The sequence below is a fragment of the Toxotes jaculatrix genome, chromosome 6, assembly GCF_017976425.1.
Source record: "Toxotes jaculatrix isolate fToxJac2 chromosome 6, fToxJac2.pri, whole genome shotgun sequence".
NCBI classification, from domain to species: Eukaryota; Metazoa; Chordata; class Actinopteri; family Toxotidae; genus Toxotes; species Toxotes jaculatrix.
The window spans coordinates 13,038,085-13,092,339 of record NC_054399.1 but is presented as its reverse complement, the minus strand read 5'-3'; the positions used below and the strand labels follow the sequence as shown (position 1 = coordinate 13,092,339).

Below are 54,255 nucleotides of genomic sequence, written 5' to 3'. Positions count from 1 at the left end.
CCTTTAAGACCCAGAGAGTTATTCTGCTGGAGGCACCTCCACCACTACCACCACCCAGTGTTGTTTAGTAATTGTACAGTAGACTGGGCTGACTGTACAGAGACAGACTGCTGGGTGGACTGCAGCAGCTGCTGCTGAGTGCAGCAAATGTAAACCAGTCTAAATGTATGGGATTAGAGAGATTCCCTCATCGCACGCCTGGTGAAATACCCACTCAAATAAACACGCGCTCCCCGGTCTCCAATATATATCATTTTTATTGTACGGACAGAAAATTATACAATTTGAGAATGTAAAACATTCCCTGTCTGGCAAACAAGGAGCCAGAACAGGAAAGAAACGTGTAAAAGAGGAAGTGAAGCGGGGGGGTGGATGGATAGATGGATGCACAGAGGGGAGACGCTGGACCAACATGCTGAGATCTCACTTCTTCTGATGCCTGCGGAGAGGAAAGACACTGGTTAGAAGAGATTTACTGTATTTGAATAATAAAATCGATTATCAAGGATAATCAGGTGTTGCCCCCCCCCCCCCCAATTTCAGTTTCTGTTTGATTAATTCACTAAAAGCACTAAACTGTGTCCTTTTACAGTCCAGCCACTGGGGTAGAGTAGTGAGTGAATTACAAACTTTTTTTTTTCCCAATGGACTCCACACACACTGTCAACTATAATAGCAAATAATCTAACACGCTTGAAAGATGGATTATTCAGCTGTTGATTAGTACATGTGACAGAGTGAATACTAATATTTCACTCTGTCACATGCAGAGAGATTTCAGGCACTGAAACGCAATCTGATGATGCTGCAACTGAAAGTGGCCACTAATAGACCTCCTTCACCTCTGACATGTTAGCACCATTTCCTCTTTTCATTTCAAGTGTCTCATATCCGGACAAAACACACCCTCTCTCTCTCTTTTCACTTGTTACACAACTATTAACTAACAGGACTTTTCATGTGCACAACCGAGCGCGACACTATGAACGTCCTGATGGAGAAACTGTCTGAAAACGTGCACCATTATCTCATTTTTAAAAAAAATGATACTGCATCCTCTCTGTGATGGGAGGCTTTTCACTCAGCCTTCAGGTTAAGCCGTTCTGATCAGGTGTAAACATTTATGCAACAAAGCTAACGAGAGAGTCAAGCAAAGTTTGTACACACTAAACCCGTCCTGACAAGAGCTCTTATCAGCGAGATTAAAGCGAAAACACCCGTGTCAGTGGACCGTGACTGTGTAGGGGCATAAGAAACAGAAAACATACAGTCAGTTAAAAACAAATTTGTTCAAGGACACTGTGACTGGAGATATTTGTGTTCTGGGCATCAAACCCGTGCTGTGCTACCTAACCCATAAAGTCAGCCTGACAATGATCTCTGCAGTGTTTAATCTGTCACACAGCACTCGAACCCCATAAAGAGATGACATAGTACGCTCAGGGGCCCTAATTTGGTCATTGACACCTCATCGGTCTCATCACACAGCCGCGGCGAACTCCTACATGGGAGCCAGGCTGCAGCCAATCCAGCACAAACACAATAAGCAGCCAGGAATCATTAAGCATCCAGCTTCACTGGCGTGTGCAGTGAGAAGGTTTGCCCTGTGAGCTGGCGTTGGGAGATGGCAGTGATGTTTACATTCCCCAGTCAGTGACGGGTGAAACTGGGCTAGGCTTGGAAACAACAGCACAGACCTGTATTGTGTGTTATCACACAGCATTACTTCATATGCAAACGGCCTGGCAGTTATATGGAAGTGTGTTCAAGCCAGAAAGGTGTGTGGAGATCAGTGGCACAGTATTATATGTAACCTTAACTGTACATTCACACTGTGAGCAGCCACTTTGCCGTACCTCTGACCAGTTTGTTTGACTTGCTATTTGTGAAACTAATGCTGTTGTGGCCTCGGTGTCTGCTACTTTCAGCTTTGATGTATGACTTTTAAAGGCCCACTTGAAAGGTATTATAAATAAACTGAAAATTAAGGCACACTCAGGTCAGTCTACATCAGCCGACATTTGACTGTGATGACAAACTGTCTCTTATAAACCCACATTTAAGAAATAAAACCGTATCTAAAGAGCTTTAAAGACATTATGTTTCAAGCAAATGATTTCACTAAAAACTAAAAATATAAGACAATTTGCAACATTTTTTAAACATTATCCAGACACACTGCAGCAACAGGTGGGACAGACAAATGTGGAAAACAAAACCAGGATGGTGAACATCAGCGGACACTTCGTGCTGCTTAAGTTATGAATGAGTAACAAGGATCAGGAATGAGTTCTGTGAACATACCTTTGCTGTGAGAACATTTCTACTCGTCAATGTACTCGAAGGGCTCGGGAGGCTCGGGCTCCTGCTCTTCCTCCTCGATTTTGGGGCCGTGAGCTGACACGGGCTCCACCAGCTCCTCCTCCTCCTCACTGGTGTCTTTCATGATGATGATCCCACCTGTGTGGAGCTGGTGACGGACAAGGGAGACGACCAATTACTTGTGGTGCGAAAGGCTCAAGGTCAGGAAAGAAAACGCTGAGCTGTATTTGTTTACATCTCACTCTTTGCTGTTGTTAAGAAGTCGATGCTTATGTAACAGCTGGAAAGAAACTGCACTCAGCCTTTACAGAGTGCTGTGCTACAAACTGACTAAACTGCTGTTACCAAGCAGAAAGCAGGCGATGCAAAACAATAAAAGGCAAAGTGGAGAAATTTGTCAGAACTGTAAGATTTTCCTCTAATTTATTCAAAAATAAAGGTCATCAATAAGTGTACTGTGTGGTTTTGAGGGCAGTGAGTGAGTATAAAACCAACCATTTGTGAAACCATCCAGCGCCAATGAAAAACCAAAGGCAGGAAACTTCATATCAATTTAAGTTCATTCACATAATAGGCTTTCAATAAACCTTCTGACATTGACCAGATTTCAAGATAAGTCTGTAAAACCTCTTCACTTCCTAAACCCGTCTTTGACTGTAAAAACAAAGCCATAAAAGGAAAGCAGCATCACCAAACTTTTGTCAGGCAAAGACACCATTCTGGCACTTCATACAATAAGTCGTACAATGTAATACTCTGAGCATAGCTTGGCGGACACAAAATCAAACAGTACTTCCTCTTTACGGGACTGGGATGAGCGCTCATTGGGTGACTGCACGCCATCCTGCCATTTACTGCGGAAAACTGTCAACAGTTACAGAACGGCCGCAGCGGTCTGGTTTATAGGCCTGAAGAGAAGGGAGTTCCTGGACTCGCAGATACTCGACAGAGGCCAAAACCAACCAACAGGCTGGATCCTGATCTCGATAATCTACTCTCTGAGATAAGTTTACACTCTTAAACAGAGGTGGGACCAAGTCATTGTTTTGCAAGTCCCAAGTAAGTCTCAAGTCTTGGCCCTCAAGTCCCGAGTCAAGTCCCAAGTCAAGACAGGCAAGTCCCGAGTCAAGTCCAAAGTCAAGATTGACAAGTCTCAAGTCAAGTCCAAAGTCCTACACTTTGAGTTTCAAGTCCTTTCGAGTCCTTTTAACCACACAGCAATAATATATTATGTAAGAGGTAAGCATATTAAACAGATGTCAGAACATCCCTTATAGCAACACATGAACTGTATTGAAACTACTCTTAATTACTCATATTATTAATATCAATCTTAACATTGTGTGATAATATATTTTGTATTTTAGTGTGTTACGTTGCAGCACGTAGACCAGCAACTCACGTGTGCAAGCTAACTTGTTTTTTCGTCAATGGACTGCTAGAGAGTAAGAGCAACGAGCAGTATAACTTTGTTTTCCTGTCGGAAAAATCCGTCTGACAGCAAGCTAAAACGGTACACATATTCTTAATATAGCGCACATTTAAAGTGACCTTGATTTTATTAGGTTTGCCTCTTTGTAGGTGGCTAAAATATGCGTTGCTGCTAACCGCCGTCTACTGTGTGATACCTTGACTAATGTTATGTATAAGTACCTCAACCATAGCCCTGTTAAAAAAATACTTAACAAAGGTATGAATAAGGGAGTGAACTCGCAGTAGACGCAACAAATTACCGTGTTTGCAATGATTTAGCTACACAGCAAAGAAAAATTAGCTACTTAGCCAATAAATGTAAGCTTTCATTCAGAACTTACCTTTCTTTGTGCAACTTCAGATGTCGAACGAAGTTCGAAGTTGTTGCGTCTCCATCTGTAATCTTCGAGCCACATGTTTTGCATACTGCAATTCGTTTTTTATTGACCACCTCGTAGTTTTTATACCCGAACGAAACTATCTTTGGTATCATTTTTCCAGCTAGCGCGCTGTTTGACAGTCCGTCTTCATTGGTTGTCCTGCAATTTGATTGGATGGATGCTGTCGGATCAAAACAACGTTGATCTAATTTGATTGGATGTTGTGCCAACAGCACATACACACACAGACGCACACATACAAAGAAAGATACAGAGCGTTCCTTAATAACATCCTTTTTAATCTTTGGGTTTTTGAGGAAAGTAGCAAGTCTTGTCGAGTCAAAAGGCTCAAGTCCAAGTGAAGTCACAAGTCATTGATGTTAAAGTCCAAGTCGAGTTGCAAGTCTCTTTACATTTTGTCAAGTCGAGTCTAAAGTCATCAAATTAATGACTCGAGTCTGACTCGAGTCCAAGTCATGTGACTCGAGTCCACACCTCTGCTCTTAAATATCATTAAACCCATTTTAAGTACATTACTGTGTGTAAATGTTGTAATTCAGGTGCCTCCCCAGAATTACAAGACCTTGTGGTGTGCTATAAATCATAATAATAAACGGTAGGAAAAAAAGTAGTAAAAAAGTAGAATAAGTAGATTTAAAACCTTATTTGGGAAGTGTCATCATCACATTCTCAAGGAAAAGCCCTGGTTTGCACTTTATTGCCTTTTTTCTTTGATGCAGAAAGACTAACACCATAATTACCACAACAAAGTCCTCAGTTGACTTTTAAAAATATTTTTTTACTCCGTCTCTTTTTAAGAACTTCTTGTGAGAAAAGTTTACCAGGATCTCTTAAATGATTTTAGTCGGACACACACAAACACAAGGACGAACACAGAGGGGTGTTGTTACCGGTTTGAAGGGCTGGTATCGGCAGGTCTCTGGCATGGTGAGGACTTTGAGCTGAGCTGGCATCACTCTGGCCGGATTCTCCAGGAGCTGGAAGTTTGGCTCTACCTCTTTCTTCTTCTCTTTCTCCTTCTCTTCATCCTTCTTCTCCTTCTCGCCCTCCTGGACCTCCTGTGACAGAGAGTCGGCATTTTCTGCATCAGGGTGACTGTGTTTACTTTTCTTTTTATTTGAGCTTTTTCATATTTGTACTGTTCTAGTCCCTGTTGTTGTTTTGCCTTCTTCTGTGGTTCCACTGTTTATATTCTTTTCTATTTCTCTCTTTGAAAGTATTTTATAATTTGTATTGCATGTATCTAAAAAAATACACATTTTACTTACAGAGATTTCTTGAGAAAAAATTCTGATCTACTATAATGATGAGTTTAAACCCACCATACTTTCACCAACAGGAGAATCTATTTGTCTAGTATATATTTGCCATTATCTGACAGTTTGCAGGAGTTATGTGTAATAAACTCTGGTTTTCCTTCTTTCTGTTGTGATTCAGTCCTTTCCTGCTCTGGCGTCCTTGATAGCGAGTGATTTGTTGGGCCATCAGGTCGACACTGGAAACCCATAAACAAGACAATGAAGGGCAGAAGGTAGCAAGGCAGCTGGTAATAATTAAAAAAAAAAAAAAGTGTATTTCAAGACCAAACTACATCATCTCCTCCTGCCGATGTTGTAAGACCTCAGACCTCAGTCCTCAGACTCAGTTTCTAATTACAGGCTTTAGACTGGACTGTTCAGTTGGTCAACATAAAGCCTCAGTGTACTGATTAAATCTGTGTCAACAATTCTGTTTGGCCTTTAATTATTATTATTACCACCAACACCAAAATAAGTGTTACTAGATCACTTACTTTATTTGAATATTCTGATCCTCAGAACAGTACGTGTTATTTTGTTGGATTAGATAGATGCAAATTCCATATTTTCATTTTTTTCCCCCAAACTGAATATCTAAAGGTCAGCTCAATGACCCTTTCCAGAAAATGACCACCAGTGAATTCTGAACCGTCTGACCCGAGTTTGAGTGGATACCTCCCTTTCGTCTGCTTTCTCGAAAAGTTAAGCCAAATAAAATCAAAAGCCTGAGATGTGAGCAGGCCGGACATTTCCAGGCTCGTCTCTCTGCACCACAGCTGAGATGTAGCGTGGCAGAGCAGATCAAACACGCTGCTAACGCCCAGAGAAAATCCCAATGAAAGTTATACTGGCTCTGGACTGACAGAGCATGTCTGAAAACTGGGCATGGGAGAGTGAGAAGATTAAGACAGACTTTAAGAAAAGAAATAAAGATAGGTGTGTGCAGGGTGTCGAAGAGCAAAAGAGACTGTACCATTCGGAGCATTGATCTACCTCAGATACCCCATTAAGTATCCAGATAGTTGTGATTTTATCTGCATACCAGGAGGTACTGAGTGACTTTTTGCAGTCAAAAAAAGACAGGTGATGAGAAAACAGTGCTGAGGAAGGCCAAGCTTAAATGGAAAACACCACTTTCAGGACACCAAACAAACAAACAAACAAACAAAATAAAATAAAATGAATTCAGAATCTTTTAAACCTTTAATAAGGAAATAAAATAGCATTATTAGTACTGAGAGAGGACAGGGTTTTGGGCAGACTGTTGGGCATTTCCACTCACCACTTCCATCTTCTCCTCCTCTTTCTCTTTCTTTTCCTTCTCCTTCTTCTTGGCTTTGGCTGTGATGGAGAGAACAGCAGTGGATACCTGCCATGCAGAGAGAGAGCGAGCACAGACATTTCCACAATGTAAGACAATACCATAGACACTCAGACCTTCTACAAACATGGCTTGAAATGTACAAAACTAGTCAGCCACAAAATAAATGCTTTCATTACTTTCTTCAAGAGCATCTAGGGTTGTGAAATGAAGCAACTGAGAAAAATAGGACAGAGGTGCTAAAATAATAAACACAACGGGCAAGAAAAGGCTGACTCTGACAGGGAGGGTTTGAAATTATTCACAAATCAATACGAGGCGAGATCAACTTTCCTCGACTAATAATTTCAGCAAAGACAAAGCAAAACACGCTGATCTATTGTGGCGCCTCTGGTTGTCACCTTTTCCTTCTCTTTCTCCTTGGGAACCTCCAGAGCCGGTGGGTAGGCGAAGGTGGAGGGCTTACAGTTGGAGCGGTACTGCACCTTGGGCATCTGAACAGAAAGAAAAAAGACATGGTAACTTTTTGATTGATGTTTCGTGACTCCACACAACACGGCTATGACCTCTGTCAGATCCACTTTAGAGGGGACAGACCTCTGACATCCTTTCAGAGACAGTTATCACTTCTATTCAAGGAAGGCAGATTCAGACTTGATACTGAACTAAAGTGGAATGTGAATTGAGTAAAAAGCACAATGCAAACACTGACAGACAGCAGTTCTCTCTGTTTTTGTAGTAGAAAATGTCACATCAAAACCTGCTTGAAAATTTGGCAGTTTGACGTTGTCTCAAATGTCATATTTCAGCGCTGATTTGCTCATTTTAGTTTCTTCTGCGCCAGAGACGAGAGCGGCCTACCAGTAAAACTGTGCTTCGTATTGTCTGAGGTAGCGTTTACTGTCTAGTATCATATGTCCAAAAGGTTTTAGCTTCAGCTGTACTCTTTCCTCTAGAGTTTTACTTGCCTGTTTAAATCTGCAGCAACCAACAGGAGAGGAATTAAAGAAATTAAACGTTGCCCCACAGAGACAGTGATTAATATTTTGTCCCGATATGGAATTAAACGTGTCAAGTTGAGACAAGACTTGACACTTCATTTTCCTGTAACCGCTTCATGATAAATGTAAGGATGACAAAAGTAAGGAGAACTGATAACATCTTTTACTGTGACGTGAGTGTTACAGGACGGGTTGAACTGGAGATGTGTTGGTTTTGGTTAGTACGAGTTTTTAACTTTAAATTTACATTTGAACTGGTTAACCAGCTAGGCAAAAGAGGTTACAATGCTTTTCTTGTAAGAGCTGCAAGCGTATGTAAAAATGAAAAAGGGCTATGTCAGCTTTACCTAGACAAACATGAAAGAAGATCTCCAGCAACAGCAGCGCCAGGTGCCTTCTGTTTAGTGTGAGCCTTCAAATTATAACAGTTCACTGAAACTAAATGATTTAAACCGTCTCTGTGGTCCAACAGAGGAGCGCTGCAGCACAATGTGTGACCACGGGGACATCTTTATTTTATATTACCTCATAATTCAGCCATTTCACTGCGTAATGGAGGCTGAATAGCAGTGAAGGGAATTCTCTTGTATAGCAGCCTGGAGGGTAAACTACGCGTTTGTTGAAGAAAAAAGAAGAACTGGTAAATGACAAGGATGTTCCTTGTCTGGCAGTGACAGGTAAAGTCTGCAAAGACTCGTGCTGTGTAGTTAAACAGGTGCTGACGAGCTTTGGCAGGATGCAGCACGAGGTCTGTTACACTCTGCTGCCTCCCCTCCCCCACATCATCCTTCTGCACTCTATCCCCGGTATATTTATGTTGGGCTTTACACCAAGTATATTCTCCAGTGCCTTGTTAAGTTGGGGATGCACAATATACAAAAGTGCGCATGTGTCCCTGGTGTCAGGTGCTGCTGATTCGGGTAGCAATGAAGAGATAATGCCCAGCTAATGCCAGTTTAAGACTCCAGTATGTCAAACTGATCCCTTGGCATCAGTGTGCGAGTGGCGGGGGGCCAGAACAAGCCCACAGTGAGGACGGCCCCGTTATGGATAGGCTGCTGGTAACAGCTGTTACCAAGACAAGAAGCTAAATATTTTCCGCACCAAACGCAGAGCCAAATACAAATTCAGCAGCCAAATTTAGTTGCCATACTTTTTATACCTCAGGTCAACTGTACAAATCAAAGTTCATAAAATACAAATACATATTAGTATGTGTTAACTGCTGCTGTGTGAATGACTATTTACTGTTCTGTTACTTTTAAGTTGACTTTTTAAGCTCTGAAAATGAAAGTGATTTCTCAGGTCTTATGGTTGCTTCTATATACACAACAGAAATATTCCTTCTGACACATGTATTACAATAAGTCTAGACGCTTCAGTACCTTGAGGTCCTTGTTGAGGCCGATTATAGCAGTTGGAGTGAAGGCCAGTGACAGGAAGTGGGAGAGGGGGAACCAGAACCAGAACTGGGTGAAGACCAGAAGGCCAACAACCGATGGCATGTGAGTGTGACCTGTCCTGGACTGCAGAGAGATGGTCACGTTACGTCCACCTGGACAACAGAGAGCAGGACGATTAGAGAGGGTTTCAGAATTATGGAAAAGATCTATATGATGTTGGTCAATCAGCACATGAAACTCCACAGTGACCCTACATTTCATACTGTCATATTTCATAAATCCAACTTAGAATTTATACAAAATGATATGCAATGCTGGTGCCCAACTAAGATGGTGATCAAAATAGATTATACACATTGCAAGACATGAAGAAGTCTTAGTGGAGCTCAGCAACTGTAAAATTTGCCACAGTCCTGTTTAAAGAAGCCACGAAGGAGTGTTACCTCTTTGACACAACAGATTTGCTTGGAGGGAAGTTTGACAAATTGTATGTGGTTTTGTATAAAATGTGAATCAGGTAAGCGCTGGAAATGGACATGTATGTTCAGAAGACCAGGGCAGCGCTCTTTCTTTGATGTGACACTTATCACTGATTGTGAAACAAACTGTTTTTTTTTTTTTTAAAGAATAGTCCGATGAGGGATTTGGAGGTTAATGAGAGTGCAGACCAGGATGGGCACCACCCTGTTAAGGTTCACTTTTAGCTTCAACCTGTCTGATCCCAAGGCAGGGTTTAAATTTCAGACACATGCTGGAAAGCCAATTAAACCCAGGAATGCATTGTCTGCAGCATCCTGCATTTAAATATAAAAAACAGGCTCCATTCCTTATCATTAGATTTGAGCTACACAGGAGATTAGGAAGCGATTTACACCAGAAGAGGTGCGTCAGCTGTCCCAAAAATAACAGATGCCTTTCACAGCGGAGGTGAAGAAGTTACAGATGATTTAGAGCTCCTTTTCAGCTTGATTTTTTACACAAGGGACTAAATCTGTTTTTAATCCATTTTTAACTAGACACTGGTCAAGATGTTCTTTTATCTCCTGCAGACAAACACTATTCACCATAGGGCACAGTAAACATGGTCCTCTTATGGTTAGAATAACAAAAAATACCAGTTTATTAGGTAAGCCTAACTAAAATGAATGCAGTCTATGATATAATAGTCCTGTATTAAATTCTATCATGAACGTTTTTATGTTAAATTCTTGTTGAAAGGCCTTTAGAGAGGTGTCAACTGTATGGTCATTTTCAAGAGTCTCAATTTGTGGTATTGTATTATAGTATACGGTAACGTGTTTCTAATGTTATGTCCACTATTTACATCAGTGAGAGTAAACTAAATTAGTTTTAAGTGTACCCAGTAAGCTACCCACTGCATGTCCTCTTCGTGCAACACACAGTAAAGAGAAATTTCAAGAAAAAAGAGTTTGCTTTTATCGCTTATCATTGAAAAATAACAGGGAGCCTTTGGGATAACTGCAACCGGATACAAATCTTAGATTAGGATTTAGTTAATAATTTTTCTTTTGAAGCAGTACAAAAGATTAACGGACCTCCCTTGGTCTTTCTGGGACAAACAGAAGGGAGGAACAGCAAAAGGGAAGACAGAGGGAGGAGGAGGAGGAAGAGATGACAGGGGGTAACTATGACAAATCTGCCATTTCTTTAGGGATGAAAAGAAAGATTTTCCTTTAAAAGGAGTGGGCTACTAGGGAGTAGCCCTTCCAACTAAAAATGAAATCAGCCTAAACAATACCAGTTAAATCATTTGGCGTTGTCTTGCTTTGAACCCACTCTTTTCTGAGGTCACCGACATGATTTAATAATCGGCCCTTATCTTGACATCTGAACCAGAGTTGAAACCATTCCAGTCCCACAAATTGAACGCTGGCCAGAATGAGTCATGAGGTCTGCACACTGGACTACAACTGGGCGTTTAAGAGTCTCTTAAAAGCCTGAGAAGAGGTTGAGAGCACTTGACTAGCGGGTTCCCCCCACCCACTGTTTTTGCCAACTCTTAGTTTGGTGGGCCAATTTTCATTCCAAGCAGTTGGTGAGGGAGGCATGGGGATAGTAGTGATTCCTCAACGGTGTAATGTGACTACATAAACAACCAGCCTGCTTGTTTTGTTGGTTTGAAAAGATGAAACAACAGGGCATGTTTTATTAAATGAATTAGAGAGAAAACACTAATCAAAGCTAATTAATGGACTGAATCAATTAGTGAAGGAAAGTCTGTAAATGGACAAATAATGGTGAGAGAGAGAGATGGATACAGAGCGTGTGAGAGAACGAGCAAAGAGACTGACATTTCCTAAGTAATGAGCACCAGAGATCATGAAACTGCACTCTAATGGCTTCCGCCCATCAAATTAAATACAATTACCTCTGCACCTCAAATGCTCCAAACCCCCTACAAGAACCAGAATACTAAAACATTCACGCTGCACGAGCTTGAGCATGTCTGACATTCAAACAGGAGTGGTGAGTTTCCTGCTCGCCAGTATTTAAACTGTAAGGTACACACTGAACTGTACTGAAAACATGGGTAAGCACTAAGAGCTGGAGTTTGGCATGGAGAGCAGGCGGGAGAGCTGGGAGTGTGTCTACAGTCTGAAAAATGACACCGGTGGTCAGGGTTTGTCTGGATGGTCTCACGCAGGGTTATCTTGGCATGTTGGCCTCAGTTTATTGCGGTTAATGTGCCTGATTTGATATGTGATTGAAGTCCTGCCTGTCATCAAGATGGCTAATCTGCTCAGAAGAAAATAACCATCAGATTGTACAGCAGGAGGGGTGGAGATGATCGAGAGGCAATGTTATGAGTGATGAAAAACATTCATAAGTCACAACATTTCAAAAACACATTTGCTGCACTTATCCTTTCAAGTAATACTGCAAATACTTGACACAGGTATTTGAAAGCCTATCAGCTGTTGCAATTTACTCAAAGTTGCAACACCTGATAGCGTATTTAGACAGCAGTGTGTAAACAGTGCTGGTTTCTTTCTGGCTTAGCACACGGGGTCTTATGTTGGTGCTAGAAAATGGGTTTCTGCTCCTGCCCGCATTGAAAGTTTGTGTATACATGAGAATATGGGTGTGCTCTCGGTGTATGTGAGCCTGTAGCGCTCCATGTGATGATGTGCAGCTCTCTGGGACCCCACACACACACACAAACACACCCTGCATGCTTGTGTCCACAAACACCCGCACAGACACACAAACACAGAGACTATCAGACAAATAGTAATCACCAGGGGGAGACCAGCAGGCCATATGGCTGAGAGCTGAGGTACGACCACCAGGCGCTAATGCACCTTAGCATGATCTGTTCCAGAGACACAGTGCACGGGTGGTCAGCCAAAGAACGTTACTCTGTTTGCTTGAGCGTAAAGGTCCTCAATGACATACACACACACACACACACACACACACACACACACACACACACACACACACACACACACACACACACACACACACACACACAGATAAACCAGTTCACTTGTTTTACTGTGTAATTAAGAATTTGGGCCTTTTTGTATCCCCTTGAGATGTGAAGGCTCAGGGCCAGGCAGGACCACATACCACTTTGATCTCTTTGCTCTGTCACAGACGATGATAAAACTGAGCCTACTGACAAGACCCAACTGGTATCTTTCCGCTTATCAGACCATATTTCCAACTACCAGCCTGTAGTACAAAGGTAAATGTGTCTTGTGCACTTCTGTTCGAAGACTAACCTGCATCGAGGATTCCCTGGGCCAGGATGGCGCCAAACTTGGCCATGACGTCATCATGCTTGTCGTTGATCACTTTTGCATAAAGCTGCCTGAACTGATTCACCTATAATAATGAGGGGAGGAGGAACATGTCAATGCACAGCCCTTAGTTTCTGGTGTGACTGACCAAAACATTTTATTTTTGTGATGATGTTCTGGATCAACAACAGGCTCCTTTCTTTAAATTGGAGAATCAAGTGAGCAATAAGGACTGGAATTTTGTTTTTCTAAAAATCAAGGTAACATTTTGAAAATAAAATTTTTAAATACATCACAAAAAAGCAAGGTTGGCTGCAAACTACTGACATTCAATCTAAAAAAACAGACTTTAAACCTAGGCTCCGGGGAACACTATGCACTTTCTAGTAAACCTAGCTTTTTTTAAACATGCATGCTTTTATCATGCTTTAAAATACTCAAAAGATAAAATAAAAGCAGAAGACATACATTTAAATTTACAATGAAATTTGTCATATTTGCATACTATCAGGAGAACTATCAGGAGGGTATTCATGTACCATTATCATGCCCATGAAACTTTGAGTAAACACTGTGCTGGGTAGATATCAGTCAATTGGGCCTAGAGATCTAAGACTGCTGCCTAAAGCCGTGAAACAGAGGTGGAAATTACAAAGACTGGGGCTTTGAAATAAACAGTCCAATATAGTGCAATATCTCCCATGTTCCACAGTTTGAAAAAAAAGGTGTGTCTTGCACAATCCTGCATACTGCCTCGCGCTTAAAGGACTGTGCCTGTGCAGATGAGGCATCTTGGAAAATGTGTCTGGCATATCTTAGCCTGTCTATGACAGAGTATGAGACGCTGCAAGGGTGAGTGCGTGCGATAACTAACATGCTACCAAGACAAAAAACAGGGTAGTATTGGTTTGCACCTTTTTCACAAACTGGGAGATGTTCAGAAGGAGATTCTACTGTTTGATAAGTTAACACTAAACTAAATCTTTGATCAAATCTGTTACCACTGCTGGCTATAAATAAAATTTCATTATGATTACGGAGAAGCAATGAAACAGGCTTAACCAACAAAACAGAAATATTTCACACATACCTTGGGACAGGTGACTTCAGTCTGTTGGATCATGATGAGGGCAGATGCAATGAGGGCACCCTGTCGCACATAATTTACTGGGTCATTGGTCATGGGCTCCAGCAGATTGATGGCCTCCTGAGGAAAGAAAGGCAAAACACAAAAATTGGTAATGTTACTTAAAATTAAGGGTACATTAAGTTAATTTTTTAAAATGATAACAAGGGGATTGTAAATAATCCAAATGCACAACCAAATTGGGTAGTAAAGATTGGTTGCTCATACAAAAGTAATCCGGATTGGAAAAAATTAACAACACACTCACAAAAGAAGCTAATAATTGAATCAACTGATTTTCCTGTGTATGTATTTCAAAAAAGGAAAAAGGCCTAGCTCCTTGAAGGTGCAGCGGATAAAATAATCAATCTTTGTGGACTGCGCACAGTACTCTCTGCTGTGTTTATTTGGCATCTTTGAATCTCTGAAAATTAAGACAAAAAAAAAAAAAAAAAAGGAGCTATACACGTGGCACAAGTTTTCAGATTCTAAGACTTTCACAGTAATTTTACATTGGCCAGGACTACATTACTTCTGAATTTACTCTAGACAAAGATCTAGAGTACTTGCAGACCTGAAGTGCCACGCTACAAACTATGTCATCTGAAAACCTGCTTGAGAGCAAACAGACACATATTATCTAAATATAAAGGAAAGCATATTTTATCAATGGATCAGTTGGAAAATCTTTTGTGAGGAAAAATAAGTCATTGATGATCATCCTCTGAATATTGTCACAAAGAGACAGTGTAAGAAATGGCACATAGGGCTGTCTTCTGTAGTTTAGTCTATAGCATAGAATGATGTCTCATGTACAAGCCCTCCACAGCCAAACCAAAGTTTCAGAACTTGCTTCCAGGCTGAAAACCATCATTTGGTTGCTAAAGGCTAAAGGCAAAATGGCTCCATATTTTTATGTTGTAAATTGGGAGTCATAGAAGTAATCCCCATATTTCAGAGGTGAAAAGAGGATATAATGAATAGTTAATTTGTTTTTGTGTCTCACAAACACAATGAAGAGGAAATGAAACAGTTGGCTAAGAAGCAAGGGGCTCAGCTAAAAACTCAAACGACAATGATTGGCTAATAACATTTTTTAGCATGTGCTTGCGAAGTTATTTATTTTAACATTACAAAATAAAGAATACAGAACCTATGTTAAATCTGTTGTACTCCTGTAGTAATGGTAGTGGTGAAATCTGTTTATTTATTGATTACTTATGCATTTCATAATTTGTCGCTCCCAACAGAGCAGATCAGTGCAACAGAGGCACCTGTTTGGTTACATACAGGAAAGGGATTATCAACAGAGGCAACCAGACCATGCAAATTAATGACATTAGTGTCATCCATATCTGGTTGCCTGGGACAACAGTAACAATAACTACGACAAGCTCTGCCTTCTTTGGTTTCCTCACATGATCGCTGTGATTGAAGGAGTGAGTGAGGACCACCTACTCTTCTCCCTTATATTTCTGCTCTTTCCTCTGTTCTTGCTGAGCAGTAATGGCTGTAACACACACCACCAGACTCAGAGGGAGGCGTTAGCTCCGCAGAGGAAAGAGAAACAAACTAGGATGATGACAGTGGAGGTAAAATAAACCATGTTTCATCAGTGCTCTTGGCTCAGCTGGCAGAGAAATCCGCATACTGGGATGATAAGTCAGAGCGTAAAGCCAACACCAGTCGACCACATCCTGTTCCTGATAGGTTGTCAGAGGGTTTAATTAAGGGTATTTACTGTCAGGCCCAATCAGCAAAGCAGGTCGACACAAATTGTGGTTGCTTAAGATTCTCTTAATCCATGTAAAGTTCTGGAGTGTTTTCTACAGACTTCAGTTTAGCACTGCTAAAAACTGGCTAGAGGCCTGTGTAAATAAATGGAACAGTACAGAACACACTTTACTATAAGATCATTTCAATTTTAATACATATTTTACAGTATCACATGACCGTGTACTAAAACACTGAAATAGTTCTTGTGGGTCTGCTTGGTGTTTAAGATTCAATTTACACACATATTTCTTGGTGAACAAATGTTTCCATCCAATTCACCAAACAAGCTAACTGTGTTTAAGATTTTCATTATGACACAAAACCAGCATGACAAACTGACTACAGCAAAGGCCAAAACAGCTTTACTGTGCACTTTCCTTTTATGTATACAACAGATGGGGAACACCAGTCCAGTAAAAATATCCAAAGCCCAAGGTGTATAAATGATGGCAAAGGAATATGCTCCCTCTAAATAGGTGACCCACTTCTCTTGCCACGACATCATTACTCTTTCTAAGGACCCTAATGTGCTCGAGGTCTTATTCCGAAAAAACCCAGCAGTGGAGCTTTGGAGCTGATGAGCTCTGTAGCATGCCTTTGTCTGATCCGGTCTAAAACATTCACTCTGGTGCTCCAAGGCTCAGGGTGCAATGAGCCATGACTCTACTTGGGCTATGCCACCTGAGACTGATCAGCCCACATTGTTAGACAACTCAGGAACTGGCAGCACCCTCGACTTCTGTCTTCTTCACTCTCCTTTTTGGACTCCAATGAACCAAAACACAACAACAAGATACAGGCTGGTGACCTTCCACAATTTATGAGTTCCCCTGTGCAAATTACTGCAAATGTCTATAGATTATAAGAATAATAATTGCTTATTTTACATTGTAGTTACTATATACATTAATCAAGATGCCCACTGAAGCACTTAATGAAACTGTGGGTTGCAAAATTGCCTTTGAGGTAGGTCAGCTTCAAAAGAAGACGATAACCCTGTAGGATCATCTGGCGATAATTACAACTTGTGTCCAAGTCACAGTCTTGCACAAAAGTTTTGGTAAGGCATCATTTGCTCTGATTGCATTGTTAAATCTGAGATAAGCCTTACAGAGGAGCTGCTTTAAGGAAAACCATTTGTTCAGAATAGGTAATCTTTGCATCAGTGACGCACATATTGTGCCAAGAGACAAAGAAAGCAAACAGGATAAATGAGGACAGCAGGGCAAATGTTGCTTTTGCAGTTTAAAAAATGCTATCTTAGCTTTTCTGGTACATAGCCTTAGGAGGAATATTAATTCCACTTAGGAACACTGACTCAACCAGGAGCCACGAGTATAATTCTGTGCCGACATCTCATTAAATAAGAACTCATTATTTACATCTTGGACCTGAGATTACAACCAAGATCAGGCTTGAGTCTATTAGTGTGGTAGTGTTCATACAGTTCACACCCTGGGTATCATGTGTTTAAAGAGAACAGGAATATCACTGACATCACAAATTCTCAAATAGTGGCCAGGTCTTTATGTCCCTCAACTAGAGAACCACTATTTTATTTGAAATAGGCTATTATTATAGAAAGGCTAATAACTGTATACTGCCTTTCTTTGTGTTATATCAGTGTGAAGCTGCTGATTGATGGCAGAGTTAACATTAAAAGATCAGCATCAATTGTGGGGGGAGGGGGGGTCCCAGTGCTTTTACTGTGAGACACTACAACATTAACTTGAAATAAAGGCAGCTCAACACCATGAGTGAGAAAGGTAAGGTAAGGTAAGGTAAGGTAACTGCTTTCTAAATTAAAACGGACGAGGAAGGGGATTACGAAGGAGGCACTCACCTTGTTGCCAGTCCCAGCACAGCAGATGCCCAGAGCCATGGCAGCCCCACAGCGAACATGAGGGTTGTAGCTCTCTGACAAGAGAGACACCACGCTGGGACACTGCTCTGGGGTCCTGAAGAGAGACAGAGAAAGAAAGACTTAAGGCTTAGGGAATTGAGAAAAAAAAGGACAAGAGCATGGGCTTCATCTTACCCAATGTGATCACTATATAAACTAAAGATACAGCCAGCACTGACACAGAAACTTCTTTTCTATCAAAATGTTAATGCAGTTTGCAGGTTAAATATTTTGATTTATTACAACTTTTGTTTTGTTCTGTGTTGTTGGCACAATATGAGGATGCTTTTCTAAACTATGATCATTTCATTGTGCCCACAGGAATATGAACGTTATAAGCTTAGGTGATGGATGAGGTGATTTGTTCCATATAACGTAAAAATGCTTTGGGGGGTTTTGTGTGAAAGAGCTACATGAGCCATCATTATAATTATCTTGTTGTAATGATGTTGGGGATAGCTTGTTTGTGTCTTCTTTGAAAAGGCTTAGATTTGTATCAATAGGGTGCTAATTTGTACAACATGGCACAACGGGCCAAAAACTAAATGCCAATAAAGCATTAATTTTAATGCCGCAGCTGCGTTCATCCCCGTATCTACGGGCTCACTATTATTCTTGCTGTATTCAGCGAGGTCCATATGTTATCCATGTCAAAGAAGAACTGTATGAGACAGAGTTAGAAACTTAACAGTTTCTGAGACCGAACTAGACAAAGTGTAGAGAAAAGAGAGAGTAAAACAACAGTGAAAATTTGTGGTAAGAAATGCAGCGCTTTGATTTATGTCTCTGAAAATTCTCCACGTCCTTATGCCTTTTCTCCCAGTGGTGCTTTTGTGGAATAAAGAGAAGAGAAATCATAAAGCCAAACCATTTAAGCCAAATCTTTGGCTCAAAATATAATTGCTGTGGCTCTCTCATTTCTTTTCACCTCTCGTGTAGAAAACGTTTCCATGCCGAATGAGGTGAGCATTAAGAACAGCAATTAAAATGTGCAAAGAAGAGGTCTACACTTATCTTTTTAATTGCTTAATACAGAAAACAACTTATCATTCAGTTGAAATAGTCAAGATAATGGGATTATAATAGTGGGAAAAAAACACTTTACTGGAAAACAGATGAGTCTAACATTCACAAAACACAATTCCAATTCATGTCCTGTTGATTACATACCAACATGACAAAAGTATTAAGAGTCAAAGGGTTATCAAGAGAAAAAACATCTTCACATTTAAACTGCCCCGTTTATTTTTTTTTTTTGCTCTCCAGTCACGAGATACTCTTCAATCAGTAAATGAGAGATACCGTCACAGCAAGTTAGGTTAAGCCTTGTCATATCATGTTTGATGAACATGCCAAGAACCCATGAGGTGATATCGTCATTTTAAAAAAAATGATTAACAACATGAGTCATTTCAGGATAACCCCACTGCAATATGTTTTGTGTTGTGGTTGATCCTGTGTTGGTAGTTATAGAGCTATTTGATTTGATTTGAAAGCAAAGAAAAAAAAAAACAAACAGGTATGTGGTTGAAGTAATCCGTTTTATAACCAAGAATGTTATCTGACAATTTGCTTGTGAAAGGCGGTGCTGATAGCTGATAACAGCACTGCCTGGGCCTGACAGACGACCTGATTTTTGAGATTACTCAGAACCTTTGAATTTCACAGAAAAGTTTGATCGGCCTCAAAATGGTGAATCACTTGAGTTGTAATTGCAAGTTGTTCAAAAACAAGAAAACAAAAGAACAAAGTCGACCCATTTAGAATTTGTAGGTCCAGTTAAGAAGCCTGAATCATAATCTCTGGTCTCCTTTGTCTCAGTGTCACTAAAACACATTACACCAACTGTCCAAAAAACACTTTACTGCAACTGAAAAGGCTGCGCTTAAACCACAGCTTTTAAAATGGTGGGTTTAAGTTTGTATTAGAAAATAAATAAAAAAAATACTTAGTATTAGTACTTATTACTATTAGCAGTGGTAACAATTATTATTATTATTATTACTGCCAATCTATAATAAAAAAGGAAAGTGGCCAAGAAAGTGGTATAGAAATAGTATAGAAAGTGGCCAAGATGTTCAAATCATTCTCTCTATATTGAACTTAAGAGACAGCTGCCTAAATGTGCATAATGTCCAAGAAGAGGAACTGACATTACTAGCATTTGAGTTAACCTTCTGTCTAATCTGAACCAATAAATATCATTTAAAAAGACCTGAAAATAAATGACGTATGTAAGTAGGTATAAGCTCTCCTATGTTTTGTATTTAGACTTGTGGCTCAATATACTTGCATGCTCTCAAAGCATAATCTCAACTGGCCTGTTTGGAATTAGAAGCTCGGATCAACTACTATGTGAGGATTTAACGAGATCACAAATGGCCATCACTGGGGGATCTAGACTGCCTTTCAATTTCACCTACACAGATAGAGTTTATTCTATTCTGGTAGTCAGATGATTCCCTTCAATCTAAATCTGCTGACAACATTGTAAGGTCCTCTGAGACAAACTGGTGATTTTTGAGTTGGCACTGTTAATTCTCCAATCCCTGCCTTTGCAGAAAAGCATGCTGTCTGTAGCCATTATACATATAGATAAAAAAACGCAAAGGCCACCAAAAGTTAAAGAGCTTTTGATGCACTGAGGCAAACTTTGTGATAAATCAGTAGGGGACTACAGCGGCTTGAAACACAACTTAAGAACAACTGCAGCATAACTTCTTGTGGCTTTTCCAAATAGTTAAGTCTAAAGCCTTTTCACCTTTTTCAAAGTAAAGGATAGACTAAATGAAAGAATTCAAAAAAAAAACAAAAAAAACAATGATGTCTGGATTTCAAGCTAAACTTAAATGTCCTCTTAATGTGTTATGGACTTAAAATACTCAGAATGAATTGAAATACATTTGAAAAAAGTGAAAGATAAGAAGACAAACAAATAATTAAATATATTTATCTATGACAGTGGTTAAATGTAACTGGGAAACTAGGAAAGGCTTGAAAACACATTCAGCTGGCTTTAGACGTCGGAATGAAACAAAATCCCAAATTTTCATCATCAAGCCTCATCCATCCTGACCTGGACATAATGAACCATTCAGCAGTGCAGAGTGGTGCTGCTGATCTCAAAGACCCTTATATGAAGGCTTTATTGATCATATGTACCAAAGTAGAAATATTGCTGCTACTTAAAAGTTACAAAAATGCACAAAGCTTTTGCTTGACTGACTAATGTACTCTAGGACCATATGCTCATATCTCACATGTATTATGAGTGACAGAGGCTGATACAGGTTCAACCTCCCCAAGGAAACAACACACAAATTGAAAGGTCAGCGAAAGACGTAAGAATATAGCTTAGCTAAACAAATTATAGATGCTTTTTTGCCACATGAAATGTGAGTGTGGCAGTTATTTATGTGCTCTCACTGTAAGAGAGCAGATCTGATTAGCTCACTTCCCGTATGATACAACCAGTCACCCAAACAAGTCATGACAGAACCTGGACAATGTTGATATTACTCAAATTAAGAAGCTGTGTGGTTTTTACAGTTGACCCTTATGGACAATTAAAAATCTAACAGTGTAAAGGGGAAAAAAGGAAGAAAAAAGCTACAAGGAATATAAACTCAGTCATCATAAAAGGAAAAAGGGGGTGAGTATATTTTTGAAGTAATAAGCAAAGCAGTTGGCAAAATTATAAAAATTATCTGCTATGACATTTACAGTGTATCAGATAAAAGAACAAAGGAACAATATTACATGGACAAGGTTAAATGGCAGGTTTTTACCAAGGTTAAAAACTGTCTTAAAATCAAATGTAGGGAAAAAAAGAATTTCTCAAATTTGCAGATTTGCAGAACAACACATTAGCACAATACAAAATAAAACTGAGAATAATAAGAATCTCACAAGAACAAGAAATTCTTTTGCAGAGAAATCAGAAAGAGACAGCAGATATTGGGTAAGTGACCTCAGATTTTTCCTGTAAATCAAAGTGGGTCTACTCAGAGTCTGGTTGTTAGCACCAGCTGGCACAAATCAGAAATGCACTCGCTTTCTTCTGACAAACATTCGAGTTTTAACAGCACTCCTGGTACAGAAGATATTAAACTCAATCCATTTGGAAAGGGTGACCAAACAAAACCCATATTGGACAGTACCGCATGGGGATATTAGCAATGTAAAGTGAATTAAGAAACGTGTTTCAGCTAAAACATTTGGTCTTTGGAAAGTTCTTTAAGTATACTCAGATCCAAGTGGGGGGGTGGTTACTGGCTGTATTTCTCACATTTTCTTGTTAGAATCACTCAACATCATCTGGTTACTGTAAACTCCTGAGATCGTTTATTTCTAGGTCTTTTAATGTCTTTCATCTGCTTTTAAAATTAAAACAATGAGTGCACACATAGAATACACATTTTGATTTGTTAGGGCAAAAAGATCAAAGTCAAAAAACAAATATGGTCTAAATTTCAAACTTAAACATCTGAAGGAAATAAGGATTGTATTTAAATGAATTTTGCGGCCTGAAAATGTGAGCTCATCGAGGACAACATGGGAAAGCTACAGTGTACAAGCAACTCACCAACACACCGTTGGTTGCTCCCCCGTACACCACTACTACCTCCCCCACCACTGCTTGCTTCGAAAGGAGGAGAGAACAAAAAGTGACAAATATAAACAGTGGGGCGGCTATGTTGAAGGAAATTACCTCCCAGAACCACTGGCATGCTGCCAGCACGAAGACATTCATCTGTTTTGTACAGAGCCTGACTCATGGGCATGACGGAGAGGAGGGAGGGGAGAGTGAGAGAGCGAACAAGACGGCAGAGAGTGTGCGAGCTGATCACAGGCTGTGAACACGAGGCAGTGACTGGGACTGGGAGAGAGGCAGGCGAGCCACAACATCTGAAAGTTTTAAACCTGTGATCGCGGTAGGTGATGCGAAGCAAGACTGGGGGTTCCTCCAACATGCGGAAGCAAAACAAATTCCACATCATGGACTGCTTGAGACACAGACAGATTTAGGTTTTGCTGCTGGGGGAGGGCATTCTCTGTCACATTCTTATTCAGGGAGGGTGGAAATATAAAGATGAGATAGTTTAATATCTCTTTTAACATCTCCTAAGTGGTGTACAAAGACCGAAATGCATTGGGTGCTTGGCTACAGTGTTTTCCAGAACAAAACGCTGCGTTAGTGATTATGAAAGTTACAAAAGCAGCGGCTTGGAAAACACTTTAAGAGACATCAAAGAACAACTACCTTCATGTGCAGGTAAGAAACTTTTACAAAATCACAATGATGCTTATTGTCAGTGTGTTTCATTTTTTAATTGATCAAATGTGATATTGTGAAATCCATTCCACATCCAAAAGGTGTATATATCTTTGTACACGTGCAAATTTAGACTGTAGACACTGAGACAAGTCATGTACCTTTCATCTAAAAGCTAATACAGGTTTTTAAGTCCTCATATAACCCAACCTCTGTTTTAAACCTTTGACATGTTTTTTAACCTTTCATATATTAGTTTCATAATTAATATCAACTATTGAATAAGACAACAGAGTTGGAAAAAGCATGTAAGTTATTATACCCCATATATTTTCCAACTTGGTAAATTTCTTTGCCGTAATGTGGAAACAGTAATAATAACCACACAGGAAAGACTCTCTTCATTTGTCACCCTAAATATCTCTCATTATTATGCCATCATTCAGACAAATTAAAGCAAATGGGTAACAAGGTATTGATGTTCCCCTAACAGAGTGGTTTGTTCTTTTAAGAGGATGCATTGGATGACAGAGTTTCAGCTGCCTGGGAAAATGAGGACCCCTGCTAACATTTCACTGCGGAAGTACTGATCGTGTTGGGATTACTGCCAGCATTGGAGTTTAGTGTTGGAACTTTTTTTTTTCAGTGGATCCTCTACTGATCGTCAGCTATTCTTTTTGGTTTGTACACTGCACAAGGGATGACGCACCCTATTTACTGACCCTGAGCTGTCCCGCCCTACCCTCTGCCCTCGCCCGTGGGACCCAGTGACCATGCTGACCGAGTGTCCAACACCAGAAAGATCAGAGCCCCGACCCACGCTCAGGCCTGCTGTATCCTCTGCCGCACCATGTCTCAGGCAGTCGCGGCTCCACTCGAGACTAACAGCTCATGGCCAGGAGAAGAGTCTGGGGTTCAGCTGAAATGGGCGGCCCTGCTTATTGTCATGGTGATCATCCCCACTATCGGAGGAAACATTCTGGTCATTCTTGCTGTGTCCCTTGAGAGGAAGCTGCAGAATGCCACCAACTATTTTCTGATGTCCCTTGCTGTGGCTGACCTGCTGGTGGGACTCCTAGTGATGCCCATTGCCCTCGTCACTGTTCTCTACAGTAAGTTCAGCATGGAGCCTTGTGTTTGAAAACCTGATATTATCTCTTATCTTTGAAATAAACCTGTACAGTACAAAAACAATAAAAACATGACTCTACCGATAGAAAAATGTCCTGAACAGTTCCCTGGCACCACTCTGATAAAATGTTAAACCAAATGATGAACATTACCTTGATACCTCTCTATTTTTTAACTGTTTTTAATGCCTACAGGCTGATTGGTTCTAAACAGCCTTGGATAAAAGACCTATGAAACACAGCAAACTATTATTAATAAATGTTCAGGGGAACAACATTTTAAAGTGAGCGTGTGTCTGTAGGATGGGACAAAACCAGCTGCGGACAATTTTCAATTTTCCTTTTCGTTGGAAAATTTAATTTTAATTCTTATGACCTATAATAATCTACCAAGAAGAACAAACCAGCATACTTACGGGTAGCAAAGGAGGATAAAAATAGTTTGTGAGCAACAACAGATACAATCGCAACTATTTCTAAACAAATTATTCTAGATGAAATATAACGAGAGGGAGTGGGCAACAAACACTCTACTTCCTCTGGCAGTGCATGGCTTGGATTGAACTACTGGTCAAGGGAGATCATTACGCAAAGAAAAACATGCAAATGGTGACCTTATTTAAATTCCAGTGACAGTGCTGTTTAAATACAGCTGCAGAGGAAATTATTTACATTCCTATTGTCTATGTTTTTAAACCACAACAAAATACAGAGCTATAGCCAAGCATTAATACCCCAGTAATTCAAATGGAGGCTAATGAGCCAGATCATAATTACATCTCACACACATTCAAGCAGAGAATAATGTGACAATGGGCTATTTGTAGTCTTGACTCCCTAAAATTATACGTTTTCCACGAGAACTGGATGTGCTAAACTGAAAGGCCTGCACAAGTCAATTCGGTCACAGGTGCAGCCTTCCTCTACCTTATCTTAATGCACAAACTACATACGCAAGACCCGTGCAATTAATCTATCACACCTATACCTCTGATAAATCTGCCCATCTACATGCTGCCCAAAAGCTGGCAGGGTTTTACATTAAATAGTGATTATTTTTAACCTTTAACCCTAACGTTTTATGACTGTTGCAGTTTAAAAATTTTTTGTCCACTTCAATTGAGGAGGCTGAGAAACCTGAGAGACAAAAACGTGCCTAGTATATCATCAGAAGAAAAATGGAAAAAAAAAAGGGTAAGAATTTCAACTTGACCCTTAGATTGAGAACCAACGCAGTGAAGTGTAAAAGCACTCATGTGTACCCAATTGCATTTCTCTGTGAAAAGTATGAGATTACAGCTTCATTTAAAATACACCAGTTTCATCTTTGGTGTTGGTAAAATGGCAACATGAAATGTCTGAATTTGGTAAAAACTGAAAAGTTTGAAAATGGTTGATTTCTCTTACATGTAATAATTGGAAAAAATATATATACTATCACAGCTAATGACATTAAATATAATCTTTCATAGATTAGTTTTCTCTTTATTACAGCAATAATTCTCTCTGCTAAAATGTTGCATTTGGAAAAAAATAAAATCTTGGAAATATATTCTTGGCAAATATTTTTTTCCACACTCAAGCAGCTGTCATTACTCTCCTTTTTAGGGAGATGAAGCTCAGTGCTGAGGTGAGAAAGGAGAGGTCACGGGGACATAAACATGCACAAAGTGTTTGTGTGAAATGCTGGTGTGAAGCATAGCAGGTCTATCAACAGAGTGGACAGGCAAACTGCGAGATGGAGGATTGGTTCCTCATGAGAAGCATGCAGTAATGCAGTATAGGACAGGGTACGTGTGTCTATAGTTAACCAGCAGAACATAACTGAGGCATAAAACACTCCCCAATTCCCAGAACTACCATGAGGCTGGCAGAAATAAAGGTCTCTAGATAAATGGTGAAGGTTATTATGGGAGAGTATACAAGGTAATAATAAAAAAAAAGCTTAAACTTAAACCTGAAAAGCCGAGACAAGAATGTGACTGGATTATAGTTGCACCTGTGAGCAGTGCCCGTCACTTTCCACATCTGTGGGACAGATGAATTCAATGCGTACAGGCAACACCTTAAAAGAAATGTCAGGTCTGATGTTTAAAAGGAGAGCTGTGTGACATATAGCACTGCGTGACAGAAAACTATCAAGAAAATTTTTTTGAAAGGACTCATTATTTGGTTTTCCTTCCTAAAGTGTCGCACCTGCAAGGCATCGCCTCACAACTTATTACACTGCCAAATGAGTCAAAGTTTTCCCCTCTACTTATTATTTAACATAACAATTAAATATTAACTTTCTGTATCTCTCTAATCACTTCTCTCTTATTTAAAGTGGGTCAGAGGGTTTTTTGTACTGTGAAATGTACTCTGTCTTTATATGAGTTGATTTGTTAATTAAACACAATATATCAGAACAAAAATACTACAAAAAGAAAACCACAGCATACAGACATTTCTGGGATGATAAGAAATGGGACATTTTATCCTTCTAAACTTGTTAGGCATGACTAAAAAAAAATAAAAATTGAAATAATGGTAATGATAAGTTTTGTAATTCTTACACAAGTAACCAGAAAGCGCTGGACGTCCAACATTCCAAGAAGTATTTTAAAAAGGCTGGCAGTTGGTTGAACAAGGACATTTTCAAAGGTAAACCATAAAAACAATAGTAAAACTGTGTTGTTATTTTTCTTTCCTCACTGCAGGTTCTCAAATACAAAATGTAAACACAAATATATGTTCCTTTAAAAAGCTACATGGTTTATTGAATTAGGGAATTATTGAATTAGGGATGCAACTAAACACACAACTAAACAGGTAGAGGGTTAGGGTCTACTATGAGAACAAGTGAAGTATCTGTCAACAAATTAGCCAACCAGATGAAACCTAATCAAATGACTCAAAAATTCCACAGAGTGTGACAAGAAAGTGGTGCAAGGAAAAGAAGGGGAGGGTGGCAAAACAAAAGAAAATTATGTAAAGGAATATTTCCAACAAAAGTCTTTTGCAATGTTAATGGGTGACGGGACAAAAGCCAGAACAATTACTTGCCAATTTTACGCCTGGAACAGAAAATAAACACTACTGTTCAGCATAGTCTCCAGCACATCTACATAAAGAGCTTTTAGCTCCATAAACAGTCAGTGAACCCTCCTTTTTCCAGTAAAGTCATTCCTCACAGAGATAAACAAACACCAATCTTTTGCATGAGTGCTACTTCTAATCTCTTGCCATTGTGGCACATTTCCAATAACTGGCAGTGTGCAAAGCTCAAGTTCTTTTTGGAATGAAAATGGGTTATACATTGTAGTTATACATTATAGGAGTTCCTAATTGTAGAGACACTAAAACCTCCAAGACAACAGTTTACTGTCTAACTGGATTAATTTGTTTCTCATCTTCTCTTTAGACTCTGACTGGCCTCTTCCGGAGTTCCTCTGCCCCATTTGGCTCTTCCTTGATGTGCTGTTTTCTACCGCATCCATCATGCACCTATGCGCCATTTCACTGGATCGCTACGTTGCCATCAAGAAGCCAATCCAACACAGCCAGTACAAATCCAGAGCCAAAGCAATCGTGAAGATTGCATTGGTGTGGCTCATATCCATTTGTAAGCACATTAATTCAGATTTCCTAAACTTTCCTTAACACACATTTTACATTTCTCTCTGGCAGTCCTTACTTTGATTAAGTTATTTCTCAGGAAAAGTCTTATTTCTAGAGTATTTGGAGGATGCAGTAAAAGGAGATACTACATAAACAGCAACGTGTCAGCTACAATGCATATGGGAATTGGGATGGGTGAAGGGCATTGGTCACAGTGAATCCTACAGTTGTTACTGATGGGGACAACCCAGGCAATTTTCATGAGAGACTGGAGTTTGTCCAAAGGCCAATGTAACTTGTCCATCCAAACCAAACTGCACTAGTTTAGTGCAAAAACACTAAACACTGAACAGTTTGTTACCAATCAGTGCAATATGGTTAGAGCCTGAGAAAAGCACCATGTAAGTGAGGAGCTCAACAGAAATAGCTAAAATGTTTGGCTGTTGTGTATTTCTGGCTCAATCTACGTGGCCTAAAAAGGTGTAGGAATAGGGTCGTTTGAAAAGAAGAGGGAATTTTAAAGAACCACCTGTAAAACCTGAAGGGCCACAGCCTTGCACAGACGATGAAATGTGTCACTTTGTTGTTTTGAGAATTGAAGTTTCAAGAATAGAAAGAAGGGCTGATTCTTACTTAGTAGTCCTTGCCAGTAGAAAACTGATTGGTCGGTTTTAAGAAGCATCTTTGTGCATTTATCCACCGCCTTATATGAGTGCTGAGGTTCATAACTCAAGATCGGCTAATCATTTTAACTTTCCAGCAAGAAACTAAAGAGGAAATTTGGACAATTTCTGCTTACATTACTGCTTAGTGCTCAGTGCCCAGGCCGCTAAAAACACAGCCCATTTGGCTGTAGGGGTTGGTTTCATATGAGCTTCATTTCATGAGCAAAACCAGAGGATCAGACGGAATGAAAGAAGGAGCACTTAACAATGAGGACAACAGAAGAGCTTTAAGCCTGACTGTATACAGTTGATTGGTTTAAGAGGCATCACGGTAGGCCTAGGGTGATTACTTGATTTTAAGTAACAAAAAGGAATACCTGCAAGAGGAACTTGCTTTGTTATTCCCTACACTATCCTTTCATTAAACATGAACCAATTTTCAATTACTGCTACTACCATACTTACGAAATGAAAAATTAAACTCAGGAACATCTTTCCTGAGTTGAAAAAACACTACTGTAGCTAGTGTTGAAACATTAAAAGCTAAATAATTAAAATGTTTGTAGCTCATTAGCAATTCATCAGCATTATAAGAAACATAATTTTCAATGTCTGCAAATACTAACTGTTGTTGTCATTTTCCAGGTATTGCAATCCCGATACCAATTAAGGGGCTAAAGAACTATCCTCTTCCCAACAACGTCACCTTCAACAGTAATCACACATGCCTGCTGAAAACAGACACCTTCCGGGAATTTATCATGTTTGGCTCCTTGGCAGCATTCTTCATCCCTCTGACCATCATGATGGTCATCTACCTGCTTACTGTCCAGGTGTTGCGCAAAAAGGTTTATTTGCTCAGGTCAAAGGTGACTCAGCGCTTCAGCTACCCGACAGTCTCCACAGTTTTTCAGAAGGAACACGGTGTGACCTCACCTCAAGCTGAGCAACTGAACATGCTGGACAGCAGACTTCCCAGGATGCAAGAAAAACCAAACGCAGGCACAACAAACTCACCTACAGGAGGAGAAATATCCTTTCGCAGAATGTCAACAATGGGGAAGAAATCAATGCAAACTCTGAGCAATGAGCAGCGCGCCTCAAAGGTGCTGGGCATTGTCTTCCTTCTGTTCGTAGTAATGTGGTGCCCTTTTTTCATTACTAACATCACCTCTGTGTTATGCACCAGCTGTGACATTAACGTAATCACCCGCCTCATGGAGATCTTTGTTTGGGTTGGTTATGTGTCATCAGGTATCAACCCATTGGTCTACACCCTATTCAACAAAACTTTCAGGGAGGCGTTCACACGTTACATCACTTGTGATTACAAAAACTGTGCTAGCCATGGGCCAGGAAGCCACCCAAGGGCCTCAAATGCAGATCGGACCCTTACACGGATTTCATTCAGATCTTCCATGGCAGAAAACTCTAAACTGTTCATGAAACGTGGAATGAAAAATGGCATTGGAGCAGTGAGCTACCAAAGTCCACTAAGGTGCCGGCAAGCACCTGTACAATCATCCAGTGGTGTTGTGTTAGACACAATTCTTCTGACTGAAAATGAAGATGGTAAGCAGGAGGAACATGTTAGCTGTGTGTAGAGCTACTTGAAAAGATTATAATTAAATATAGGGAGCACTTGAAGAGGATCAGATTAATGGTGCAAACATCTTTTTTATCTCTTTAAGGACAAAATGCTAGCCCCACCATCAAAATTCAAAATGCATGATTGGAACCTGCTGCTGCACTCGATTTGATCAATAAATCACTTAAGGCCTGGATTTGTGGTACATTACACAACAACACAACAAAATCTAACCTGTTGGTATCTAATGCTGCTGATGTTTAATTCAGAAATATTTTATAACCAAACCAAAACAAGGCAATCTTTTCAACTATGTCATTTTGGACAAACACACAAAGTCCTACTTTTCCTCCATAAGCCAACCCCCTCCATTAGATTTATGAATACATATGGTCTAAATATTATTCAGCAGGTGACAGGGCACATTAACACTCTGAAATCTTAAAGTAAGACAATTTATAGAGAACACAAACAGAGTCAAAAGGTCAAAACTCAGCAACGTTCTGGCCACTAGGCAAAAATGTGAGGACTGAAGACATGACAACCTTGAAACTCTATGAAGGCAGTATTCAATATATTCCTATGCTGATCCTTTTAACTTGGGCTATCTAAATATGCTGTAAACCATCTCAGACCACATGCTTCTATTTCAAGACAACCACACCTCTGCCTTTCAAATCTCTTCTGTAACAGACACACAGAATGCATTGCACTCTTGAAATGATACTTATTGTATTTGCTGGACCTTTGGGAAATGCTCTTGTATGTGTACTGCAGCCTGATGTTTTTTGACATGTTTAAAGGTTCCCAAATTAAATACTGTATATAAGAAAGAACAAAATCCAAAATGATAGGAAACCTAAATGTGTTGAATAAAATATTTTCTGTGTTGCTGAACTGAAGGAAATGTGTACCAATTTTGAGTATCCGTGTTCTTTATCAATGTTGTCAACGTCTATATTCTTGTACTATTTTAATTTTATCAGCAAGACTCAACATACCATACACAACTTTTCTTCAAACTATAAACTCCATCAGAGGTTATTTAATAAAAAAGACTATTGTAACAATTCCAGGGGCCTGCATATTTAAATGGACAAATAAGAAAACCTAAGCACTGTGTATTCAGCAGCAATTTCTCCTCTCCCTTAATGCCTGATAATGTCTGATTGTAGCTTTTTTTTTTTAAAGCAAGAATACTGCAGGTCTCCAAATACATATTAACCTAAACAGCCTTAACAAAATATACTGTAAACTAAGTGTCTGATCAAAGGTGCAAGAAATATGAGATTTGGATAGGGCTCCCTGAGCTTGGTATACAAGTGTGGAGTGTGTCATTGTTTTATTTTTGTTTTGACCAAGTCTCTCATTGTTAAAACTGTTGATTTAGTAAGAAAATCAGAAATGTAAGACATTTAAACTTGGAGGTGTCCTGCTTTTGTGCAAGTGTGAATGTTGGGGGAGTGGAGTTATCCTTGAGCCATTAGGGTGGGAAGCTGGAGAGTAGGAGGCCAAACTGAATTGTTCTGGTTCAGAAGTCTTTCTAAACACAGCGAAGATTTACACAAGGTTTATCTAGCGGCCAATTGATCACACAGAATATCACATAGCCTTTTTTGGGCTTAAAAATGTACACCAAGATATCTGTGCACTGGCTAGGCTCTCTGTTTAGCACTGCTCTGGTCTCTGATGGCTAAATCCCTATAAATAGCCTGGAAGAAAATGTGTAAGTGACAATGACAAGAACGTTCAGCCTTCTCTGACAGAGGGATACCTACCATGAAGACCAGGAAGTTATTCTAAATTCTAGACAACAGTGAATCTATATTCTCACACCAAGGAGCAGGAGTTAATGTCTAAGCTGATTTCATCAGCAGTACAAAACTAAAAATTAGGGCAAACCAGAGCAAAAGAAACTAAAATAAACAAAAACAAAAAAAAAGCTTGATCTTTAAAATAAGATAAAAACAGGACTGAAATGGTCCTGACTGCAGTGCTGTGTCTACATTGTGCATAAGCACATGCAGTATCACCATTTGTTTGTAACAAGTCAGTGCAGCCAGTATTTTTACTGGCTCCCCATCTAATAAGGACAAATGAGTTTGTTTAAGAGTAGTTTTGTATAGAAAGCAGGAAACAGTACAAATAGTTCAGTGACATACTGCAACAACCTATATTGTACAATACCTCAACAATATTGTACAATGTCTATTTCAGAAGTAAATGTTTAATAAACAAGATTCTCCACGGCTGACATACCAAAACAAAACTTCTTTCTGAGACTTCAAAGAGAATGGCGGATGTAAAGAAAATATACAGTGAAACTCTTACCTGAACAAGATGAAGCCGATGGACTCAACAGCAGCCCTTCTGACGTCGTCATTCACGTCACTCACCTTATGTAAGATAACCAAAGAAGTCAAATAACCAAAGTTAATATTAAGGCACATCAAATGCAATTAACTTCAACAATGTAGCTCCCTAATGGCTTACAGTATGAGGCACATGCTCAACTATCGCACCATCTAATAGCTTTAGCTAGTAAAAGGCACCACCTACAGGGCAATATGTTGAACTGTTCACACCTCTCAGATATGTTCTGTTTGCACATTGAAGGACATATACATCAATCCTTGAATTGCAGTGTCATCATTTTGAACCACCATGTAGCAAACCAGTTATTTTTAAAGTGCTTCAGTGTCAGCTCCAATACTAAATTCTGGTGGTTCTAACAATTAGCTCTGGTTTTAACCAAAGCTTTCTGGACTTAATGGATTCAGAACGTCAATCAAACATTCACAGCAACACTGATGTCCTCTGCTAAAAGTGAATGTGAGTCTCATCATTTAACAGTAAGCAAATGTTTTACTCCCATCAAATGTTTTAGTACAAGATAAATTAGCATCATTTTTTTTTAACAAACATAAATTACAAGATTAAACTGAGTGTTATGAATTCTGATGCCAGCTACAGTTACGCAGCCCTGGCACTTGGAACCTGCTTCACTGCCAGGATGATAAACCTGTCTTCCACACAGCGACATACAGTGTTGTGAAGAAGACCAAACAGGAAACACTCACCGCGACATGTAGCAGGCGTCGAATGGCCTTGTTGTTCCCCGAGCCACAGTAGGCCATTCCCACAGTGTACATACCAGAGCGCCGCAGGATGGGGTCCTATCAAAGACAGTGAAAGGAAGCAGAGCTTTGAGACTCTGTGTCTGGATGGACAACTAAGATCAACATAATTTGAGCAATTTCCCACATCCAAGCTCTAACTGAAGGGAGTCTAGCACACAGTACAGAAGAAGAACCTCCCATATGACATGAAATACACACACAGCCTGGGTTTTATGCGTACATACAGGACTCAATGCATCAAACATTGCGTTGTGTTACTGCATGCATACACCAGTGCTACAACATCTTCATTGTTGTTGGAAAATAAAGTATCTCATGACCTCATGGTGTACATAATTTTCTCTGATTTCACCCTTACCTTGTCTCTACAGAGGCTTTCAATGAGGGCATCGGCCTCCTCCATACGCCCATACATGACCAGGGCGATTCCCACTGCCAGGCCACGCAAGATCTTCTCGTGCTGTGTCTCCTGAGCATAGCCTACCATATCCTCAATAGCCTGGGCTGACTTGGAGCCCAGCATGACCAGGCCCAGAGCCAGGCCTGCAGCTTCACCTGGGAGATTACAAGATATTCTCAGCATTTTTTTTTCTTTAAATCAACAGAGGCTTACTGGTACATTACTAAACTGAATTAATCAGCAATTCATATTGGAGACGTGGAAAATCACTACCTGTAGCATACAATAGAAACCTTTTTTGCCCTGTATTTGTTTGAGCACAAATCATTCTTTCACAGACACAGTTTCAATGCCAATTCATTCATCATTCAGTTTTTAACAATCAGATCAAGGCAAGCAGGAAGAAAAATAAAATTAGTAAAAATGATAATGATTTTTGGTGTTTTTTGTTAAAAGGCTTTTCAGGAGGCACAACAATGAGGACCACAAACTGGTTAGCCACCCTGCTTTTCAGAAAATCCTTCTTTAGAGATTCTATCGATGGACTACGCACCAGTGACAGCATCGTCCTGGTACAGATTGGACTTGAGGAGGTCATACACATCCTGTCTAGCTGTGCCCAACGCAGCCAAACCAAGGCCAAGGGCACCACCATGACGGACAATCTGTACAGCAAAGGAAGAAAACAGACCATGAGGGAAGGAACACACAGAACATAAGCTACACGCATCTCGCTCTGGCTTTTAAGTCTAAAGCCCTTCACTTTTTGAAGACATAAATTAACATGCTTTACTACTTAATAAAAAAAAAATGATTCCCTTGTTTTCACCATCATTTTGTGATTCACATACAACTATTGACAATAACCTGGCATTCAAAGTGAACTTAAAAAAAAAACTTACATCATTGCTGGCGTTCTTGAGCTGACTGAGCAGGTAGTCAATAATGTCCCCACCATGGTTGGCATGAATGAGCCCCAGAGCGTACAGGCCTCCTCCCTCCTGGTATGCTGAGCCAGGGGAGGTGTCTTTGGGCAAGTAGGTGGCCATTAACTGAAGAGCCTCTTTCTCATGGCCCTGAAAAACACAGCATGTTACGTTCAAAATTAAATAGAGATTTTGGAATAAATTTTATCATGTATTATTTTTTTTTAAATTTGCATTACATTATCATCATAGTGGCAAAAATATACCTTGTGGATGACACCCAGACTTGCTGTAGCTGTGAACTTTGCCCAGTTGGTGGCTCTTGCAAGCCATTCCAAGTTTTCTCTACAAAAATACAAACAAAAACTTTGGTCTAATCGTCACTTGGAGTAAGTATGTTTCTCTCTATGTGATCTATGAAATAGACTGCTGTGTTCTGACAGCAGTTACCTGAGGAACTGGTCACTTGTGGTTCCCGTGTGCATAAAAGAGTTGGCTATTACTGTGGCTGTGTGGCACACCGAATTTCGGACGGCATCCTGGAAGGACGGAGAAAAAAAAAAACGGCTCAGGTAGAAGCTCATTCACATTGTGTCATTCAGTGACACAATCTGCAGTTCATCTGACCATGTAAACAATAGTTTGTTCAACCATTCATCTTGTTGCTAGCCTACATTACCTTTGTGTTTTTGAGGATCATTAGATCTGTATTGTTATTTCTGATTAGGAACTGCAGGTGCAGCTCAATGGCCATCTCCCCGCTAAGGATTTTGATCATCTTGGCGTTCTGGTCTTTGGGCTCATCTTTCTGCAAAAACACAGAGAAGCAATATGATGGTCTGTCAACCAAATCACATTTGTTCTATTTAGACACAGAAAAATGACAAGCACCTGGTATCACAAAAGTGCTCCTGTACAAAACAATATAAAGAGCTTACCGTTTCTACTGGCTTCCCAGCGGGGGAGCTGCCAGCCTTGTCATCTGTCTCCATTGCATCACTGTAACACACACACAAAAAAAAAGTGTTGGATCATAATGAGAAATTTGACCCACGCTATACAAAAACAGACGCACACCAAAGAACAAAGCATGTAGGGCTGAATTTCCTGACTTGTGTACTGAATCGCTCTACTGTGTGTTCAATGTTTTGCATAGTGCCTGAGGACTTACAGAGTTTTTGGTTACCTTCCTAGTGTCACCATTTCCTTATTGACTTCACAGTTGTCACTAGCTATGGGCAACCATATGAGACATCATGAAGGTTTGTAGACTCATAGACAGTCTAAACAGTACAATCCTGTCTATTTAGCCAAATGGAAAGATTTGAAATTAATGCAACGTTGTTAATATTAATATTATTTACAATAACCAATATCAGTTGCCCTTAGGTTATCATTTAAGACCAGAAAAAGTTTCACCTTGAGAAGCATGCCAGAATACTGAAATGAGTGGCATATGATTCAGAGTTTAAACGACCTGGTCTAGATATGAGATTCAGGCAGTGGGCACACAACCTAATTTGATCAGTATACTCACTGACGTGTGTAAGATTAAAGAGAACAAACATCTTGGATCACAAATACATAACAGATTACAAAACTTCAAAATGTATTCTACTGCCCAGGTCAAACAGAAATGAGAGAGGGAAACTGGTCCCGGATACATCTGCAGATGATTGGAATGATATCTGGAAAGGTCAAGCTAGGACTATCCAACTCAAGATCCTGGCGAGAATTCTGCTGGAAGAACATAATACAATATTTTGTGACTCCATAATTGAAAATTATACAGAGGGGTTCTCAAGGACAGGATGAATGTAGGAGGTAGTGGGGTAAATCAATGGCAGACCATTTTCATGTGTTTTGGGGCTGCTCTCTAATCTAATCCATTCATACTGGCGAGAGATTGCCAAAGAAATAAGGCACATTTTTGGAAAAGAAGTTCATTGCTCTTTTGTTATACCTGGGCAAAATCCCAGACGAACTCATGGCCCAGGATGAATAACTTTATATAGTTCTTTTAGCTGTGAGTAGGAAAGCCACCTTACAGAAGTGGCTGCAGGCAAACTCACCATCAAAGGATGATGGATCACAAAATAGACTGTATGTAGAAATTGACCTTTTCCCTGAGACTACAATATGAAAGATATAAAAAATCCTGGAAAAGTTGACTACTTATATATGATGTAAAACTCATACTGTACTAATGTGTGGCTCATATCAACCATTTTTCTTTTTTTAAAACCAGAAAACACCAATAAAATAAAGAACCAAATCAGACCCATTAGCAGTGAAAAAGACCTATGCTCCTGTGAACAGGAACCACAGACACAGTGCTTCGACCTAGGTGTTAGTGTGTTCTTGTTATCTTCCCCTGCCCACCTGTCTTTGTCGGGCATGGGCACAGTTCCTGTGTTTGTAGAGCCAGGGACTGCAGGAATAGGTGTTCCAACAGTCCGAAGGTTCTGGATGACAGAGGAGAGGAACTGCTGGCTGGCGCTCTCATACAGATCAAAGCAGATCTGATAGGCCATCAGCAGGTTGTCCTCCTTCACGAGTTTCTCCAGGATGTCACTCACAGCCTGCGGGTCATCCAGGAATATCAGGCACTAGAGAGGTGAGGAGAAGAAAAGATTAGAGAGGTTCACAGTATTTTGGAAAATCAAGTTTTGTAAAGGTAGAGCAATACACAAAGTCAGTGCATAGCAGCACCTATAACTCTTAAGCTTAAGTGAAAGAGTACGTATAAAAGGACATGTTTAAACTCCCAGACAACTAATGACTGTTTAAAAAAAGCACCTAACATCAGAATAGTGGTTACAATAATTCTGAGTGTTCCTGAGTATTTGATCTTTACCTGGCAGACATTGATGAAATCAGGCTTTTCCAAGTTCATGTACAGCTTGACCAGCACCCGCAACACCTCGTTACGGAATTTCTTGTTCTGCATCAGGGACATGCACACCTTCAGGCTGTAGGCAAGGAGGCCACTCACATCGTTCTGCATGAGAAGATAAAGAAAGAGGAAAGTTATCAGTGTGTTTCATGACATGGAAGGGATAATTCTGGACAGTCAGCAGCAGTGATCAAAATCTGGACTCTTGTGCTTATATCAGTAATGTACAGCAAAATTAGTCAGGGTCACCATGACAAATTCTAGGCCATTTGTTATATTAGAATAAACTGATTCTTGTAAGCTCTGTCAGAGGTCTGGGGCACTATCGTGCAAAGTATGCTAGGCTCTTGCACAAGACTTAGGGCTATTCTATTCAATATTAAAGGTAGAAGTAGATATTTCAAATGAATGTCACGTCAGCTGTGAGTGACAATAAATGCTGACCGATTCTAAGATGGTCTTCTCAAACATGTCAAGGCGTCTGGTCTCCAGGGCGATGCCAATGGCCTGCTTGTACTTGTGATCGTCAAGGCAACGCAGGAACATCTTGTTAACAATGCCCTCAAGGCGGGGATCGATGCTTTTCTTCTCCTCATCCTCTGGCAGCTCGGCATTCTCCACCCGCAACTTGGTGTAGTGGTCGATGCACTTGGCTAGCAAACACAAAAAAGGGATGAAAAGACTGTCTCCATTTCACTCCTGAATTCAACAACCTACTTCAAGTTAGTATCTTATTCTTCATGTTATTTACTGGCATTCCCTACCAGAAGTACTGCCAGTTTTCTAAGCTGAGGGTAAGGCATGTTTGTTTTCTACTGAAGTTATTTACGTCACACTGACAGGAGTATCAGGGTGAAAGCAGTCTCCAAACAACAAAAATGTCACATGATCACTAAAAAAAAGCATGAAAGTCTCACTCACCAATGATGGTCTCCACGTATTCTGAGTCATCCGTGACATTGAAGAGATCTCCAGCACCAAGAGCATAGTTCAGAGATTCCTCAAAGGCTCCAAGATGGTAGAAAACCTTAGAGGCCACCAAGGCAGCAAATTCTCTGCTCCGAAAAGTCTCATCCTCGTACAAGACCTCGCTGTAAGTCGACAACAAATGGTTACATTAGATTGAAAATTTGCACTAACAAGATAATTTTGCATCACTATTGAATGTATCAATATTACCAAATCTACACAAACTGTTTTTTCCATGACCCACAGAGCAATTTGTAGCACTGTGCAGCAAATTCTGATACTAGAAAGTAGTCAGAGATCTGCTCTACATTAATCCTCTAAATCACACCCATTGCAAGCATATTCATTACTCTGAAAATGAAAATGGAGCACACTGCAGACTGCTCTGTTGTGGGGGGGGTGGCACTGGATTCCAAGCTCATAGTAGTAGTACTTACATCTTATCTACTGATCCTGAAATTTCAGCCCAGAAGTCATTCACAATGGAGTCTAGCTTGTGCAGAGCAAACTCCTGCAAATGAAACAGAGATACTGCATTCACATCATCTACATGTTACCTTTACATACAGAGATCTTTACTCTTCAGTACATCTTGCATTGTCTGAGCCCATGAACAAAGTTGATGTGAAGGTGTATAGATAGAGATACTTTATTAATCCCCGTGGGGAAATTCGTTTGTAGCAGCAGTAACAAGGAGACAATAAATACACTCTATAAAGGAAAAATAAATTTGTAAGAGAAATGCAATATATACAGGAGGGGGTCTTATATACACATACAGACACACACACACACACATAGCAGCAGACAATTGCACATATATAAATATATATATATATATATATATATATATATATATATATATATATATATATATATATACATATACATATACATACACACATATATACACACGTACATATATATATACATATACAATATATATATATCAGATATATATACAGTTAATATAACTGAGATTTATAGCGCACCCTAGATGATGCATTAGTCCAGGTTTGTGAGCACAGACACAGATGTGTTATAGTGTCTGATGGCGGGCGGCAGGAATGACTTCCTGTACCGTTCCTTAGAGCACCGTGGTACCAGAAGTCTGTTGCTGTTGTATATCATACTTCGGTGATATATTATTCAAGCCTTATATGAATTTAGAAGGGTAGCACTTATCTAGCTGACTATAACAATAATTTAAGAAAGGTTTTAAGTTTTAAATTCGTATTGCATTTCTGACACACAGTCAGAGGCATGCAGAAGTGAGAGCATCTTAGTTTCATGGCCCATCATACACTGGAAGAGAAACCAAAGAATGCATATGAAGGACAGAGATCAATATAACTTTACTAATGTTACTATTTCCCGATACGTGCCTGTGCCTCCATATCTGTAAAAAGAGGACTTCATACCACACTTCAAAGCTCTAAGGAAAACCTCCAGGAGCCTCTCTTGATCCTTATTTCACAAAGAGCCAGTGCCCTGCAATTTGTGCGCTTATACTAGAAAGTAAAACTACATTTGCACGTAAATAGCATTTTACACGACATGACATGAAATTCTCTATTTGTGGGAGTTTGCCATCCCCAGACATTTGATCTACCATCCTGCAGCCAGTTCTTACCTTGAGCTGTGGTTCCTCCTCATCAAGGAGTGAAATAATTCCAGCTAAAAAAAAAGGAAAACAAAATTGATTAAGTGGCTGCTTAATTTAAAAAGTTCATTTAGCTTCCTTTACATCAATACATACATTTTAAATATGAAACGTTTTTACTATACATAAACCACTTGAGCCTTACTTCATGTGGAAAAACAGTGAATTACAAAATATTAACATAGAACACATAGAGGGTGTACTGCTTTGCTTGTGGATCGCGAGTGTGCAGACTACTCTTTAAGTGAGGCTTACACACAAACCAGCTGGTCTATCTCACTGTCAATCCACATATCAATAGCCCTGGCCTTATAAGCAAAATTACACATCATGTTGCTTTTAACTCTTCTTTGTGTGCCATTAAGGCAAACTGTTCAACGTGAGAATCAACATTAGGTCGTGTCGCATTCAACTTAGCAATATTTATATCCACACAACAAAAATATAGGAAAAAGAAAAGCAGGGAATCCTCTCATTTGAGAATAATTTAAATCTTTTTATTTTTAATCTTGCTAATTTTTGCTTGAAAAATAACAGAAATGATAAATCAATTACCGAAAGTGAATGATTATTTTTCTGCTGATCCACTAATCAATTAATACAGCTCTAGTGAAAGAGAAGTAGCACAGGAGGTTTTTTGACCTGGGGCTCCAAGCGTTACAGACGTTAGATGCTAGTTGCATTTGACTAAAAGTTTACCCGGTTAGTCAAATAAATAAATAATAAAAGCGGGAATATTCAAATATTGACACACCAGCTATATCCAATGTTACAAGACTAAAACGTATAAAAAATTCAAACGATAAAAACATTGTATAGCGTAGCAAAAACAGAATAAAAAGATAAACCTTAACATGTTTTTCTAAACTGCACTAACAACGGGATTTATTAAAGGGACAAAAGAAAATATAACACCTGTTTCTTTGTGAATCGTTACCAAAAAGAAAGCAAAGCACATGTTGTTATAAAAATGAACTTGAACACCTTATAATTTGAACAGTACCGATCATGTCCAAGACTGTTAGCATCAACGTTACTACAACTTTTTATGAATTCTTTATTTTAATAACTTTAACTCAGAAGTTGCCTCGTTGCGCCAAAGACATATTGCAAAGCGTTTTCCCTTTCTGCAGAACATGTTTTGGTGGATTTATTATTTGTCACCGGTGAACGGCAAACTGACCATTGCTACATTAGCTGTGTGACTCAGCTAAATCAATGGAAGCTAGCTAAAGTCATCGCTACCAAAATAAAAACACTTTCTGCGACTTACCGGCTGATGTTATCATGATTGGCTCTTTATTCCCTCCTCAGCCCCAAGATCCTGGCTCGACGGCGGAATTCCGTACGGTTTTTGGGGGGAAGATAAGGAAGTTCAAAAAGAATTATAGTATCTGAAAAAGAGCAACCAGACGCAGCCGCTGCTAAATCCTTTTTGTTCAACACTGCAAGTCCCCATCTAAAGGACCTTCAGTTTGTATGGCCTCATTAGTGCCTGACTAAAAAGACAGATCGAACTTATACTGTCCTCTATATTCTCGCCCATTGGACCAACCCGTAATTGCTTCAAAAAGCAAAGCAAGGATATTGTCTCACAGCTTATCGTCGTATTTAAAAGGGATTATATAAATGTGGTAACTGAACGCATTTATGGACAGGCGTTTCTGTGTACCTTACATCCATGCTGTGTACCAACCACCAACCGTACCAACCTGACTCTTCAGTGGGTTTAAATGTCTTTATATTCTCCAAAATATAAAAAATAAAGAAATAACAGAGTAATCTCACTGATACATTAAGAAAGATCTTATAATATATTATAGACCTTATTATAATACATAGATCTATGAGCAACTTAGTCACTCTTTCAGCAAAATGTAATAAGTTCCCTATGTTATTTCTAACTGGAATATCTTTGTCTCCAACATTTGTTGGCAAAATGATACTCCACAATTATATTATCATTTACTAAAAAAAAAGATTTTATCCCTCAGTTCTTTATCTTACAACGATCTAGTTAAAACTATTATAACTATCATGTTTTCTTTCTGAGGAGGCAGAATGTTTTGTTTGCTTGACTACATTAGTTATGACAATTCTTATCATATCATTTCGACAAATTTTATATCTCAAAAAAAGATTTCTTTTATTTCATAAAATGCAAGTAGAATATGTATCGTTTTGGTGTGATGAGCCTTATTAGCTATGCAGCCTACCCCCTGGCTTTTGTTGTTTGTTTGTATAACTGTGCTTTTCCTGGTATCATGATCTTGACCTTTTACTGTCTGGTGTTGCTCACTTATTTGTTGTCTGTGTGTATTTGTTCTATGTTCCTTTTCAGCAGAGAGGAAAACACGTTTAAATGTGTTTATTTATATGAATAGACAGACCAGTTTGTAGCCTTCATTAAAAAGCAGAGTGCACTATTTCTGTTAAAGATGATACAATTGTCAATAGTATTCATCTAAGGCACAAAATTCTCATAAATGAAAGAGAGAAAAGATAAAACATCACATTGCGTGACCATGGCCAGAACAAAATAAAAAGAGGTAGGCCCCTCATAAATCCCAGTTATTCCTGTTCTCTGTGCAGTGAGAAGCCCCGGATCAGAAGTGTGATAATTCAGCACATTAATATAGGAATATGCAAACTATACACACTCAGTGAGCACTTTATTAGGAGCACCATAACAATACTGGGTATGGCCTAAAAAAAGCCTCAGTTCTTCATGGCATGGATTCAATAAGATGCTGGAAACATTCTGGCCCCTGTTGACAAGATTGCATCACAGAATTACTGCAGATTTGTCAGCTGCACATTCTGGTGACTGCGGAGGCCACTTAAGTACATTGAACTCATTGTAATGTTCATGAAACCAGTTTGAGACATGGTGCATTCTCATGCTGGAAGTAGCCTTTAGAAGATGGTAAACTGTGATCAGAAAGGGAACTACATGGTCAGCAGCAACGCTCAGATAGGCTGTGGTATTCAATATTATGACTGATTGACATCAAGGGGCCCAATATTCCCCACACCATTACATCACCATAAGCCTGGACTTTTGTCACAAGGTAGGTTGGGTCCATGGATTCACACTGTTCACCATTCTGAAGCTCCCAACTACAGCCTCAGCAGAAATCCAGATTGATCAGACCAGGCTACGTTTTTTAAGTCCTCAATTGTCCAGTTTTGATAAGCCTATGTCCACTGGAAGATGCTTTTCCTCTCACCACAATTGTAAAGAGTGGTTATCTGAGTTAGCGTAGCCTTCCTGTCAGCTCCAACCAATCTGGCCATTCTCCTCTGACCTCTCTCATCAACAAGGTGTTGCATTATGTGTGTGAAAATCCCAAGATAGCAGTTTCAGAAATACTGAAACCAGTCCATTTAGCACCAACAATCATGCTATGATCAAAGTCGCTGAGATCACATTCGTTCTTCATTCTGATGTTTGATGCGAACAGTAACTGATGCTCCTGACCTGAATCTGCAGGATTTTATGAACGACACTGCTGGTACATGAATGGCTGATTGGACAACTGCAGTTCCTAATAAAGAGCTTGCTGAGTTTATGTACTGTAAAACTAACATAATGTGGGCCTTGAAACTAGATTGTGATAGAGGGACCCTTTTCATAATAGGGCTTCACAGTCAGATAGAGTAATAAAGTTAATAAAATAATACAGTTGATATTGTGCTTTGATGGTGTATATCCCCGAATAAATATTTGATTTAATTAGCATAAACCAGCTGACACACTGTAAGCCTGGAGCTCTTGGGGCCCATGGAGCAGCTGCCCTATTTGTCCAGTTGGTAATTTTGTCCTGTGTTTCAGTGTGCACCGTAAAAAGTCTTGCCTTACCCTTCTGTAGTCTCCACTTGTAATAAGCTAACATACAAGTCTGTCTGAAGGTCTCTGCAAAACCGTGCTATTCATGTGAAAAGACATGTATGACTAACTTGTATGTACATACACAATAAGTCCCTTGAAGATCAACTATTGCATATCAAAGACAATGTGTAAATGAGAAAGATTTGACTATTAAACAACATATTGCTTCAGGACAAGAATCAAGTTGGCTCAGCAGTAAGGATATTGAGTACCATAAAGAGACGCTGTAAAATGTATTAAGGCTCTTTAGCACCATGAGGCCAACTTTTCCCTTCACAGTAAAAACAGGATTGTCCTTTGTGATAGGCCTGCAGCCAAAGGTCATGTGTCTTGACATCAGCTGTCCCCTCCAGCTGGCTCTTCATCCACATGACGTCCAACAGACATTGAATTGGTTTTCAGAGGGATGCCTTCTTCTACACTTCCAGGGTCACCTGAAAAACAATGAAAATACAGTTTCTTACAGAGGAATTGAATTTAACTAAATCAATACAAATTAGGTTGCAGTGGGATTCAGCTATTTTTCTGTGCTCCCTACATGCAGTGTTGTAGTCATTGCAACATGGTCAATTTAACATTAAAATGCTGTGTATACATTCACAATCAATATATATATATAGCAGTAAGACAGTTTTACCAATAGACTGGCAACCTGCATCCATGTCTTTTGCCATAGAGTGGATGAAGAAAAGAAAAGAAAAGAAAAATAGTTGGAATGCAAATGCCTGTATCCAGCTCCGTCACACTGAACTTTGGGACAATGTGGCTACCTCTTTGCCTGCTGGTTGAGGAGTTGTTGGCTTGGCCCCTGGCTCCTCTTCTTTGAGGCCAGAACAAACATTGGAATGGCCAGAAAAGCGGGTTCCCTCTATTCCTGGTATTATCTAAAAGGCAATAATAAAGCGTTAAACAATTTGGCAGCTTATCTAAGGAGCTGATTGTTTCATGAATGCTCCTTCTGTTCCTGGTCCTTTGCAGCCATGCCTGGGAAAAAAAATGTGTGCAGAAATGTGTGGTCTTGTGAATGTCATGGATTGACCTACATAATGGAGTGCACCAACACAAATCCCCACAGTGTTAGCCAAATATTTTTGCAGGAACTTACACTGTGACTGTACTCATTAGTGGGTTTACAATTATCCTATCATAACCATAATATATTTTATCTCACAAGATACCACCATAAGAACCAATTACATTCCTTTAGATACTTTGAGTGATTCTGTGGTTGGCAGGCCCATCATTTAAAATGTTTTTAAAAGTGTCAGAATCTGCAGCTGTTTTTAATTTTGTCTGTCAAATATTTCATGCATGGTTAAAGATACCTGGGTTCAGACTTCCTGCAACAAGCATCTGCCCTGCTGGCGTGCACTTGAGCAAAGAAACAACAGGTGTTAAGGCAAAGTGAGGATTTCATACCTTTAGACGCATTTCATAGGTTTTCCATTATATTACAGTAATTTCAAACTAATTAAAGAACGTGGACAATGTATGTTATTACACCTGCTGTTTGAGATGAGTGTATGACTTTGCAGGCATTTTTCTTGATGCTGAGCATTTGGGCTTCTGCCCTTGGGATGAAACAGCCGGTCCATATTGTCTCTGGTGGATGTTTGTGGAACACTGAACGGATCAGACACTCCAGGAGTTGCGCACACTGAGACGTCTCGGCGCTCTCTTGTTGGGTACGTATTAATCCAATCAGAGCTGGTCGGGCGATTCTGGCACGTTTCGTACGCGCCCTCACGTCCTTCAGGATCTCTTTTAAGCACACTTCGTTGGATTTCTTGCTGACAAATATCTGTCTGAAAATGAAGACGATGACAGGAGAGTCTATCGCTCGCTTTCGGCTGTAAATGTTTCCTGTCCTCATTGCTGTTCTCGGAGCGTTGCCGTTGCGGGTCACCTGCTTCTCCTTCTCCCTGTCCTCTTCCACCCGAGAGGCTCTCAAATCCAAATCCCCGGGCCTCACTGTTAGAGGTATATCAGTACATTTAGCTCTCTCTGTCGTGCTGCCGATGTAGTTTTCACTCGCAGCGTCGTCCTGATTGCTTGAGTTAGAGGACTGGGGCTGCCCGTTGCTGTTCGCGTGGCTGCTGCTGCTGCGAAACATGTCATGTATGAACTCTTCCAGTACTTCAGCGTCATCCCCGTCCACCCCTTTAGGTTGACAGGCATCGCTGACCAAATAAATCTTCTCTTTACCACCGATCACAGCTACAATCTTCTGAAACTCCCTCTCCTCCTCGGGCAGCGTGTCCTCCAAGGACTCCGAGTCAGCCATCCTTGCGCAATGACGGCTGCGCGGATCTGTTTTATTTACAATGAATAGTCAGGCCATTCACTGCCACCCTCCTGACCGGTGAATTGCAGAAAAACTTCCTCACAGTCACCAGATCACCACTAAAGGGGAGGGAATAAATGCTCAGCGTCAATTGCTATTGGCTGATCCATTTCGTGGGCGGGGTCAACCGGCAGACTGCAAGTAACAGAGGCTCATTCCGGGACAATGAAGTTAATCTTTAATGGGTAATTAAACACAAAACATTGATTTGAAAACAAAATTTCTTTTATGTCCTCAAGTAGATCATATAACAGCAGTAACACTGTCTTCAAAAAGTAAGAGTACAGTTATTTTTTTCATGAACTTCTCATAAATAATCCTAGAGCTCCTGGGATGGACTGTGGATGATGAAATCTCATGGTGCGGAGGACAATTTCTTTATTCCCACTATTCTCATGGAAAACAGTCCTTCCTTATCTCCAGTGCTGTAGATTCCTGGCTTCCCAAAGAAAAGAAGAAATAAAAGACACAACAGTCATAAGAACCAACTTCCAACACAAGAGCTTTAACTGTCTCACCTGCTTCTTCTACATACTTGTCAAAGCAGTTTCGGTGACGCTTGACTTCCTAAACGCCTTTCACTACATCAGCAGTCTGTTGAGCTCTCCAGACACTAATCCTTTAATCCACACATGCCTGCTCTTTAATTAAAAGGTGCTATAGGTCTGAGATGTCACAGAGTTCATGGATTGAAATACAAATAAAAAAAAACTTCACGTGCTGAATCTGTGTAGCGTTGCCTCATTGTTTACTGATGAATAAATGATCACCACAAAGTCTGACCAAAGCCAACACAGAGGTTTCAGCCTTTGACCTTTAGACTTGACATTGATCAGTTGGGCGGTGAGTTTGTTGTGTAGCTTCTCTTCAAACAAAGACCTCCATGCACTTATCAGGTCATTACAATCTAACTGATGAGGTTATTGCTTCGTTGGATTCTCAGGCCTATATCTTATATGAAAAAACAACAACAAAACAAAACACAGTTGTTTGGGTTTTTTTTTCACATTTTTCCACCAATAAGTAGCAAATTTGTAGTTGAACACATTTATAATCCCACCAAACTACTTGCACCACATTTCCTCCCTGAGCAGACACCACAGGGCAAAGTGATTTAGGTGTGTTGTTTAATCTACTAACCTCTTTGTTCAGGTAATGGAGGAGCTGAGTGTCAAGAAGCTCATTTGGACCACTGAGAGAAACACGGAGACCTAAGCGAACTTCAAAAAAGAAAAAAAAAGGAAGTTTTCATATGAATTACACTATAAAAATGACACAAACAACTGTTTTGGGCTAAACCAAAAATGTTGAATGCTGGATTTTATCAAACTCATTTTTATTAAATATCAGACATCAACCAGTCGTTTTGTTTGTCTTTGGTATGATGGAGAATGTTCCCTGTTCAGCTTCCTTCTTTCTCTCTCCCTTTTGGCCACAGCTGCTATTTTTAAGTGTCTGTTATTTGAGAGAACACACCTGTTCAACAACATTTCACTGTCTCGCTTACTGGTTAAAAAAATATCACTAAACCTACAACTTTTTATTTGGCCCTATTGACTCTCCTGTTTTGACTCAGTGCAGAACACAGTATGAAGACAGGTCTGTTCCTGTGAAACAATCTAATTGCTGTTCAGGCTTTTCTACCCAGGTGGAAAAAGAATTTATGGGACACAGTGACTACTTTTAATAGCTTCAGCATTAAAATAATCACATTTAAAAAGTAGCCCCCAAGTTGAAATTCTTTCTTTTGCTGCCATCTTGTGGTTAAAACTCTTACCAGAGTGGAGGGTCTATCCCTAACACCTAATGCAGCAGTGATCTACGTATAGTCTTTAAACCTCTAGATTGGAATGCAACAATGATTGGAATGCAACAATGCTTTTGATTTATTGTGTTGTTGCTCTTCTTCTTGTAAGCCTTCAAAAACAAATGTTGTTTTTTTTTCTTTTTCAAACACTCAGCCAAGGGATTGGTAGTATCAGGTGAGCGAAGGTTATTGTATCTGATAGTGTCAGGTGGATTGTGAACTATGCCAGAGTCTATTATAATGAACAAAACTGTCCTGTTTCTACAGAAAAACAGTGTCACTGTCACTGTCAGTGTCAACCCAGCTGTTGTTTTTTCAGTTCTCATAATGCAATGCATTTAGCTAAGGAGTGCAGCTGTCAAGTTTGATTGGGAAGTTACGTAATCACAGATAGAACTGATATGATTCAGAGAATTGTATTCAGAGAATTGTATTCAGAGGATTGTATTCAGAGAATTGTATTCAGAGGATTGTATTCAGAGATTGTATTCAGAGATTGTATTCAGAGATTGTATGGATATCAGCAAATGCTAGCACATATTTTTTTCCTTAATGCTAAATTCATTCATTCATTTTCTACCGCTTAATCCGCCTATCTGCTGACTATGAGCGAGAGGCAGGGTACACCCTGGACTGGTCGCCAGTCAGTCGCAGGGCTGACACAAAGACAGATAACCACACGCACACACTCACAACTATGGGCAATTTAGAGTAGTCAATTAACCTTTTGGGATTGTGGGAGGAAGCCAGAGTACCCAGAGAGAACCCACGCAGGTACAGGGAGAATATGCAAACCTGGGACCCTCTTGCTGTGAGGCGACAGTGCTAACCACTGCACCACTGTGCCGCCCTTAATGCTAAATTAATGCTGATAATTTTGCCTTGTATCCATCTGACATGAGAGCAGAGCGAAGCAAACAACAAAAATGTAGTAGGTCTGCTTATTGTCTGTGACCATTTCATCATGGCGTGATGATAAATTGAGTGAGAAGGTGTGGTGCAATTGCGCAACCTGTGATTTTCTTGTCTGACACCAGATCTCTGAGGGAGGAGAGATGAGAAGAAGTCAGGATGTTTGGCGGTAAAACAGAGTCTTCAGTGCCAGCAGAGGGTGACCTTCCTCTTCTTCTATGGACATTATTTTCTGTTAGGTTGGTGTCCCATTGAGTATGCAGCGGCCTTGGCAAGACTGTGGGCACATCACAGAGAAGACAGGACATTTAGTTATGAGCAGTTGATTTTAACATTATTAAAAAGTAAACTGTAGGATGAGAATGCAGCTGGAATGCACAATATCAACCTGGCCAAGTTTCGTCTTCAGTCAAGAACAGAGAAACATTGATAACCTGTGGTGAAGGAATGCTGAAGGAGTGGTTGTTCACTCAATGACCTGTAGGCAGTTTCTCTCCATGGCCCAGATTCCCCCGGAGAACTAGAGCCGTTTTGTTTAGTGACTTTTAAACCGAAAGAAAACAACATTCTAATGTCATACATAGTATATAGTTTGTCACTGTTAGCTGAGTGATTTGAAAATTTAAATCTCAGACCAACAAATATCAACACAAAGAATGAGGTGAACATAGGTGTTTATACTGAAGATACTTGTGATCACAGAGTAACGTTGTTAAATTGATCTTTAGGTCCTGGTAATCAGCTTTATCTAAAGACAAACGCCACCCAACAACACACTCACACTGTTAAATATGTGAAATATCAACTGGACATTTGAACTGCATTGCACTTTTTTTTTTTGTTCACACTTTTCCTCCAGGTGGGTGCTTCCACTTAATTTTGTGGTTTCCTCAAACAACTTACAGAGGAAGGATGTTAACTTGTTCCTGATCAGTCAAGACTGGGTGTGGATGGTTAACTGGTTGGTGATAACTGGGATGTATTGATAAGTGCAGATATTCTACCTTTCCCAAAACACAGCTTGTCTTGTTTGACCCAGAAATGGAAGATATGAAACAACTTACTGAGTTACCAAGTAAATTTAAAAGACTAATTTGCTTACCGCCAAATATAGTTCCAAGAAGCAGCAAGAAAAGCAAATGACCAAAACCAATGATGGTCAACCTTTTTAACCACAGAGCGACAAAACAAACCATCCTTGTCATAGTGAGTAGAAAAGCAAATGGAGCTCTGGAGAAGGTGTTCCTGGGAAAAAACATTATTACGCCCCAGTTTTACACTATACACAATAGACCACACCTGGAAATAATGGGCATTATATTTCAGCCAGGTTTTGTCTCTTCACAAAGGCTGTGACATGGGGGAGTGGTGGCCCTACGGAAAAATTTAAAATACTATTGAATTTATCTGGAATTGTGGAAAACGGACTCTTAGTGAAAATTAAGGTCAGCACTGGTACAATAAAAACGAGCTACAAACACTGAAAATATTAAAAATGTTTTCAATCTAAAATCTAAAATCTTAAACAAATAAAATTTAAATTAAGCATGTAGAAGAATAAAATAACATGTATGTAAAGTATAGCAACAAGACCAGGTCGGATTCATGTGACTCTATCATACAGATGAAATAATAGGTAGGTATAGATAGAAATAATTACTTAATGCAGTACATGTATGAAATCTATGCAGATGTTCAGATGTACAAGTTTCAATTCTTCGAATCCTCGAATATTTCAAGAATAATGATCGGTTGTTTGGTGAAGCAGCTTGTAGTAGGAGTGAGGCTGCAGTTACGACAAATCACAAGGACAGTTGAAGAAAGTATTCATGTGCCTTTGTAAACTGAGGGAAGCTTATTAACCAGACGGCAGATCAGGTTTCTGAGGCTGTCATGACACTTCTAAACTGTGAAAATGAAAATACCAAGCAGTGTGTACTGAGAAGTGTGCCTAGGTCTCAAAAGATTTTTTTTTTCATGATATACTGATGTGGCTATTACCACAGATTCTTACAAAACATCCCAAATTATTCACATTTCCTGGTATGAGCTTGCCAATCCTATGAGTGATCTACAACTACCATTATGTTGTATGTGTATTTGTGAATGACAGAGAGGCTATGCAGTGGGGTGGGTGATGGAAAATTGAAAAAAAAAAAGACATAAATTTGTAATTATATGGTGGTGTGGTCAACAGAACAAATCTCTGTCTCTACTATGTAAAATAGTAAGTGGAATCTTATGTGGAAATTAAAAAAACAAACACAAACCAGGATGTAACCATGATCTTGCTTTCATAAACTATGGGGCACTGCCAGCAGCTTTGACATGGAAACATGATGTTACACACATTCATGACCTGACTTTCTGTTTTGATGAAGCTAATGGGGATCCTAATAGATAAAGTGAAATTATTTAATTTATTGGTTAAACTGATGACAACGGTGGCAGCCAAAGATAATCTGCATTAGACTCCATCTCACTACATCTCACTGTGGATACTCTGTCTTTATGAGGAGGTGGTTAATGCATGTAGCTGTGGGGTTCTTCCACAAGAGGGCACACCAGTAAAAGCAGATGAAGAATTACTATATTCCTGGAAACTTTGCTATAACTTTTAAGCAGTGACCAAACTGTTGCAGGTACTTTCATAAACTGTTATCTGCGGAACTCTACTGCTCCTAAAAATGGAAACCCTTCATCGTTTCCTTTTAGTGTTACATCTCAGTAACATAAAATAAAGTCAGTCTTTAGCTAGGTGTAATTTGCTTATTAGAATAAAGTGCACCCAATTGGAAAACTCCCCCCAGGAACAAAAATGTTGCACTCAGTATAATGGAGCTACTGGCTGTGAGGAGGTGTAACAGGTCTAAAGCTACCGTAAGTCACTGATCAAGCTCAGTGTTACTGCTGACTTGTCTTAAAGACTGATGGTTGACATATGTGAATCTAACAGTAAAAAACCAACTGCTCTGTATAATTATTCTAAAGCTTGAAAATGCTTTAAACATCCTCATATCCCTATCACCAAAATAACTATCAGTTTTCCTTTCCTTTTTAATATTATATTTGTGTATTTAAACTGTTAGATATACCTTAAACACAGACATGCCCCCTCAACAAAAAAGTAAACTGAAGAAGAAGCCTTTGGTGTATTAAAGGTCAAATGCATTTTTTTAATCCCTTTAAATTACTGCACATTTTATTAAAATCATAAAAAGGTAAAACAATAACAATTTCACTTAATGTTACAAATTATATTTACCATACATTATGTCTTTTCCAAGCCATGATGTAGTGTTTTAGGCTTTTGAATACCCCACGACAGCCCTTTGATATTTCTATTTGATATTTCTATATGGGTTTTCTGTGCATTTGCCACTGTTTGTGTAAAGGTAGATTTTTTTGTATTATATTAATTACTGTTGTGAACTTCAATGCCTTGCATAAATAATTACACAGGAATAAATTACCAAACAGGCAGCTTTAGAGTGATGGACTGCAGAAAGTCGACTGGTGTGTCATGTAGATCATCAAAATCACATATTCTCCAGCCAAACAGCAGTTGCTCCTGAAGCTCATGTCACTGTCCACAAGCACTCAACGAATAACCTTTAGATGGCAGCATTGTTTAATAAATGGGGATTACTTCTGTTACATTTCCGCAGTAAAAACTAGTTCCCACTTTCACCCACTAGATGGCAGCAGTTTCCTACTGAGACATTCATTACTTGCCTTCATCTGAAACTCTGAGCCAACTCAGGTCCTTGGTACTGCCACTCAAGGACCATCATGTGCTGTGTGTTATTGAATACATCACCAACACTATTGTGCACCCTAGGACTTATTGAATACCAGAGAGGAACAAAATATTCCCTCACTATCGGCATGTTTTAGCTGGTTATGCTGAAGTTCCTTTGGAAGTTGGAATGATGAATATGATTAATGTGAGTAAATTGGATGCGCTCTCAGTGTTAGGGCCAACTCATCTTGTTTGCGGTGTCATTACTACAGGATGACACATCCCTCACAGAGAATGACCTGGGTGTGTGTGGACACCACAGCACCATCTGTTAAGGCTGTGGGACATGTTTTAGCCGGTTTTACCACTGATTTGTACACTGATCAGAAATGATTCAAACCACACAGACGTCAGTGATTTCCCATCAAAAGATGTTTCTCAATATAACGGTCTACCTCGAGTGTCAGTCACACGTCAGCAGGGTGGCAGAGTGAATGCCAAGGCTGTTTGCGGAAACTTCAGGCATCCAAATGGCTGGGAAATGTGGTGGATTTGCACTTGTGCATTTGCTGGCATGGGTGCTGCTCAACATTCAAGGACATTTGACACAATTATCTTAAAATGAGTTTGCTGCCTGATGTATCAGTACAGCCACCTAACAAACACATTTCACTTATTCATTTCAATTAGATACTACACTACTTAGTTTGTAGATTTGTAGTTTGAGGGTTTATATGCAAAACATTTGATCTGTTTATGCAATGTGACACATTATTATAGATCAAAGTTGTTCAAAATACTTTGTTTAACAATCATGTTTTACTTTTTAATCTTCAGAGCACATTTTGCTGGAGGTGCGGGACTTGCTTGACTAACTTTTACAAAAGACTTGGGACAGATAACTAAAAAGACCTTGACTTTTTTAAAATTAAATATTAGTGTTTTTCAAGATTCTGAGAAGTTATGTTTTGTTCTTGAAATGACTGGGGGATTTCTCTTCCAATGTGTGCAAGACTGCCAAGCTAGGATGAGCAGAGGCTGATACACAAGGCAGCTATCATGGAGGAGACTACTCCAAAAATAATAAAACTGTGATTCAAGGATTTTGCTGTTGATGACAGTAGTAAGAAACGAACAGTGGTAAACAAGGTCTGCAGTTTAAAAATCAGTGACACGACCACTTCAACATCCAACTTCATCCGTCACTACAAAACCCACAAAGAAGGATATATGATTTTTTTTTAGATAACTTATTGGCTGGTCAAATCTTACCAAGAAATCTAAACTTAGGTTTAAGCTATGTCATACCAATCAGCTCACACAGTTCTCATTGGACATTTCATGTGACAAAATTTGTTTTCATCTGAAAAGAAAGACTTATTTAACGGAAATATTAAGTCAGGTCAATTCAATTTTATTTATATAGCCCAAAACAAAAACAGAAGTTGTCTCTGGGCAGTTTTCATGTAGAACAGGTCTAGACTGTCCTCTTTAGAGTGTTATTTACAGAGACCC

General features: G+C 39.6%; 3 protein-coding genes across 5 annotated transcripts; 1 reads left to right on the top strand and 2 right to left on the bottom strand.

Moving 5' to 3' along the window:
- Positions 1-239: 239 nt before the first annotated feature.
- On the bottom strand, positions 240-41,482 carry psmd1 (proteasome 26S subunit, non-ATPase 1). The gene is made up of 25 exons (XM_041039870.1): positions 41,317-41,482; positions 40,014-40,057; positions 38,818-38,891; positions 38,333-38,502; positions 37,856-38,064; positions 37,373-37,516; positions 36,898-37,124; positions 35,454-35,514; positions 35,195-35,323; positions 34,966-35,054; positions 34,782-34,860; positions 34,492-34,665; positions 34,143-34,254; positions 33,548-33,744; positions 33,130-33,225; positions 32,381-32,445; positions 17,732-17,846; positions 14,077-14,193; positions 12,969-13,071; positions 9,202-9,371; positions 7,217-7,309; positions 6,777-6,863; positions 5,087-5,254; positions 2,305-2,470; positions 240-439 (listed from the first exon to the last, which is right to left on the bottom strand). Exons 1-24 carry the CDS (start codon positions 41,330-41,332, stop codon positions 2,324-2,326), a joined length of 2,886 nt encoding a protein of 961 aa, XP_040895804.1. The 5' UTR covers positions 41,333-41,482; the 3' UTR covers positions 240-439; positions 2,305-2,323.
- htr2b (5-hydroxytryptamine (serotonin) receptor 2B, G protein-coupled) lies at positions 22,565-31,418 on the top strand. 2 transcript variants are annotated; one of them, XM_041039872.1, is made up of 4 exons: positions 22,565-23,066; positions 23,579-24,178; positions 27,600-27,800; positions 29,107-31,418. In XM_041039872.1, the coding sequence occupies exons 2-4, from the start codon at positions 23,917-23,919 to the stop codon at positions 30,063-30,065; spliced, it is 1,422 nt and encodes a 473-aa protein (XP_040895806.1). In that variant the 5' UTR covers positions 22,565-23,066; positions 23,579-23,916; the 3' UTR covers positions 30,066-31,418. The 2 variants fall into 2 exon arrangements, with proteins under 2 accessions (XP_040895806.1, XP_040895805.1); XM_041039871.1 differs by having other exon boundaries at positions 23,560-24,178.
- Positions 41,483-42,396: 914 nt separating the features above from the next.
- On the bottom strand, positions 42,397-46,291 carry LOC121183775 (uncharacterized protein C2orf72). 2 transcript variants are annotated; one of them, XM_041041014.1, is made up of 3 exons: positions 45,439-46,291; positions 44,706-44,819; positions 42,397-44,369 (listed from the first exon to the last, which is right to left on the bottom strand). In XM_041041014.1, exons 1-3 carry the CDS (start codon positions 46,217-46,219, stop codon positions 44,272-44,274), a joined length of 993 nt encoding a protein of 330 aa, XP_040896948.1. In that variant the 5' UTR covers positions 46,220-46,291; the 3' UTR covers positions 42,397-44,271. The 2 variants fall into 2 exon arrangements, 1 of the variants encoding a protein (XP_040896948.1); XR_005894231.1 differs by having other exon boundaries at positions 44,360-44,369; positions 45,355-46,291.
- Between the last annotated feature and the right edge of the window lie 7,964 nt (positions 46,292-54,255).

Excerpts from the sequence above, each read along its gene's own strand:
- htr2b (XM_041039872.1), top strand. The coding sequence starts at position 23,917 with ATGTCTCAGGCAGTCGCGGCTCCACTCGAGACTAACAGCTCATGGCCA. Across the intron at positions 24,179-27,599 it reads CCTCGTCACTGTTCTCTACA|ACTCTGACTGGCCTCTTCCG; the intron begins GTAAGTTCAGCA and ends TCTTCTCTTTAG. Across the intron at positions 27,801-29,106 it reads GGTGTGGCTCATATCCATTT|GTATTGCAATCCCGATACCA; the intron begins GTAAGCACATTA and ends GTCATTTTCCAG.
- psmd1 (XM_041039870.1), bottom strand. Across the intron at positions 38,892-40,013 it reads AGGAGGAACCACAGCTCAAG|GAGTTTGCTCTGCACAAGCT; the intron begins GTAAGAACTGGC and ends TTTCATTTGCAG. Across the intron at positions 34,861-34,965 it reads ACAAGTGACCAGTTCCTCAG|AGAAAACTTGGAATGGCTTG; the intron begins GTAACTGCTGTC and ends GTATTTTTGTAG.
- LOC121183775 (XM_041041014.1), bottom strand. The coding sequence starts at position 46,219 with ATGGCTGACTCGGAGTCCTTGGAGGACACGCTGCCCGAGGAGGAGAGG. Across the intron at positions 44,820-45,438 it reads ACACTCATCTCAAACAGCAG|ATAATACCAGGAATAGAGGG; the intron begins GTGTAATAACAT and ends ATTGCCTTTTAG. Across the intron at positions 44,370-44,705 it reads CTCAACCAGCAGGCAAAGAG|GTGACCCTGGAAGTGTAGAA; the intron begins GTAGCCACATTG and ends ATTGTTTTTCAG.